Source organism: Peromyscus eremicus, chromosome X, assembly GCF_949786415.1.
Source record: "Peromyscus eremicus chromosome X, PerEre_H2_v1, whole genome shotgun sequence".
In the NCBI taxonomy this organism is placed as follows: Eukaryota; Metazoa; Chordata; class Mammalia; order Rodentia; family Cricetidae; genus Peromyscus; species Peromyscus eremicus.
This window is the reverse complement of record NC_081439.1, coordinates 105,598,405-105,670,493: the sequence shown is the minus strand read 5'-3', so window position 1 is coordinate 105,670,493 and position 72,089 is coordinate 105,598,405. Positions and strand designations below refer to the sequence as shown.

Sequence of the window (72,089 nt, the reverse complement as noted above, 5' to 3'; positions counted from 1 at the left end):
AAGAGTATTTGTATAATGAAAACTGTCTCAAGGAGATTAAAAATGCTTATTGAAGTCTTTACTTCAAGAAAAGAGGTAGTATGTCCACAGAAAGTTGATAGCTCTGGCATTTTTCTTAAAAGAAGTAACTGTTTGAGGGTAAGTTTGAAAATGAATACATAAAGATACATCTAGAAACATAAAAATACACATAGACACAAGCAAAGGAAATATATGGACAAGGAAGAGAAAAACCAGACAACCACACATTGAAACTGACACAGGTAGACAAAGAGAAATGCAGTTGCTTGGAAGAAAAAGGAGACACTATTAAAAAGAGATAGAAAATTTACTGGATTCCTGTTCTTTCTGTCACTTGGTTATATCTCTTTTACTTGGTTACCATGTGACTCTCCAGATGTCCTTTCACTATCTCAGTCTTCCAAGAAACCAAAAAAGCCCTTAACAGGGTTAGCATCTGGTTTAATGCCAGTGTTCATTAGTGTAGAGTTCATATAATTAAGCTGTTTCATGTTGCCACAAGCCTTTGTGAGATGCTCAGCAATGTGACGAAAGAGCCAATATGTCATGACAAAAATATCAGGAAGAGTTGAAGGATATCACCATCTCTAAACTATTTAGATTAAAATCAAAATTAATAAAAACTAACAGTAACAACAAAAAAGTAAATACTTTCTATGAAGTCAAGAACCAGTAAAGCATACATTAAATAAATCCCTTTTGATTTTACAGAAGCTTCTGCCCTCTATATGAAGTTTACTTCTATAGCCACCTTTCTTTTCCATTGTCTGCACATGTCTATTTTTTGACAATTTTATACATGTATAAAACTTAGTGTTAACAGAATCACTTTCTATTATTTTCTGTTATCTTCCTCCCTATTCGATAGATATCCTTCTTCATCCCAACTAGTTCTCCTTCTGCATTCATTCTGTATTTTCTGTACAGGTCTTTACAAGTAGCCACAGCTGATATGTGTACATGACTACACTGGCCATGTCACCTAGCACATAGCATTTTATAACACACCTCCCTAACCTCTAATTCTTACAGTCTTTGAGTTCCCTTTTCTGTGGTGTTCACACAGCCTTATAAGGGCTAATGACTGACGTCTTGTTAGAGCTGTGCACTCAACGATTAATTATTCTCAGCATTTAGAACAGGTGTGAGTTTATGCATTCACCATCAGCCTCTTAAAAAAGATGCTTCTCTGAACAAATTTGAGAAAAATGCTGTAGCTGGAGAGCTTCTTTCTGGGTCCTGCCAAACCCCCGCGGACCCTGCAACCACTTATAAAATAATCACTCAGAAACTTATATTAATTAAACTGCTGGGCCATTAGCTCAGGCCTACCACTGACTAGTTCTTACACTTAAACTCAGCCCATTTCTATTAATCTATATGTCACCGTGTGTTCCATGGCTTTACCTGTTGCCTTTACATGCTGCTCCCTGGGCAGCAGGCTGGCGTCTCCTGACTCAGCCTTCCTGTTCCCAGATTTCGCTTTTATTTATACAGAACGATATACACAGCACAATGAAAATGTATAGGTATAAACATAAATACTTAGAAAGCAGTTTGGTTACATGTCCATTTAGCATAACATCAGTTACACTCCTTTTGCTGCTCTACTTCTTTTTTTTTTTTTCTGAACTGCTTGTATACTTGAACTTTTGCCCTTTTTGTACCTGACCTATATCTAATTTGAAAATTATTAATGTTTATAAACATTGTGGATTAGGAAGAATAAGATGTAAAAACATACACACACAGAGACAGACAGACACACAGACATAGACACAGACACAGACACACGTGCACGCGCGTGCACACACACACACACACACACACACACACACACATGCACACACATTTACTCTCTACCAGCAGAGTCTAGGGGCTCTTAGAGAAGTCCCCTGCTCTAAGGAAGAATTGGATGATCCTCAGGGTTCTCTTGCTTCTGTTTTGTGTTGTCATTGAGGCACCACATCTCAATCTGCATGGGTATTGCCTCTGCTAAGCTATGAGTTCCCCAAGAAATTTAACACAACCTCATTTTTCTCCATATTATCTCATGTCATAAAGAACAATGCTCAAATTGATGACAAACTTAATCACTTGAAAAAAATAAGATGACTTCTTAAAATAAGTCAGTTTGTAGGCTGTTTAGACTCCAGAAAATATATTAAGTTATTTTTAAAAGAAAATCATCCTTAAACTGATTTTATTTTTCTTTTCAAAAACAATATGAAACTCAAAAAACCATTATGTCACACTGAACATATTTATTAAAATGCATGTTTCGTGAGAGCAGCTGAAACGGACTTGCTTCTTTATTCTGCCACTTTGCTTCTTAGGACCACCAACATATTACTTAACCTTTTAAGGTCCATTTTCTTCATCTGTAAATGTCAGTGATAAGGTTTTCTGAATAATGAGACATACTATAGAATCAAAATCATCAAATAAACGAAAATGGATTAGTAAAGTAGAGGGGACATAGCAAATGTCTAACATATGCTACCTATTATTGGCTGCAGCTTTTTATTTTGAGCAGGAAAATTAATATAACTGTCAGTTTCATGCAATGCTTTAATAAAATGATACATTTAGAAACCAATGAGATATGTAAAGAGATTCTTTCATATTTTAAAAGAAACCAGATTGTTGAGGTTTTTTATGTTCTTTTATGCCTATAATTTTTTTAATTGGTGATATATCTGCCTATAGAATACACAATACAGTTTTAGTAAATCACATTAAGCATTTCTTGGAATATGAAACTATATTTCTGTATATTTAATATTATCAATAACATAATAGCCATGAACAAATTGTATAAATTTTAATATGCAGAAAATAATATGTTAGTGCTTGAGAAAATTGCTTTGTCAAATATATATTGTGTGTTCTTATTCATTATCATCGTAAAATATTCTAAATTTTTGACTAATCAATTTCTTGGATAGACAAAATAGAACTGACTAGTATGCCATTTAAAGAACACTAGTTTGGTATAATAGAGACAACAAAAGGAATATGAGTCAGGAACTGAATCTATATTGTTTTCCTTCATGGAGACTGAAACAATTGGAACTTCTTAGTTCATTTTCTTCAAAGGACTGGAAAAAAATGTAAAAATTCATTTTTCCTATTTTTATTTTTTCAACATTTGTTAGTTTTTGTTTCTAAAAAAACAAAATTAAATGATTGCCATTCTGGCAGTGGTAAGATAGACTACCACTGTAGTTTCATTTTAATTTTACTGAAGAGTAAATAAATATATTTTTTATATATTTATTAGACATTTGTCTTTCTCCTTTAAGAAGTGTCTATGCAGATTCATTGTACAATTTTAATATGATTCTGTTTTACTTTTAAGATGTTTGAATTATTTATACATTCCAGATGTTGAATGTCCATCAGAAAAAACGCTGATAGATATTTCCTCCAGTTTTGTAGGTTATCTATTTACTCAAGGGCAATAGGTGTTTCATTTGCTATAATATAATTTGTCAAATGTTGTTTATAATTACTGTATTTTTGGTGTTGTTTTCAGAATGCTAATGCCTACCCCAACCGATAAATGAAATTTTGGAGAGTGTCAATTTCTACATCCATTGTGGAGTTTCCTCCAGAAGTAAAATTAGAGCTACTATGTAACCCTGATATAATACTGCTGGATATATATTCAAAGATGACAAAACATAAAATAGATATATTTTATACACATGTTTATTGTGACACTATTTACAATAGGCATATTATAACATAAGTCTAAGTGTTTATTAAAAGATGAACCGATTATGGAATTGTAGAATATTTATACACAGTGAGTGTTATTCTGTCATTAAAAGTGAAATCTTGAGCTGGGGAGATGTTTCAGTCAGCAAAGTGTTCACTTCATAAAGTTAAAGAACTGAGTTAAGTTCTCCAGCACCCACATAAAAATCTTGGCATGGTGGCACACACCTGTAATTCAAGGCTTGGTAACACAAAGATATGAGGATTTCTATAGTCAGATGGCCAGAAAGTCTAGCCAAATCAGTGAACTCTGGGTTCACTGAGAGACCTTTTGTCAAAAAGGTGAAAAAAAAAAAGTTAAGTTAGAGAGTAATTGAAGACAGCCGACAAGAACATAGCTTCATAAGAACCTGATGCACTTTTGCACAAGTATGAACTCATAATAAACTAAAACAGAGGATTAAAAAGAATGAAATCCTGAAATTTGGAATAAGATGGATGAAGTACAGAATGCTAAGTAAAATAAGTGAGACATGTGCAACTACAGCAGTATCATATGTTCTCCCTTAAAGATGGAAATAAAAAAAAAAGTTGACCTGAAAATTAGATAGTGATTAGTAGGAACTGGGAAACCTGCCAAAGAGGAATTGGAAGAATAATTGGGTATTGTGGTCATTTGAATGAGAAACTGCCTCCATTGGTGCATATATTTGAACACTTGGTCCCCTTTTGGTGGTGTTCTTTGGAGGTGTTTTGGGGGCTCATGGAGATGTGCTGGGGAAAGTACATCACTAGGGATGGGCTTTGAAGGTTTATAACCTTTTCCCAACTCCTGTTCTCCCTCACGATAAACCAGATTCCAGATTCTGTGGCCCTGCCTTGCTGTGCCCAATATTGTGGACTCTAGCCCTTTGAAACTGTAAGCCAAAATGTATTTTCTCCCTTAAGTTGTTTTTGTTCATGGCATTTTATCACAGAAACAACAACAAAAATGTTGCTAACAGAGATATGAACAATACTTAACCTGTGCAAATATGGACATGCCACACTGAATCCCAGTAACACAAAAATAATTTATATAGGGACAGAAGGATCAAAAAATTCTTGGATTAATAAAATTTACAGAATTACAGATTACCTGTATAAATAGAATGCCAGTAAATAATAAAGACCAATACAAAATATTTATTAAGGTTAGTTTTCTATCTATCCATAATTGTCTTTAGATTATTTTACAGATACTTAATGCTTTAACTTTTCATAGTTTCATATCTTACTTTTGAAGTAACATTAGTTTGGTTTTTTTAACAAATATAAATATTTTATTCAATTATTAATGCCTTGATAAAATGAATCACACCAGTCTAGTTTTATATTTTAAGCTGTATTTTAAAAACAGGTCGAAAATTAAAATTTAATCCAATGTGTATAAATTATTTACAGGGATTTTCAGTAAAAGAAGAATTAGAACTTCTGTTCCTTTTGTACCTTGCCTTTATTTGAATAATTTGAGTCATTTGGGCTTGTTGGCTACTAAGTATTCTGCTGATGGTTTTCTTTACACAGTACTGTCTCCAAATCTTCCTTGCATTTTTCAAATAAATAGCAATAAATTATTGATTTTTTTTGCTAAACACAATGAATTTTGATAAAGGGAATTATGGTTGTGATAAAGAAGAACCATGTAAAATGAGTATATTCCATGCCAGTTGAGGTGGTATCAATGACTGATCTGAATTTCAGGAAACCTTGGGTAGGCAGTTCCTGCAGTAATTTTTCTCTAGTGATTTCTATACCCATTAGCTGATATTTATGTACAAATATAGTGATACATACATATTTACACATATCACTAATTTAAATTATATCATCCATCCCAGGTTGGGAATAATAAACTACAATATATATCGTCATGTCACATTAAAACCAATGGGTCGATCTTCTTTTTAACTCCTTCCAAGTCTTCTCTAAATTGTGACACTATTGTCTTTTTTATCATGTATGGTTAATATTCAGAAATTGACAAGGTAGAAATCTGATATGTTATTTATGACTTGGTGGCTATCTCTGCTTGATTTATTAAATTTTACTTTGTGATGTCTACATTAAGTATGTTATTGTTTAGGTTCTCAAATGAACTATATATTTCACATCTCTAGGACATATTTAAAAATAAAATTTTTGTCCTCTAACATTTGAAAATAGAGTTTATCTACTGGAAATTCATAACTGATTTTTCTGTATCACCTAAACTTTAATTATAAAGACGATAAATTTCATTCTAGTGGTACTAGTTGGTTTAAGTGACAAACAAATGTATTAAAAGACAAATCAGACCTCAAGATATTTTTATTTATTATGACTTAACGACTTATAATATCTCAGAAATATATGCAAATACAACTTCAAATGTTATTCTTGTAGCAGTAGAATTTAAAAGGGCAATGATACCTGACATTGTGGTTTCTTTTAAGGCACTTAATTACTTATTGGATCATTAAACATCATTCTCTCTATGCTTTTCACGGCTCCTTGAGCTAGTCATTAACTCCATAGTAAGGAAAGTGAACAATGGAATTATTGCCTAATTGTAGTTACAATATTTTCTCCCCTGTTTAACATGTATCTATAAAACTAATATCAGGAACCTTATTATTCCTACTACTTCTATGCTGACTGATACTTTCACTAAATTACTTTAAGTACATGTTTCATGGAAGAAAATGATTAGAGGTATAAACTATGTACACAGAATTGCTGTTTTCTTCAATATTTTTAGGAATAAGCTGAAATTAATCAATAGTACTTATAAAATAATTCAAAAATTAAACTTGAATAGCACTATACTGCAACTAAATTATAACGTTACATTTAAAATAGTTATTTCTGATCATTAAGCAACTTAATTTAGATTTCCAAATCTTGACTGTTTTTCTAGTTACTAAAATTAGTGGCATATCGATATAATCTATCAGGTTAATGATGAAATAATTTATGTTTTTTAAAGTAAAATAAAATACTATTTGGAAAGTACTTGCCTTTCATAATGTCATGTGATTACCCTAGAACAAAGATTTTTATATATTTACTCATTTATTTATTTATATTGATTTCTTGATACTATAAAAGTACGATCACAAACTGCGACTCAGTCCAAATTCAACTCATGGTTACATGAATTTTTATATTGACTACCTAGTCAATTCTTTTCTGTGTCATTTGTGGGTCTCTGTGTTATCAACATCTAATTCAAATAGAAGTATCTCTAATGAGGGTTGAGAATTGCATTAATCTATGGGCATAATGACAAGTTGTTTGGAGTCAGTTTAATATTGTGTCAATTGGCAGTGATTTGTGCATACACTTTCTCGGTTTGACAGTGGTGTCAGGTATGGGTATCATTTTGTGAATATCATGTTTTCTCTTCTATTAGATCGAGGGTATCAGGTCTTATGTTCAGATCTTTCACTCATTTGCAGTTGAGTTTTGTACAGGGTATTGGACCAGCACCAACTGTTGAAGATACTGTTTTTTTTTTCCCATTTTGTATTGTTGGCTTCTTTAAAAAATTAAGACTGCTGTAGGAAAGTGAGGTTATGTGAGTCCTCAATTCTATTCCATTTACCAGTGCATTTGTTTTCATGACAATATTATGCTGCTTTTATTAGTATATATTTGTAATATCACTTGAAATCTGGGGTGGTGATACTGCCAGCAGCGTTTTTATTGTTCAGGATTAGTTTGGCTATCTTAGGTCATTTTTTTTTGTATGAAATTTAAAGTTTTGGCTTTGTTATTTTTTTCAGTTTTGATGATGAATTGCATTGCAATTTTGGTGGGGAATACAGGGAATCTGTATATTGCTTTGGTAGGATGGGCATTTTCATATTAGTCTTACAACTAATGAGCGTGGTAGGTCTTTCTGTCTTCTCATATCATTTTTTCTTCTTTTCAGTAGTTTGTAGTTTTCACTGAGCTGAGTGTGGTGGCACGCCCCTTAATCACAGCACAAAGAGGCAGAGGCAGGAGAATCTCTGTGAGATCAATGCCAACTTGGTCTACATGGCAAGCTCCAGGACAGCCAGGACTATATAGAGAGACCCTGTCTTTAAAAAAAAGTTTTGCAAGACCATCTAAATCAACATGATCAAAGCTCATATGCACTTATAGATACTGAGGCATTATACACAGCACGGCCCTGGTGCATGGTTCTGCATCAGGTCCTCTGAATATATGCCATGGCTTCCAGTTTAGCATTTTTACGGGATCCCTGATTGTGCAAATGAGTGGTTCTCCAATTCTTGTGCCTTCCTTTCTCTTTGTCTTGACAAACTCTGATAAAATAGTTTTGTTTTATTTTGTTATATTTTATTATTACCCCTTAGAAGACTGCATGTTTTCTAGTGAGAGACAGAATGAGAGTGGGTTTCGATGGAAGGGGAGGTGGGGAGGAACTGGGAGGAGTAGAGGGAGGCAAAAACTTAATCAATATATGTAATGTAAGAAAAAAATCTATTTTCAATAAAAGGAAAAATGTTTCCATTGTATAAATCTTTCACTTACATAGTTAGATTTACTCCATGATGTTTTTAAAACTGTTGTGAATGGTATTATTCCCCAGATACCATTATCTGTCTGTTTGTCATTTATACTTAGGAAAACTAAATTTTGTGAGCTATTAGTATATCCTGTTATTTACTGAATGTGTTTATCAGTTGTAGATTTTTGATGGCATCTTAAGAGTCTTTTATGTATAGAATCATATCATCACTAAGTTAGGATATTTTGACTGCCTCCCTTTCTATTTATCTCCCTCACTTTTCTTGTAACTCTACCTAAGACTTCAATACTTATGAGTAGAGAATCATACTTGGTATGAAATAAAAATTGAAAACTGACAGATATGAATGTAGATTAGTGGCAGTGTGCTTATAGTATATTCCTCCAACAGGTAGAGGGCTATAGGTTCAATCCCTGTAGTTGGAAGTTTTCCTGTGTCTCACCCGGCCCTGCAGCCACTCAGACCCAAGTAAATACACAGAGGCTTATATTAATTAAAACTGTCAGCCATTAGCTCAGGCTTACTACTGACTAGCTCATACTTAAACTCAGCCCATTTCTGTTAATATATTTGTCACCTCATTTTTCATGGCTTTATCTGTGTGCCATTACATACTGCTCCCTGAAGGCAGGCTGGCATCTCCTGACTCAGCCTTCCTCTTCCCAGAATTCTCCTTACCTGCTTATCCAATCTATACTTCCTGTCCGGCTACTGGCCAATCAGTGTTTTATTAAAACAGTGCACAAAAGCATTATTCCACAGCAAATCCCCTATCACTGCATTAAAAAAATAAGAAAAATTAGAATCTAAATACAGGGATTATAGTAGTAATAAAATTTATGATAGAGGTAATTTGGCATATAATAATATACAATATTACTATATCACATGGCAATTATTATAAATATTTTGAGGTGATAGTCATTAGGTCTCAAACGTGGGACAAATTAGTTAACTGAGGTGCCTATTTAACATATCAAAGTGGAACATAGTCACAAGGTTCTCCCAGTATCCCTCAGTCTATACCTCTTACTGAGCTATCCTAGCTGGTATACCCTATCCCGTACCCTGAACTCTCCAGTTCAGGTATTGGGCTGAGCTTCCCTCCCCATAGCTCCTCTGATCCCTATATAATTCAGCCATTTTGGCTATGCCTGTTTCTTGGCCCAGGGTCCCTCTTGGTTGGTTGCTCCTCTTCTCTCACCCCTTACCCCTGTCCTCACATGGCCAGGTTCATAGCCATGTTCATTGTGGATTCTCCCAGATGTCCATGCCTCTGGCTATGCTCTCCCTTTTATCTACAATAAATCTCCTCTACCATATCTAGGAGCAGTCATGTTCTTCCTTTTTATTTCTTTTTTTTAATTCATTAGTAACTGGCATTGTTGCACTCTGAAAAATATAAGTAATATTTCCAGCGTCGATAATATTACTTATTTCTAGGGTCAAGGCTATTGTCAGACAATGCTAATTTTGGAAGGGACTGTGCTATACTAAGCTATTAAGAGTTGTACTATAGTTTCACTTTCACCTAATCAATCTATCAACATTTTGCAGTCACACAGAACTCTAGTCTACTTAACTGCCAACATAAAAGTCACTATACCTTTAAACACATATTTTCCTCATTTTACTTTCATGTATTCCTTGTTCCAGGCTGCAGACTGAGCACCTCTGATCCTTTCACTTGTCATTGAATAACATTTGCAAGCTGCTATTAATCTTAATTGTATTCTTGTGGACATTGTCAATATATATATCTCTCTTTCTCAAAAACATACATATCCCGGATGTAGCATGGAAATACCATTTTTTGGTTACTACTTTATTCTTTCACATATAAAATTTATTTATTTGCATTTGAGCTTTAAGTTATATTTTTAAAAACAAACATTTTGAATGTAATTCACATGTAGAAAAGTAATCCACATTCACAGTAAATTCTTATAAGTTGTGACAAGATTATTAAATATCTAAGTAATACTACCATAATAATCACATAGCATATTTCCATATATGTAAAAGGTTTTCTTAATCTTCCTTATTATTCAGTAGCCTTCATACCTCCAGTTTCAGACAACCTTTTATTTGATTTGCATAGTTACAAAGTGTTATTCTGTGGTAGAATTTCACTGAACTAGAAAAATTATGACTTATTGTATATGCAGTTTAATTTTGCAAGAATTTTATTAGTCTGCTTTTCCTGACATTAAGATTCCGTAGTCAGTGAGTATTAAAAATAAAAATTTACTTCCTCAACATACTAAGGCCAAGAAGAAGTTTTAGTTCAATGCCAGGCACAGTCCATTTCTGGGGATGCCATTCTTCCTAGCTTTCAGAGAGCTTTCTTCTAGCTATGACTTCATGTCGTTTTTCCTAGGTACATATGCTCATAAAAAAGGCAGATAAAGAAATGGCAAGTAAATTGTCTGTTGGATATTCCTTTAAGGTAACTAATCTAAGTAGGTTATGTCATATCCTTATATACTTCATCTTAATTACTTCTCCAAAACATCCATAATGGGCTAGGGAGTATTAGGATACTAGCAAAGGAATTTTAAATAAGCATGAACATTCAGTTTCAGCTCATTTCACAAACTTGTCCACAATACTATATATTTCAGGTATTCATTCTCTTTTTATTTCTGACTACTATTATATTTTATGGAAATACCGTATTTGACTCATCCTCATCTATTAGTGGATATGTGGGTTATTTGGAGATATAAGTATCATGTATATAAATCTTTTATAAAATGTTTATAAAATTTATAAAATTTGTATGTGAATAATTGCCTCTTCATTTTAGCTAATACTTAAAAGCATAATTGCAAGTTACATGGTTCACCAAAATATAAGCCTAGTATTATAGGTACAATAAATTAATAAACTGAAGGTATCCTTTTAATCTCTCATCAGAGGCAAAATGTGTATACTTAACATTATTATAAATACTATGTTTTGTCAGATTTTTGTTTTCCTAATATTAATAATTATATAGTGACATTGTAATATTGCTTATATTTTTTGGTGATAAATATTGTGCACACCTTTGAGGTCATCAGTTGTGTAGTATCTATTATGTTTGTGATTTTTTTCAATGAGAGTTATCACTTTTCCCTTATTGAGTTTGTACTCTGATAATTTCACACATACACAACATTCATTTTGATTATTATAAGCCCCATAATGCCTTCCACCCATATCCCCTTGAAGGAATTTATTATCTTGAGTGTTATTTAACGTGCTGTCATGTGAGACCATTACTACAGGATTTTATTGTGTTTTTATGATGGGACCTGGGCGTCTTGTGTTACATTGTCAGATATGTCTTTTGGTATAGATATGGGGCCAACTATTGTTGAGCAGGAGTTTAGATCTCAGGTTGCTGCCAATCGTACTTGATAGGTTTAGATCAGCTAGATGATGTTTTAAGTTTAGTTTTGCAGCCGTTCAGTTCTGATCCACAATTGTTGTAGTAGATGTAAGCCTAGCTTAGTTAGGAAAAGGTTTAGTTGGTCACCTCACTAGTAGGTGGTTTGTAGAAATTCAGGTACTGCCAAGCTTAGAGTCCTAAAGAGAAGAAGAAGTAAGAGTTAACAGTGAGGCACAAAAGTGCTCAGAACATATCATATGTTGGCACTGTGAGGGATGTCAGTTTAAGGGAAAAGTGAGGGATTCCCACGGACATGCAGTTCCTAAACAGATCCTCAAAAGCCTTTAAGGGACCCAGAGGAAAGCAGAAGGGAAGGCTACTTGTGGAACGAACAGGTCTTCTGCAAAAGTTCTCAGATAGCACGGTCAGAGTCACAGAAGGAAGAATGCAGGAATGTTATCTACATTACCTCTGTAGAAAAGAGGCACTCAACACAGGTCCTTAGATGGGGTTAGAATCCCAGAGGAAAGAGGATGTTACTTATCTAGCAAGCAGGTACTCCATGAATGTTTTCAAAAAGCAGGATCAGAGTTAAGAAAGAATAGGGAAAGATCCCAGCGAGGCCCCAGGAACTTGGCATAGATCCTCAAATAACAGGCTTAGAGTCCCAGAGGAATCAGAAAAGGAGGGCACCTGTGTCACATTATTTTTCACTAAATTATGTCTTATTTCTTGTCTTAATGTCTTATATTTTGTCTCACCTCACTTTTTGTTAATTAATGTTATCAAAGATATAACATGGTGAAAACCTCAAATTATGCCTCCACTCACCACAGGGTTTAAAATTTACTGATTTTTCTCTTAATCATTTAGAGGACTAGGAATTTAATTCTATTAAAAAGTAACATTTAGCTTCATTGATTTTTCCCTATTTGCCTAATTTGTACTTTATTTACTAATCTTCTTGAATGCTTTGCATTTTTGTGGTTGAATATATTTTTCTATATCTTTATCTTTCTTAAATATGCAATGAGTTAAAGTGTCTATAAATTTTGATACACTGATTTTTTTCATTTTAATTTGGGTGGATCAGAACTTTATTTTAGTAAATGGCCTAGTCACCATACCTTTTGTCCAAAAGAAATTTCTCTCTATTTTATACTTTTCAAATTCAATTATTTTAATCACCAAAAGTTTATTATTCAATTTCTAATGTTAAAAATTCTCCCAGATGTTTTTGCTTTCATTTATTTTTAATTTAATTTTCTTGTGATCTTAAGACCTATACCATATATTTCATAAAGTTTAATGAGATTTGCTTTACTGGGAAATTGTAATAAGTGAGCCTTGTACTCATTAATATATTTTATTTGCTTCATTGGGCATCATTATTTGGAAATAGAAATTAGATGTGGTCTGTGGGTCTCTATACATTCCTTTGTACCTATTCTATTTTCAAAAAGACAACAAAAAAGGTATAAAAGATTCGTACTTCTAACTGTGAATATGTCAGCACTCTTTTTCTCATTTCTATCAGATTTAATTTTCCTTCATTATTAAATGTTTGTTTAGTCTATGGTGTTTCCTATTTTGAGATTATCCTTTGTCTCATATTAATTCAGTCACTCCAACTTTATTTTGACAGTATTTTTCATGAGCTATCTTCATTTTCATTTAGTAATTTAAGGTATTTTATTGTCATATATAAATTGTCCAGATAAAATATTTCATTTGGAGAATGTTCAGAATGTGCAAGTAATGAATTTTGTTACTATTAATATGTCTTTGTAATTTTTGTATAGTTTTACATAACTTTAACAATATTTCTTGCTTTTAAATACAGTGTGATATTCTGTGCCAGCCATTGGCATTTTTGCATCATTCATTTAAGTGCAAATAGAGATGTATGAACATAAACTCCTATCTTGCTGCATTTTTCTATTTAAGTCAATTATTTTGTTTCTAATGTAACTTTTCTTTCTGTTTGGATAAATTTTATGTGTTTTAGCTTAATCTCTTTTATTCATTTCATACACATAAGATTTGTGTTGATTTTTAGCAATTTCCCAATGTTCACAGTATATTTTTATTTTTGTATGTATTTTAACTGATATTTATACTTTGTGTATTTAAAAATTCAATATATATTTCTACTTTCCATTCTTTTTTCATAATTATCATGCATTTTATTTCCACGGACATTAAACATCTCACAAGATATTGTTATTTCCTTCTTTCAAGGTACTAATTATCTTCAAAAGAAATTTATTAAAATGTATTAATTTTATGTATTCAGTTTCTTGAGGATCTTCTGCTCTAGTATATATAATGATTGTATTAATTCACATTCTCTCAAACAATGCATATGGGTTTCTTGTTCTTTGCATCTTCAGTAGTATAATTTTTGTTGCATTTATTCTTTTGCTAATTCACAAACTTCAAAGAACTGACACCTTATATAGAGGTGATTTGCATTTCACCAGTAGTAAATGTTTCATGTGTTTTTTGGACACTTCCATTACTTTTCTTGAGAAATGTTGATTCAGGTCATTTGCATATATTAATTGGATTGCTTGTTTTCAATTTCTTATATATTATTTATTAATCTTTTGCAAGGTAAATCATGGGAGAATATATTTTTTTCATTTTGCAAAATGTGGAAAATAAATATTTTTCATTCTATGAAATGAATTTTCAGTGGGTTGATTGTTTCTATTTTTGAGCAGCAGCTTTTTGATTTTGTACAATCCTGTTTGTCTGTGTCTGCTTTTGTTACGTGTACCATGATGGACATTTTCAAAAAAAAATCCTTTTATTTGTTTTTCACTCATATCTTGAAGTATTCCCCTAGATTTTCCTGTACTACTATAATGGCTTTCACCTTGTTGTTAGGCAGTTTATCCATTTTGATTTTATATTTGTACAGAGTAAGGCATAGGGGTTAAGTTTTATTGTTCTATACATGGATATCAAGTTTCTCTGAAATATGTACTGAAGAGGGCACGTTCTCTTCACTGCATGTTTTTGGCACCTTTATCCAAAATAATTGCCTGCAAATATATAGATTTATTTCTGGGATTGGTATATTGCTCCATATGTATGTGCTTCTATTTTTATGTCAGCACCTGCTGTTTTGGATACTATGTCTCTGAAAAGTGTCTTGAAATGAAATATTCTGTTATCATCTCATTTTTTCTATATGTTCCAAGTCATTCCAAGTTCTGAAAATTAATTTACTATTGGTGTTTACCCCAGAAACCACAAACTATTAACCACTTAAATAATTTTGATGTGCAATAATTTTGAAATAATTAGCCATTTTTCTATCCAGGTCCTTACTGAAATGTTCACCTTCAATTTAGCTGAAGTTCGGAAAAGTTATGACTTACTTTAACATTTTGTTATTTATCTCTGTTCACATTCCCTTAAATTAAGACAACACTTAGCACAATGTTTCTAAATGGGATATGGGTTTTAAAAGTAAGGCTCTTGGTAATATGTCAAATTTTTATTAGTGTATATTCATTGAGATATAAAGAAATGAAAAACTCAAGACACATAACATGAAAAAATGATGGTACATATTATGTACCCTCTACTAAGATTCATAGAACATGAATGTGAGAATAAGCTAATCTTGAAGCCTAAAAGTGAATCTCAGTGCATTTGAACTAGATAGTTAATAAACAGTTAAAATATCATTATATTTGGTATATCTCCAATTGCTCTAGAGAAGCAACACCTCTCTAGAGTCAGCTACTGGATATGACTTTCCTACCAATTTATCAACAGTAGATATAATTTGTTTTGATATTAAATTTAATCAGTAAGGTTGACAGGTAAAGTTAGAATTTGGCTCCAATATATAAGTAAAGATATAGTATTTTGTTTCTTGCATGACGTTGTATTTGATTACATTCTGAAAGACCATGTCAACGGACAAAGAATGTAAAGGTATTGACTGCAAATTAAGAAAAATTATCAAGAAATAACCAAAAATAGTGATTCCTTAATTTCTAAATGTATACTGTGTAACGGTAAATGTACTAAAATATACTATTGAGTGGACCATGAGAGATACCATAAGCCAAAAAAGGCTTTGCGATGAGACAGAAAAATCTATTTTCATTAAAAGAAAAAAGAATTGGTATGACCTCCCCCTGCAAATAAAAAGTAATCACTATCAATACTTTCTGTGCCCACCTTCTCCTTAGATTCCCCATTTGCAGGGTTACTACTGAATCCCTTGTTCAAAGGATCAAATGAGCCTGAATCAAAAAGGCTTAAGTGATCCACTGTTTCATAGTTACCATGTATAGGGAATAGTCATCTGTGCAAGCAATACTCATGACTTAGAAATGTCACCCCAAAAAACAGAACTTGTCATTTTGTTTAAATGGCATTTCCTGAAGAGTGTACATCTATATACTACAAAACCCCAGAAAGCATATTAAATTAAATAACTTGGAAATTCATGATTTTATTGTTAACATGAGTGCTGAATTTTAGTTAAGCTGGACACTGAGTACATGTGTTACCAGATTTCCCTCTAGCTCCTGAACAAAGATTGCACTCTAGGGATAGTCGTCCGTATCAATAATGAGAAGGACCTTTTCAATACGAGGAAGTGTGCTCTGTACTACTACACGCCTCTGACTCTTCCTCTCTTCTGCTCTCCGATGGACGAACCAAGTCTAAAATCAGAGAAGGACAGGATTGGATTTAGCATTGGCTTCCACCCCAGAGCCAAGAGATAAAAACCACTTTAAGACACATAACACTGACTTTCTATTCAGCTCATAAAAGCAAATACCAGCTGTGTGTCAACTTCTGCAATAGGCCATGATTTTGTCTTTTTTCCAGCAGTATAAACACTTCAGTGGTTTCTTTTCTAATGGATGGAAAGCTTAGCTTACAACTTGTTCCAGGTCCTTGATATTAATTCAATATACGGTAACTGGGTAAAGGAAAGTCTTCATTCTGACATTTGACCATTAGCTGTAGAATACCCTCCTCACTAGTGATACATTCCTCTTGTTTGGGCAGAGATTGTAGATCACCAAATGTTAGCACATTTTAAAGGCCTATGGAGGAGAACAGCTTTCTGTTTGTAAAAGTAATCTTCACTATGAAGTAATTAATCAACAGAAACAAGTGTGGGAGATTTTTAGAAAGAAAATAGCCTTCAAGAGTGCCAATGGGATTGTTGGTGCTTGAAATTTCAGGAGAGCAAACAGGTGGTAGGCAGAGATGGCATAGACAATGGTTTGACATCACAGCCTCCAGTGTTTGTGAAAGTTGACAAATTTAACCTAAATTACATACAGGACACTGAAACCTTTGCCATCTCCAGGAGTTCAGCAGAAAGGGTAACTTCCACCCATGGTTAATCTGAACAGAATATGTTCTTTCATGAATAGTATATGTTCACAGTAAATCTGAACAGTATATTCTTTCATGTTATACAAAGTTCTCCATGATGAGGATGAAGAATAATATCTCTGCTTCAGCTATATTTCTATAATCCTGTCCAGTACAGAGGGCACACTAGGACATCTTCATCAGGACATCTAAAGCCCATCATTCTTCAAAAGGCAAAGAGTAAGATGGTCCACAACAGTGTGGGGAAAGTAGTCATGAATCAGCTCTTCCTAAATATGGTCTAGCTATGGAAATACAGTCACAGTTACCGGTTAGATGTCACCATCCTCTCAGGCTCCTAGTGAATGAGGGTCCATTGTATCGGGAAGTTCTCAAACTGTACATTTGTGTCTCCATATACTTTCTCTCCCTACCTATTATGTGGATGTATAGTCTAAAGAAGACCAACCAAAGGAAGCCCTACTTCCATCATGATGCCTCCATGAACTCAAATAAAGCCCCAGTGGTTGACTCATGTGGTCTCACATTAAGTCAGAGTTCCACCTGTTTGATTCCTAAAGACTATCTATTACGTTTGTAAGAGGAAAGGGGAAATCAGAAATGAGGCTTTTGGAAAGTTACACTGAAGATTGTCCAAACAGGAGACCATGGGTGTTTTCTCTTGTGTTTTATGTCCACCTTCTCTCTGTAGCTGCAGTGCATCAGGCTCGCTAGAGCTGCAGTGCATCAGCCTCTCTAGAGCTATAGTGCACCAGGCTCTCTAGAGCTACAGTGCATCAACGTCTCTAGAGCTGCATTGCATCAGTCTGTCTAGAGCTGCATTGCATCAGTCTGTCTAGAGCTGCAGTGCATCAGTCTCTAGAGCTGCAGTGCAACATTCTCTCTAGAGCTGCAGTGCAACATTCTCTCTAGAGCTGCAGTGCAACATTCTCTCTAGAGCTGCAGTGCAACATTCTCTCTAGAGCTGCAGTGCATCATTCTCCAGTGCATCAGCTTCTAGAGTTGCAGTGCATCAGCCTCTCTAGAGCTATAGTGCATCAGCCTCTAGAGCTGCAGTGCATCAACCTCTCTAGAGCTATAGTGCATCAGGCTCTCTAGAGCTACAGTGCATCAACGTCTCTAGAGCTGCATTGCATCAGTCTGTCTAGAGCTGCAGTGCATCAGTCTGTCTAGAGCTGCAGTGCATCAGCCTCTCTAGCAAAGGATAACCAGGCTACAATCCACAACCCAAGAGAAGTTAGGTAAAGAGGAGGACCCTAAGACAAACATGCATGGATCACCCCAGGAAGGGAAAATGTTTAAGATCTCCTGGGTAAACTGGGAAGGGGGTTGAAGGGTGGGGATGGGGGATGGGAACATGAGGGATCTGGATGGTCAGGTTGGAGGAGGGATGGAAAGGGAGAGCAGTGAAAGAGATATCTTGAGAGAATCATTATGGGGTTAGGGAGAAACCTGGTGCTAGGGAAATCCCCAAGAACCCACAAGGATGACTCCAGCTTATACTCCTAGCAATGGTGGAGAGGGTGCCTTAACTAGCCTTCTCCTGTAGTCAGATGGGTGACTACCCTAATTGTCATCTAGAACCCACTTCCAGTGACTGGTGGAAGCAGATGTAGAGATCCACAGCCAAGCACTTGGCTGAGCTCCTGGAGTTCAGTTGAAGAGAGGGAGGAGGGATTATATGAGCAAGGGGCATCAAGACCATGATGGAAAAAACCACAGAGAGAGCTGACCCGAGTTAGTGGGAGCCCATGGACTCTGGACTGACAGCTGGGGAGCTTGCATGGGACCAAACTAGACCCTCTGAATGTGGGTGACAGCTGTGTGGCTTGATCTGTTTGTGGGGTCCCTGACAGTGGGACCAGGACTAATCCTGGGTACATGAACTGGTTTTTTAGAGCCAATTCCCTATGGTGGGATGCCTTGGTCAGCCTTGATGAAGCGGGGAGGGGCGTGGTCCTGCCCCAACTGAATGTACCAGGCTTTGTTGACTCACAATGGAGGCCTTATCCCCTATGAGGAGTGGATGTAGGAGTGGGGTGGGGTGGGGATGAGAGCAGGAGATGGGGAAGGGGGGAACTGTGGTTGGTATGTAAAATAAAAAAAAACTTAAATAAAAAAGTGCCTAGGACAAGTCTTCCCAAGACCTGAGGAAGGCTGCAGATTGACTGTTCAATGTCTTTGCTTGGATTTACTGACCTTCACTTTGACTTCAGGAATATTCAAAGCTTGTGCAAGTTCTTTCCTGTGGAAAGAAAACCACAAATGTTTAGCATGCCGTGGTTTGCATGAACTGCAAAGTCATAAATGATTTCTATGCTTTTTTAATATTGCTATCTTCCCTCAACCCCCCATTTAACATTCATTCTCAGAACTAGTCTTGCTTTTGAAATGGTTTCACCCCTTATAAAAGTTTCTAAACAATAAAGATTTTAATTTTAACACATTATCAAAAATTAAAAATAAATGCCAAAGTGTATGCTGAGCAAATTGTACTAAATTAAAAAACAGCACCAGGGTAAGGGAATGGGAAAACGAAAGGAGTTGATGGATAGGTACACAGTCCCTGAAAAGATGAGGAGACTACTGGTGAGGAGGTCACCCAACAAAGTGTAAATCCTTAACACTGGTGAACTTTACACTAGTGAGTATTTTGACACACTATACTCATGTCCCTATATTTTACAGAAATTAAAAAATGACTCGAAATGAGTGGTGTTGACTATGTACACTTGTTTGGGGCCAACATTACACGCTAATACTGACTTTTACCCCTACACAAGGCACCCCCCTGTACCCACCACCTAGGGAGAAGACAGCAGTGGCTTAGGGAGGGATGACAGGAAACCAGGGCCTGGATGAACAAAAGGACATCTCAACCTGAGACAACAGGGAGGTTGGGGACAGCTCCTGGTGCAAGACACATACCTGGCAAGCGCATCTGGGTACTGGGTTTCTTTGAACAATTTTTCCATTTCCTCAACCTGCCCCAGTGTGAACTTCAATGTGGTTCGCCGCCGCCTTAGTGATGAACGGCGCCTCGGAATCCTAATCACAGCCTCGGCTGAGGGCCTTGGCACCTCCTGGTCCCTACTGCTCTCCTCAGAGCCTATTTGGCTCTCACGGACATGGCGGACCCCGTTATTTAGTTCCATTACGCAGCCCGCGTCACCTCCACCAGGGTTGCCACCCACCATCGCCAAGGCAGCCTCTAAGGTGGAGACCTCAGCTATCTCCTCACCATTCTCATTCCTCACAATGTATATATATTGCCATTGGACCTTGCGGGCCATGACTAGTAGTGGGCCGAAGCCACAGAGAGAAGTGGGGCCCCAGGAATGACCACCCTCAAGGCCTATTGTTTGGTCAGTCTCTACTACCAATGAGGAGTCAAGAGAAGGCCTGAGGAAAGGGTGACGTCAACGTGTCCTTCTGCGCATGCTCCACACTTCTCCATGTTCCTCAAGGTTGACGTCAACACGCTCCTCACCAGATGGGCGCTATAGGCTTTTCCCTCCCTGACTGACTGCTCTGGGCTTTTTGACCTCTTGCTGAGGTAGGTGGTATTTGTTTTGTTGCACAAATGGTGGGTGTGGCCCAAAAGATGAGGAACGAGGGAGCCACTGTGAACAGGGTTGTGAAAGGTCGTGTGAAGTTAAACCTCACTTCCAGTGCATGCATTTAGAATAAGTTTTAGCTTGCATCTACGCACATGTGCATGCATGCTGCCTGTTCCTTCTAGGTTGTAGAGATGACACTGAAAGTGAATTGTGTAGCATTGCAAGATAATTGGGGAATAGAGTATGAGAGAAAGGTGGGAACACACACAGACCACAGGACCCTTGTGTGAACGTGTAGAAAATTTCTGTGGACCTCACCCTCCACCTACTACTGCTGCTCAGAGAATGGGCTTAGAACTAAGTGGACATGATCAGCTTAGTGGCTGCTAGTTCAAGAGTTCCTGTTAGTACACTGAATGCTGGCTAACCATTGTTCTTCAAGCTCAACATCAAGATCTTGGGACTGGGTTTGAATATAATTCTAGTTAATGACACTGTTGAAAACCAAACAAAAGACACCCCCTCCTCTAAAAAGAAAAATGATCTGCTTGAGAAATAATTACCTCAGATTATAATAAATTTGTAATCTCTGTTAAATTCCACATGTAATATTTGCCTCAGTTCTTATCACTGAGGATGTTGATGCAGTCCCTTATTTTGTTGGATGGAAGGTAAATACATAAATATTCAGGCAGTGTTTAAAACAATATTTGGCATGTGACATGTGGCATATGACACCTTTTCAGAAAAATAATAGGTGCTTGAGTTAGACACTGTTGGAAGTGGGGAGGGTCAGTACCACCCTTCCTGACAGATTCCCAGAAGTAAAGAAAATTTTGCCTTGTTCAGAATTACAAATTAATTAATTACAAATTAATTAATTATTTGGGATATAAAATAGGTCTACAAAAAATTAGACCCCAAAAGGTGCAAATTAAGAAAGATCAATTACGGATTCTTAATGACTTTCAAAGATTATTTGGAGACATTTCCCATCTACAAACTGTTGCTGGGGTAAAAAATGATGAATTGAGTAATTTGTTCAAAACCTTAGAAGGTGACAAGGACTTAAATCGTCCAAAAGAATTACCTGCTGAAGCTGAGAGAGAATTGGCCTTGATGGAAAAGAAAGTAAAGGAAGGACATGTGGATGTAGCTAGAGTTTTCCTGCCTGGCCCACAGTCAGGACAAATCTCTCTCACCTGCCAGTCCCACAGCCCCTCAGACCCAACCAAGTAAACACAGAGACTTATATTGGTTACAAACTGTATGGCTGTACCAGGCTTCTTGCTAACTTTTCTTACAGCTTAAATTAATCCATTTCTATAAATCTATATCTTGCCACGTGGCTCGTGGCTTACCGGCATCTTCACATGCTGTTTGTCATCATGGCGGCTGGCAGTATCTCTGACTCAGCCTTCTACTTCCCAGCTTTATTCTCCTCCTTGTCCTGCCTATACTTCCTCCTGCCTTACTACTGGCCAATCAGTGTTTTATTTACCAACCAATCAGAGCAACACATTTGCCATACAGAACATCCCACAGCACGCCTTTAATTCCAGCACTTGGGAGGCAGAGGCAGTTCAAGTATCTGGGAGTTGAACAGAAGCCTGGTCTACATGGTGAATATCACGACAGAGAGAGCTACGTAGTGAGACCCTGTATCAAAAAAAATTTCTCATAATCTGATTTGGTAGCAAAAAGGATATCATCTAATATGTTGTGAAAAGCACTAGTAACATCACTGCTACCATATAACTCACAAAATAGATGTATAATTATTCATTTCTGTTAATCTCAATAATTTATATCAGTTTGATTCTGAATCAACCCTATGTTGTCCATAAAAATTGCTATTTGATTTTATTGTTTTCTTAGGCCTTTAAGGTGGCAATAAAGAATTTAAGATTCTATCTGGTATTCTGTTTAACTCTAATATTTACTCTCTGGGAAATCAAGGAGCACAGCAAATCAAAGACATGCAAAGTTTCTCACTACTGGATAAAGAACACAAAAGAATTTGAAATGACACCCTTTGAACTAAAAGAGTTTAGTTGTAAGTACTTTTAGACAGAAGACTCAAATATGAGGAAGACTTGATAAAATGAAGAGAACCAATTAACTCATACACCTATACTACTTAGTTAAGTGAGTGATCCACTGTTAAAAGATTTCTCCAAAGGTTAATTACTGTCCGAATACAAAAAAAAGAAAAAGAAAGAAAAGAAAAAAGAAAAAAAAACATTTCACATCATGCAAAACTTGTTATTAATTGATTGCCCAAACAGGAGTTAACTTCATCTTTTGAAATTTCAGATAATATATTACAGTAGTTTCAAATTTGAAAGAGAACAAGAAGGGGTACATGAGAGGATTTTGAGGGAGGAAAGAGCAGGGTCAAAAGTTGTAATTATTATATTATAATAACAAAAATATAAAAAGCAGATGAAGAGAAAAAATAATTCCCTAATGGTTAGCTTTTCCTTGTTAAATAAACATAAGATGTAATTTCTCTCTGTTAATTGTAAAATCCAGGCCCCTAATGTAAGCATACAAAGGCACTGACTTTTAAAACATCATTTCAAAAGCATGAGAAATCGTGTTGTTTTATTTTCTATATTATTTCTTCAATTAATGTATTATTCATTTATTCATTGATACCAAACACACATTTTAAATACTATTATAGGATAAACTTACCTTCTGATGGCACATTTTGAGAATACTTACAGTTAGCCAGGAAATCAAGCAATGTATATAGCTCAAAGGTCACAGAACCCATTATCAATGGTATTTGTTGTAGACATTAGGACAGCTAAATGACTCCATGGAGAAAATAGTGTACTGAAACCAAACAGTTTTGAATAAAAATCACAGTTCTACAATTTTAATATTTATTTTTAAAACACAAGTCACAAATTTCTAACTTCCTTCTTCAACACTGCAAGCAGACAAAACAAATGCTCAAACTAAAAATAATTGAATAATTCTTTTCCTGAAAAAAAATTGCAATTTTCACAGCATACAATCTAAAATGTCCTGGATTTTGCTCTGTAGACCAGGCAGTTTTAACATGCAAAAATGATGCATAACACATGGGATTTTCCATTTTCATTTGGTTTTAAATTTCAATAAATTGTATTTAGAATAAAAAAGTTCTTTATAAATTATCAGTAATTTTAGAGGATTTTTAATAATCTTTACTTAAAATTAAGAGATTAACCCCTCATTAGTTCCTACAGTAGATCATATCAGTGAGAAATTAATCAATTTGGACTCAAAAGTTTGGATTTGTTACAAAATAGTTTATTTCGGGATATTAGAGAACAGCTCAGCAACTCGGAGCACTGGCTGCTTTTCCTGGGTTGGAATCATAGTACTGTAGTGGGTAGCCATTCCAGCTTTGTTCTGGAAGTTCCAACCCCCATTCGTAGATAATTTGTATATTGATACAAATACAGAACTATACTTGTTATAATATACATATATTTCTACTCTTACTTGAAATATTTGTATATTGATACAAATGTAAATTTATATCTGTCATACTTTATGTATGTTCTACTTCTGTTTAGGATATTCGGTATATTGATATATATTTAAGATTATTATCATATTGCATATCACACTACATACTCCTACCTCTGTTATAAATATTGGTATATATTTAAGATTATTGTCATATTGTATATCGCACTATACACTCCTACCTCTGTTATAACATCTTGTGTATTGTCACAATTTTGAAGTCATCGTTCTTTACCATACACTTGCTTATAGACTGTCTACCTTGTTTACGTGAAGCCTTAGTCCTTAGGTTATTTCGGTAGATAAGACTTATAGATTTATAGTCACCTATGCTTGTCATCTCTATAGTTACGTTAGTTAGGTTATACAGATTTACAGATACATAGGTCAGACGGACCGGTAATCTTCAAACACTTCATAGACCTAGAGAATATGGCATTTAAATAACTTAGAATTCTGTCGATGTAAGACACAATTGCTCCTGGCTGCACCAATTTGATCCCGAGAGAATGTTGGGCTTCTAGACATTTCCATTTGGAAGTTTGTCTTCTTGCCACAAAATGGCCTACTGGGCAAAGAACTGCCCTTGCCTCGACGGCTGACAGTACAAATGCAATGCTATCCTTTCTGAACAAGCGGGACACAAGGAAAGCGACCACTGTACTCTGCCAAGATAGGGTAAGATGGTCTTTCAGAATTCCTGCTTCTGAAAATGGTCTGTCAGATACTTTAGGCCTGTAGCCAATTTGAATGCACCAACAATGCTGAGAAACATTAGGTGACTGTCCAGGCTGCCAGCTGTCTCGGTCTACTCTGGCAAGATTCCCAAAAGTTGCTTACATCCATCTACCATTTCTCAGGTACCATTATATTCCTTCTCAGGTCTTTGATGGGATTGAAGACTAGCAGTTATAGTTACAACTTAGTAGATAGAACATATTAAGTATTAGATTCAGGTTCTTTAGGATAGGACACCTTTTGGAATGATCTTTGTAACATGCCATTTACCTATGCTCTATACTTCTCTGGATTTTAATATGTGTTTCTTGCTTGATATTGTTTGCATTGGTTGTAGTTCCATCTTATCTAGGTCATTATCCCTCATTATTCCTGGACAATATTTGATAACCATTCCTTTGTATATAGTCTTGTATTAGGTTAGAACTTTCTTATTTAGACAAAAAGGGGGAGATGTAGTGGGTAGCCATTCCATCTTTGTTCTGGAAGTTCCAACCCCCATTGAGACTTTGGCAACTGTCACGCCTACAAGGTGGGGCCAAGGGAGGCGCCTGGGGACCCGAGATCTGGATCGGCGGACACTCTCTCCGTTCCAGGACCCTGGATGGTGGAGGTGGATAAAGCAGAGCTCCAGAGAACACCGCTGGACTGTGATACACCTTCCCCAGACCCCGCGACCTATCTATCCCTTAATTTGTAAGTTACGCCATTAAATAAATCTCCTTTTAACTACGTGGAGTGGCCTTAATAATTTCACCAATATAGTACCCTCATGGGTGATTCAAAACCACTTATAACTCAAGTTGCAGAGGATTCTATGCCTTCTTCTGGCCTCTGTGAGCACAAGGCACTCATTTATGTGCAAATACCCCTTTATAGATTATTCAATGAACATTTGGAGAAATTTAGTAAGAGTTGACTTTGAGCCCTAGTGTGTGTTGAGTCCAGAGTACTTTTGTCCCGTGTCTTTTTTTTAATGAGCAGAAAAAATTTTTTATTTTTATTGAAAATAGAATCTTCTCATATATAATACACCCTAACCACAGTTTTTCCTCCCCTCTACTCTTGCTAGTTGTAGTTGTTTGGCCCACCACCCAGCTCACAAATAAGTACATAGAGACTTATTCTTACATATCAATTCCTGGCCTTAACTTGGCTTGTTTCTAGCCAACTTTTCTTAACTTAAATAATCCATCTACCTTTTGCCCATGGGCTTTTATCTTTCTCTATTCTATATATCTTTCTTTACTTCTTACTCCATGGCATGCAGAGTAGTGGGGTGGCTGGTCCCTCATGTCCCCCTCTCCTTTTCCATTTTTCGCTCCTCCCTCTTCTCTTTTTCCCCGTCTATTTATTCTCTCTGCCTGGCAGTCCTGCCTATCCCTCTCCTGCTTTGCTATTGTTCATTCAGTTCTTTAATAGCTGATCAGGTATTATAGACAGGCAGAATAACACAGCTTCACAGAGTTAAAGAAGTGCAACATAAAAGAATAGAGCACACCTTTGCATCATTAAACAAATATTCAACAGCATAAATGAATGAAACACATCTTAAAATAATATACCACAACAGCTAGCTCTCCCCCACACACATCCTCTCTCCCCAAGTTCCATTCCTCCTCCATTTCCTCTTCATAAAAGAGGAGGCCTCTCAGGGATACCAACCAAATATGACATAACAAGATACAATGGGACAGGACAAAAGCCCTCATATCCAGGTTGGACCAGGAAACCAGTAGGAGGAACAGAGTCCCAAGAGCAGCCAAAAGAGTCAGAGACATACCTGCTTCTGTTGTTAGGTGTCCCACAAAAGCTGGTGTACAGATCAATGCAGGCCCTGGGCTTGCTGTTTCAGCCTCTGTGAGCCCATGTGAGCCCTGCTTAGTGATCTGGTGGGCCATGTTCTCCTGGTGTCCTCCACCCTCTCTGACTCCTACAACTTTTTCTTCCCCTCTTTGAAGGGTTCCTCGATCTCCAAAGGTCCCTCATCTTAATGCAGAAATTCTGTTGGTCTCAGTGTCTTGACAGGCATGGCTCAGAACCTCATCCCTCAGATACTCTTCTTAGATGGAGTTTGTTGTAGTTTTTTTATTTATCATAATGACTGAATAAGGGATTTCCAAAAGGACTGAGTGTTGACTAAGTATTCTTCTCTCTCTATATATATATGCTGCACACAAGGTCCTTTATCATTATAATAATCAGGGTAACTTCCCCTACAAAGACGGCTACTCCTTTTTTCCTCCTGTTCACTCAATAGAAGATGCCAAAGTACCTGTTTAGGAATCAGAGATTCTGGTTCAACGAAATTACTGTAACCCCTAAAAAGAGAACTTCTCTTTTGGAAGCAGGGATGAAAAACATCAATACTCTCAGTAAATAACATGTAATAATGGAAAGCACAGCCAATTTTACGTTCTTGCCTTGGATTCATGCCTTGGAGTCAATATTCTGGCTATACACAGAAATAAATGTCATCAATTAAAGGAATTCCTGGCTATGAATTTGGTCACATTGTCTGATATAGTATTATGTGAGATTTCACCCTGGCAGAATATTTAACTATTCTGCAAATTTTTAAATAGCGGTATCATCTGAGCATCCAGGAAGAAGAGGATAATGCATAGAATATACATATTTCTTTTCCTTTCTTCTCTTATTAGGTCCATCACATTCCCCACTGTGTTATAGTGCATCATGATACCACCTAAAGAGTTCATTCCAGATTTTTGCATCATGGACAAACATAAGGGTTCTAGTAGGTAATTTATTTTATATGCCCAGAGCTTTCAATGAATATGTAAATTCACAATTTCTTGTAGCTTTACCCAAATATGCCCATTTACTATGATCTGAATATTTTTTTAGGTCCAAAACTCACTTTATATTTGATATGTTGATCTGGGATCTTTGATAGAGGAAATGTCTTTCTTGTAAGATTTAATTAGTATTCATGGAGACATATAAGTTCTTATGAGAGTTGGTAATTGAGCTGGGCATGGTGATTCGTTACTGCAATTCTAACATTTGGGAGGTTGAGATAGGATGGCTGGTAAAAGTTTGAGGGTGGCTTTGACTACACAGTAAGTTCCAGGCAAGCCTGTGATAAAGAGTTAGACCCTCTCCTAAATAAAACAAAACAACAAAAATGAAGATGAGGCTTTTTAAATGTATTCAGATAATGTGTCCTTAAGATCTTCTTTACATTTTCTGCATAATTTGAAGCAAAATATGGCAACTATCAAAAGGCCAGATACCGATGCCTGTTTCATTGTTGTTTTGTTTTACTTCTAGTTTTCAGAAGCGAATTAAATAAATTTATGCCTTTGCAAAGTCTCTGCTACTATGCTATTACAACAGAAAGCAAGCTATGACACCATGCCATTTAATCAGTTCTTTATTTACCAATGGGCGCCTTTCTCTTTTAATAACACACCTGCCTTGGTTGGAACTTTGACTCACTTAGAATTGATATAGTTTTATAATGAAATACTGAACTCATTCTTCACTTGTGTCTGACACTCTTACCGAGGTAGACAATCACTTTAGTTGTAACCCAAATGACCTTCTGACTGTCATATTTACACTGTGATTGTCAATTAATCATTCTCAGTATTTTCTTAGATTTTTATGAAAAGAGCCTTTCAAGACAACCAAATCTAGTCATGCTTATAGTGATTACTTTCTCTTTCCACTTTGTAAAATGCTACATGTATTTTATGCACAAAATTTTTAATAACATGCTATCCTAGTTGGCTCTAACTACATGTATTAGCCATTAGAATTCTATATTATACCAGTGGTTGTCAGACATTTCATTACCAGCCAGGAATCAGGTAATTTAACCCAAAATTCCACTATAATCTACTCTTTCTAAGGTAACTACTGATCAGAACTGCAGGTGATTATTTCCCCAGGAAGCATATTCTTAAAAAAGGATTCACTACACCGATTAGAGAACATTCTGAAGGTAAAAATTTGTGAAAGTAAAGGTAAAAATGGATTTAGAAAAATCAAAAATTTATCTTTAAGAAAATTTAAATGAAAAGTCAGCAATATGCAAGATGTTGAGTGAATCAGATGATTCTCTATAGCTGCACTGACTTGGAGCAAAGGAAGCAGGACTATATAGAAATCATCCATTGGATGCTACCTAAAGGATTTAGAGACAAAATCTATGACAAGGTAGTTGTCTTTGGCTAAACTTCTAGAAGGTGACTGAAGAATGAAAGCTGGCATTCCCAAGAGGCAGAGGTAGATGTGTATCATTGCATTGTCAAAACATCCTTATCTCCAAGCTGTAAATATTCCAAATGAAACTTAGTGCAAGGTTTGCTGTTCCTCATTGCAGTGCCTGCCAGTTTTATTTTTCTACAAAAATACACTCCTCTCTCTATAATGAAATCCTGTGTTTGTGGAATTTCTCATTGTCAGCTTATTTTTTGTGAGTGAAATTTTGGGCTGATGCTAGATTACACAAAGCTGAGAAGAAAAGTAAATGGGTTGAAGGGACTTATGCAGATAGTATATTTTGACAAATTATTGATACACATGCTAGAAAGAAGACTAATAAAGATATAATATCCAGCATTACACCTACATTTTTCTGCTACCAGAAGCTTCTCTTTGAGCATCAGCAAAAGGATCAGACTCTCAGCTCTGTAAATCAAATGGAGGTCAACTATGTACCACAATTAAGAATCCAGGCTGATTGTGAAGATCAATGAGCAAAAAAATTAATGTACATAAAAGTATTTCAGAAAGTGTAAATAAACGTGAATTTTTCCTTGCATTATTTAAATGAATTTTCTTAAAAACAAGTTTCAACCCCAATGTCTTTAATTATTCCATGAAGAAGTCACCTTTAGTTCTCTCTCAGTTGTACTAAAGAATTCCATTTTTGAGATATTGCAGTTTTGTCTTATTGGTTTTTAATTAACTGATGATAACATGAATGAGTGACTCAAATTTGAAATATCTATATCGCTGCTGGCAAACCAGAACCTGACTATGTGTTTCTATATTGTTGGCATTCTTTCATTGTTACCGGAAGTGCATGAAAATCACAGTGATGATTATTATCCAAGGAATCATGCTGTAAGAGGAAAAATGAAATTTGAGCCAATGCCTAATTTCCATAATGTATTTTAGAATTTTCATATGATGTAATTTGGTAGTTGGAATGCAAAATCACTGTTACATGTCTGATGTTGGAGTACATTTGAAAATCTGTGAATGTGATGAAATGAAAATATCTACATGCACTACTGATATCATTTTGAATATAATTTTTAGGAATGTTATAAACTTTCCAAAGTCCATTCATGAATCCTAAGTCAAAAATAGAAAGTTTACCATTAATTTTCAAGAATAGTACACTCTAGCAAAGATATATTCTGACTTGCCTAATGAGTTTACTCATTAATATACTAAACAATAGTATGTACTATTAACTGATTTCAACTTAGTATGATTATGAAATATTTCATAAATTTGCAGTAACTTCACTATCTCACAAAAATAAAACTAATTTATATGGGTCAAAATCATATGGTCTGAAAATATTAGGGGAAGAGCTTTCTGACATTCATAATGCTAAGTTTAATTCATGGGTAGGTGAAAATACAGAAATTAATATGTTCCCTTCCAAGGAAGAAGTCCTGATTTAGAAGGGTCAGATTATGTTCCTTGCTCCAGCCCTGAGATATTGATTTGAAAATTCACATAGAATCATTTAAAGTAAAAGAATATCACAAAATTAGGTTGGCTCAAAACTGTATAAATCTAATACAAATAAATGATTTTCATATTTACAGCCCCTCACTTTATGGTATAATAATTGTATTTCAAGACTTTGGTTATATTTAAAATCTGATTTAGAATAACATCTCACCTAGGCTAATATTGCTCATTAAATTACAATATGAAATACAATAATAGTCACATACATAAGTTTAAACTTTCAAGTATCCAGATTAAAAAAACTTAAAGAAGTAAAATTTAGAAAATGTATAAAATATTATAATACCACAAAATAATCAATATAAAAACATTGACTCTTTAATATTGCTGTAGTAAATTCTTGAATATTGGTTTATATTTTATTATCACAGCACATCTTATTTTAGGTTAACCACATGCTTATTCATGAGAATATACCATTGAAGTAACATAAATGTCTGTCAGTAAATACATAAGAAAGAAAATGTACATATGCCTTCTGGTAAGATGTCCCTGTCGGTAAAATGCTTGTCACACAAACATGAGGACCTGAGTTCATATGCTCAGCAGACACTTAAGAAAAATGCATGCATTTAACCCCAGAGTTTGGAAAGTGGAGACATCCAGAACTTCATAGCTTACTGGTCACCCTACCTACTAAACCAAGTGAGATCCAGGTTCTGTAAAATACTCAGTCTCCATAAAAAGAGATGAAATGTATTTCAAGAAGCTACTTGATGATGATCTCTGGCCTTCCCATACACGTATACATACACATACATGCATGAAGCAGTGTGTGCAAATGCACATACAATGTTATACTTGCACACAAACATACCATATACACATTGAAAGAAAAGCAATATCTATAGATATAATGAATGAATTTTCACACTTAAAAAAGATGCAGTCTCACCATTGGGGACAATATGGATAAAACTGAAAGATTATTTTAAGAAAATAATTAATTAATTAATTAATCTGGCACCGAAAGTCTACATACTGAATACTGTATTAACTTGCTTATTCATTGACTTATTTATCTATTCATTATTTTATGTATATGATTTTTTCCTGCATGTATGTATGTGTACTACATTCATATCTGGTTCCTAGAGAGGTCAGAAGACCATGTTAATCTGTAACTGGAGCTCTGGGTGATTGTAAGCCACAATATGGATTCTGAGAACAATACAGGTCCTCTACAAGAGCTCTTACCTGCTAAGCCAACTCTGTGGCCTTACATTAGCTTACCTTCATGTGTAGTCTATAATAACAAACTCATAGAATTTGAACACATAAAGTTCTTCTGGAATTGGAGCTTCAGAGGAAATTACAATTTGTTGATTATAGGATACAAAATAAATTCTGGATATATAGCATACAATATAGGCTTTATGATTAAGCTTAGTACTATATACTAAAAATTGTTACATGAACAGATTTTTTATTAATTATTCTTATCACAAAAGCAGACATTGTGATAGGACACTTATGGACAGAACATGGGCAAATTTGTGGCATAGACTGTAGTAGCACATTTGTGGGTTTATAGTTATCTACAACACAGAAAATCTAGTGCTTTATACATATCAATAATATCACAATAAATTAAAACAATTACACGATAAAAAATCCTTTCACAAAAACTGGTATAGTACATATACCATGGTGCTTTTCTTTCAAAATTACAGAAAACGTTTTGTAGTAATTTAGTGCTGTTTTATCAGTAAGGAACTGCAGTCCAGAGAAAAGAAAGGACAGAAGTGAATCTGGGAGACATACAGCTAATGAAAAAAACCATATTATGCAATCTGTGAGAACCTAATGGAAAACAGTAAATTTCCGAATGTCAAATAATCACAAAATTAAGACATAACTTTTGGGCTGTAGTAGTGTAGTGTTTTCACAATCCATTGCTTTAATGAATATGCCTCCTTCGTTCACTCCCTGAAATAATCCCTGAAATAAACTTATAGACATATTCTTTTGCTTTTGTGTTAGTTTGTACAGTTTTGAGCAATGTAGTTCATTATATCCTGAATGCCACACATTAGACCTTGTTTGACTCTAGCACTGGTATGATGTTTTTCTACATCACTGCCTTTACCTTCAGCAAATAGGTAAAGGAAAGATGAGATTCTTGGACTGAGACTAGCAGGAAAAAAAATTGAACATAAGTTGCTGCAAAAGTAATTCCAAATGACAATTTACAATTAGACTATCTTTATTGATGATGTTGTCATACTTTATAACTTTATATGTATATATGCATGCATTTATTTAGTGTGTGTGTGTCTCTGTGTGTGTGTGTGTGTGTGTGTGTGTGTGTGTGTGTGTGTGTGTTCTAAGACAGGATCAATCTTTGTAGTCCTGGTCACTCAGCAGACCATGCTGGCCTCGAACTCACAGAGATCCACCTGCCTCTGCCTTTCATGTGCTGGGATTCAATGTGTGTGCCATCACACCCAGCAACAGTATACTATTTTTAAATAAGAATAAAAGCAGTTTCTGTCAGTGTAAAACAGTATATCATTTTGTATTCTTTACAGAATATTTCTAGATGTTTAGAAATTTCCTCTTACACAAACAATAATTTGTTACCAAGACAGTGATTTAGAATCTTGTTTACTATAGCAGCAGTATTTCTACTTTTGAACATCTTGACTTCCCAAGTCTTTTGTCTAACTGGAAATCAATACTCTAAAGACAGGAAGTGAAGACCAATTTACACCTTTAAAATTAACTGTGTAATTCAAATTTCAGCACTTCTCTGAAACTAATCAGACAACGATCACAGAACTTTTGTTCATGTGTGCAACAGCAAAGGAGTTTTAATTATACAGTAACATAAACAAAGTGTTGAATGTTAAGTTAGTGAAAAATCAGCTAGACAAATATTTTTACTAATGCTTGAAAAGACTCATACATTTACAATGAGATACAGCTAATATTCATCGCCTACAAGCACAGCTAGTGGAGATGTAAATATATTTCAGAAAATGTTACCCTTCAGTTTATGGCTATTCTTTAAAAGAAATGAAATGGTAATTGTTCAAATTTTTATACCTTTATCAAAAGTGGTATTATGGATAATTGCATACTAAACACAGCTCCCAAGAGTAAAATTCAAGATGTTAAAATAAATACTTGTTAAATCTATGTTGCCACATTTACATTTAATGTATCTATTTATTGTCTAATAAATTATGTCCTCTTTATTTGATAATTCCTCATGTATATTTCCAAACCATTGCATGTTTACAGTTTTAATGCTCAGTTTCTATGCTATAATTCAACTATTCAAGTATTTTGACGTGTGTGTGTGTGTGTGTGTGTGTGTGTGTGTGTTCCAAATTTTTCCTCATTTTAGATAAAGCTGTAGTAAATATCTCTTTATGCTGAAATCCCAAGAGTAAAAATAGTGGCCCAAATTTTATGGCTCTTCATACATATTGCTAAAATGCTTTCCATGTAGTACAAGTTTATACTGCCACCAACATACTAATATGTTGTATACTAATAAATCACAGGCTTGCCTGCCTAGAATCGACTCATTTTCCAGCCTTAATGGGCATAAAATGGCATTTCAAATGTCATTATTTATTAGAGAGGCTTGGCATTTTCCTTGTTTTATTTGGTTAGCTTTTTTGTTTTGTTTTGCTTTCAATTTGCTATTTTACTGACTCTTCATTCACTTTACTCCTTCTTCTTGATATTTATGAGTTAAAATTTTCTTTCATAGTTATTGATGTGAATTATATATTTGTCATATGTAATAGCAGTTACTATATTTCTCTTCTCTTTCATTTCTATTGAATAGATGTTTCACATTCTTCATAATTGAATACCTCAGTCTTCCCTTTAAAATTTTCACATGGCCTCAAATTGTAAAAAGATTTCATCTATCTCAATTTCTCATATACATCATATACATCATATTCTAACTTTTGGTAGATTTTCTATGGCATCATATATTATGCAACCTCTTATCTTGAATTTACATGACTTGATATAAAATATTAATCAAAGTATTTTTGGAAATGAAAATTTTCTCTCAAAGATACTACACAATTATTCCAGGATTATTTGTTAATTCTTTGTTAAATACTTTAAGGTGTTTTGACTACATATGTCCTTTAGAACCACATGATGCTTTTTCAACTATAATAATATAATTTCTGTAGTTCAGCATCCTTTAAAATATAATTGCCCTTCTTTTATGTACTTTCAAGTTTATAAAATCATATGTATGCATATTTAATTTCCAGAGTTTTATTCTATTTTTAGAACATATTTTCTTAGAATTTTTATTGACATTGCATCATGGAAAATCAGCAATTAAGAGGTTTTTAAATGATTCTTTTATGTTATATTTCATTGGCTCAAGCTATCAGAAAGTGAAAATTTATTAGTTACATCTGTTAAAATATTTTCAATACTTTTTAAAAGTGTATTACACCAGCCAGGATACTAATAAGAGTAATAAAAACTGTCATGAGCCGGGCAATGGTGGCCTATGCCTTTAATCCCAGCACTCGGAGGCAGAGCCAGGTGGATCTCTGTGAGTTCAAGGCCAGCCTGAGTGAAATCCAGGACAGGCACCAAAACTACACAGAGAAACCCTGTCTCAAAAAACCAATAATAATAATAATAATAATAATAATAATAATAAACTGTCATGAAAATCTCACAGTAACTTTTAGAAACCTTTGATAAATATATCTGTTCATTTCAGATAGAAACACCCAGGAAGACTGTTGCCAAGTTACTCCATCATGTTTGAATTCCTGGCTTCCTATGTATGATTATGTAGACAGCATAACGTCCTCTGAAAAATAAGCATTTCAGATAATTTCAGAAACTGTCAGTATTTTTTTATATATAATAATGGTATTTTCCTTTTACTTTTCAGTAAGCAAATATCTGTGGCTTTTGTGGAATAAAGGAGGTAGATGCTTATTACTCTTTGGAAAGAAAAATCCACTCTTTATCATGTTGAGGAAATTTCATATATTTTAATATATAGTTGTTTCTATTGTGAAAATATCAAAATGATATTTAATTATTTTAGCCTCAATTTTATACTGTTTCTATTTGAACAAATATGAGCAATAAATTTCCTTTGCTAGTAATGACTGTCATTAATGTTATGCTTACAGTATACATGTTTTACATACATTGCTGCATTTAATCTTTACAATAAATGTAGCTAGCTATTTTATTAGTTTCCTATAACTGATGCAATGTATTACTACAAATACTGTTATTTAAAACACAAAGATTGCCAGGCAGTGGTGGGCATGCCTTTAATCCCAGCACTCAGGAGGCAGAGCCAGGTGGATCTCCGTGAGTTTGAGGCCAGCCTGGGCTACAGAGTGAATTTCAGGAAAGGTGCAAAGCTACACCGAGAAAGCCTGTCTCAGAAAAAAAATAAAATAAAAATAAAATAAAATAAAACACAAAGATTTCATCATCTTAGAATTTTGGAAACTGAAAGTTTCAAAACAATGTGACAGCAGGGCTAAATTCTGTCAGAAGCTTTTAAAAGACCATATATTCTTTATTCTTTCACCTTCTAGCTTATGTCAAGCCAGCCTAACCTCAGTGCTTCTTGGCTGGCCTGTAGATAGATGCTTCACTCAAGTCTCTGCATGTCTCTTTGCATTCATTTCTTCACTTTGTGTGTTTCTCCAGGCTGAAGAGATGGCACAGAAGTGAAGAAAAGATACAGTTTTTGCAAAGGACCCTAGTTTGTTTTCTTAGCATCAACACTGGACAACTCTTAACGGCCTAGACCTCCAGCTCCATGAAGATAAATGCCTCGGACTATGGAGGCACATGCACATGTGTGCACATATGCCACACAGACACATACATGATTTTTAAAAGATAATAGGTACCTTTTAAAATAAGTATGGTCCCAAAATATTCTTTGTAAAAGTTTGAAATAAAATAAAAGTTTGCTTAAAATGCATAGGACTATGTTCATTTTATATTTGCTCTTTTTATAATATTTATTTCTTTTTAATTTATTTGTTTTATTTGTTTTTCTTAATGTTTTCTTTGATGGACACTGAATAAATAATTATATTGTTTTCACCTTTTGGTATATATCAATATAGTTGATCTTAGGTTAGTTAACATATAATATGTCACAAGAGCTTAATTCATACGACATCTTAAATGCTAAAATAACATAGTCATCTGATTGGTGCAGGTTCTGCTGTTAAAATCCCATCTCTGAAGTTTGGTTACTTATAAAGCCAGGATACATATTTAGCTCAAACTTTCTGTAGCTTAAAATTCAAAAGCTAGTGTGTCCATCTCTGAAATCTTGTGAGAGTTTCAAGATAATTGATGTAGCAGTGGTGAGAATGCTTAGGAAAAGATTACATGCTGAGACAGTTATCCAGAGGCTTTTATAGGTAAATTTCACTCCATTTGTAACAACCTGTGTTCTCAAGAAGTACCTGAGACTCCAGGACTTCTTTAGTCCCTTTGTAGAGAGTTGGCTACAATGACATAATCTTTCTTGAGCTTTATCAAATTAAGGTTCCCTCCCAAGTGAACATGAGAGCCATTTGAAGATTCATGATAAAATTATAATGGAAGGAGAATTTGTTGACACATTTACTCCACTTAGATTACTTTGATCAAATATTTTTTACTAATCTCTATTAAAATTTTATACAATGTTTTGATCATATTATTTCCCCCCTTCCAAGTCCCTCCAGAACTTCCCTACCATGTTATCTATAAAAAATATAAAAAAAAAAAGAGGAAAACTAAAACAAGCGAAAAAACAAACACTAAAACAAAAATAACAGAGCAAAACAACAGATACGGTTCTGTTTTATGTTTATTCTTATGTATAAGACCTTCCCTGGAGTGTGGCTGATACACCCAGCAACACTATATCACAGAAAACTGATTTTTGCTTTCTCAGCAGGTATCAATTGCAAATACATTCTTGGTTAGTGGTGAGATTTTGAGTTTCTTACCCGTCAGCACTGAGATTTTTTTTCTGGTTTGAACCTGTGCAGTCCCTGAGCATGCTGCCACAGACTCTGTGAATTCATATGTGTATCTGCCCTGCTGTGTCTGGAAGATGTTAATTCCTCGGAGTTAATATATGACTTCTTGTTCTTACAATCTTTCTGCCTCCACTTCTGCGTAGAACCCTGGGTCTTGAAGGGAAGGGTTTTATAGGCATCCTATTTAAGACTGAGTGCTCCAAAGTCTCACTTTCTGCCCATTTTCCAGTTGTGGATTTCAGTGTTACTTCCATCTACTGCAAGAAGTTTCTCTAGCCGGCGGCAGTGGCACACACCTTTAATCCCAGCACTCAGGAGGCAGAGCCAGGCGGATCTCTATGAGTTTGAGGCCGGCCTGGTCTACAGAGCAAGATCCAGGACATGCGCCAAAACTACACAGAGAAACCCTGTCTCAAAAAAAAAAAAAAAAATAGAAGTTTCTCTAATAAAGACTGAGTGATCCACTAATCTGAATCCCAGGCAACAGTCATTTATTTGTAGGACTTGGCTCATGTGTTTTATATAGCTCAAAGCACAATTAAAAGTAGAAACAATTTACTCTAAAATGAAAAATAAGCCAAAATAAACAAATTTAACTTCCTGTAAAACTGGTAAAATAAAGACAAAGAAAAATGATTTTTTTTCTTTTTTTATTCTTAGAGACAGGGCTTCTATGTGTAGCCTTGGCTGTCCTGGTGCTCTCTCTGTAGACCAGGCAGCCCTCAAACTTAGAGATCTGCCTGCTTCTGCCTCTCAAATGCTGAGATTAAAGATGTGTGCGACCACACATTGAAAAATGTGAAAAATGATTCTTTCAAGTGACATTTGGACAGAGTACTGAGACAGCAGTCTTTTGTGGAATAAGATCACTAAAAAAGAAAAGAAAGTTCAGCATCTTCATAGTAATTTCACTTTTTGTGGTAATATTGACATTGCAATTCTGAAGCTTTTTATGTGTTGTCAAATAAACTAAATATATAGTTTATGGTTTAATTTTTATTAATAATCAAAGAGAATGAACATACATATATATAAAAATCTTGAGAAAATTGATTTTATATTTAATTTAATTAAGCATATAAATGGAATCATTTTTATTTTTAATGTTGTTCTTGCTAATATATTTCCTAGCTGCTCTGCTGAAGGTCTGGCTAGAATCAATGGCATAAATCTAAATATCTTATAAGGTATTAATATCCAAAACACATAGGGAACTGAAGCAATTGTAGAAAAAGAAAACATAAATGGATTTTGAAAATGAAAACAAGATCTGAGTAGACATTATTCAGAAACAGTTGGTCAAAGGGTTTATCAAGATCTCAATGTTTCTAATCATCAGGAACATACAATTCAGTATCACAGGTAAGATATTGCCTCAAACTTGTCAGAGTGTCTATTTTTTAAAAAAAAGACAAAAGATTACATGGTTGAAGTTTTGGAACAAAGGGAACATCACCGTACTATTTATGGAATTGTAAATTAATACAGGCATTTGACAGATGATATTCAAAGTCCATGATGCTTCTTAGACAGGGAAAATTGTAAGTTTTTGACACATTCAGTGTGATTAATGTAGTAAATGATAGTATAATGCACATTTCAGAATCCACTTAGAATGAAGTTTAAGTATTCTCACAACAAAAGTTCACTTGTGAAGTGATTTATTTATTAATTACTTGATCTAATTCCTAACATGTATTTGTAGTTCACAAGATTATCTTATGTCCCATAAGCATATATAACTATATTAACTTATAACACGAGTAGAAAATGTAAAAATAAGCAGACATCATTAGCAATAAGATTTCATTCTTAGATATTGTTTTCTAAGTTTGACCATACACTAAAATCAATCAAGGTTTCTTGTGGAAATTATATATCTAAGGGCATGGAAAGAAAGTACAAACTGTAAGAAATTACAGCAAGTATAGAATAAAAGGAAAAGGATAAGTAATGTGCAGGTAACAAGCACAGACATTTTAAAGACTGCTTATAATGAATTATAGTTTTATAACAAAATAAAAAACTTGAGTTTCAGCACCAAAGTAAAATCGGCACTGAAGTACAGTATTTTACTTGTTTGCCATATGAAATACTGTCTCCCAGAACATTTTATCTTACATCAACTTTGAAAATATTCCTTAATGCTTCTCATAGCTCTACCTTGGAGACTATTTAATCCACCATTATTTTATATAACATTCACTTAAGTGTACTTTTCCTGTGAATTCTGTATTTGCCCATTATCTTGAAAATAAGTATATATTTAACTTTAAACCATATCCCAAAGATATGACTAGTAATTCAATTAATGTTTGTTGTGGTTGTGAGTAATCATATGGTGTGCGTAATATCCCTAAATTATCTCCCGAATGTTTTAATGAGTGTATTACAAATTCTGTTGATTTCTGATTCCACAGTTGAATGTGCTTATATGAATGTGAATATATGCATTCATAGTGGATAATACTGCAATTTGTTTTTCTGTTAAATGTTGCTATTTTATACTGCTTATTATCTAGTGAATATTACTTGTACCTAATCAAATCTCTTCTTTATATAATTTACAGCCACCTCAGTAATTCATAAAATTATTCCCTCCCTGATGAGTTGGCATAGTTTAAACTGCATTATTAATTTTTCAGATAATAACCTTGAAGGAAAATTAAATCTAGCTCCTAACTTATTTTTATAATTATTTGAATTTGTATATTTTATGTTGATAACATCATTATTTAATTCACTCTTTTATAACAGTTCTATTGATATACAAGTTATATAACAATGCTCATAATTGTAAAGTGCAAAATTGGTTAATAGCTTAGTCATTGTTTTGTTATCATATCATTTCAAATTACATTTTTCTTCATTAAAAAATACTCAGAAATTCACTCAGTTCCAGGATCCTCCTTTTAATTATCGTTTTGTTTTCTGTCTCTTCCAATCTGTCTGTCTATCATCTATATTTCCATGTAAGATGAATGTGTGTTTTTGACTGGAGTTTTCAAATTATCCTAGTGTTTTCAAATTATATCTGTTATAGCAGCAACACATTTTGTCATAAATGGACAATTTTAGTTATATCTTCAACAATTAATCGACATCAGTGTAGTTTGTACTTTGGAGCTGATATGAGTAAGATACAAATATTTGTATATAATTTTTGCTTTCCAACACCAAGCTTTGCAATAGAATTAGAGACATAAATAATAATATGTTGTTTGTTATTTTTGTTGTTTTGTGGAATTAGAATACTGTTTCCTGGATTAGGAGCACTTACATAACCTGCCTATGAGACCATGAAGCTTCTAGCTTCTTCTCATTATTGACAACATATTTTATTTTCTCTCTTACTGTTTATAAAAAATGCAGATGATGTACTTTATTATGGTTTTAAATTGAATTTGTTTCATAACTAATGTTAAGCACATTTTCATGTTTATTGCATCTTTGTGTATGTCCTATTTAAATAAATCTCCATTCAGAAAGTTTCTTATTTTTAAAAGGGATTATCTCCTGTTATTATATAGTTATAAATTACATTTATTTGTTTTAATGGGATTTCTTTGTATGCAAACATGTGTGCTTCTTCCTCTATATGTTTTTCTTGTGCTTTTTCTTTGTTTATTTCTCTTCTGTTTGTTTTGCCCTATTCTGGTTTGTTCATTTTTATTTTATCTTATTATTACTATCCTATTTTAGATAGCTGTTAGTAATATAATGAGAGAGAAGAAAGGGTGTGGATTGCAGTGGGTGGAGAAGTGAGGAGGATCTGGGAGAAGCTGGGGGAATGGAAACCATAATGAGAATATATTGCGTGGAAAAAATCTATTTTCAATAAAAAATATATTTACATTTAATACATATTCCTTATGAATATACGTGCTTTTTTGTCAACTTGACACTAACTACTGTCTCCTTGGAAGACAGAATCTCAGTTGAGGAAGAATTTGTAGCAGACTAGTCTTTGTGGATGTGTATGGGGCAACTTCTTGATTAATGATTGGTATGAGAGGGCCCAGCCCACTGTGAGTATTATCTTCTCTAGGCAGGTGTACCTGGGCTGTATAAGAGGAGTAGCATAGCAAGCTGTGAAAAGCAAACCAATAAGCAGCTTTCTTCTATGGTTCTGGTCTTTGCTGCTGCTTGAGTTCATATCTTGACTTCACTCAATGATGGACTGGGATCCAGACCTGTAAGCTAAATGAGCCCATTCCTCTCCAAGTTGCTTTTGGCCAGTATTTTATTACAGAAACAGAAAACTAAAATAAAATTGTATATAATGTCATATTTTGTGTGTTTCACTTGATGTTTTTTCTTCAAACTTCAAGTGATTTTATTTTATTTTATTTTGTTATTTGTGTATTTAATAACACATCTAAGAAGTCACTGACCCTCATCCATATACTAATCAAGCCCAGCCATGCTTAATTTCCAGGATCAGATAAAATTGGGCTTATTTAGAGTAGTATGCCCACTGGTGCAATAGGAGCATGGATATTATAAGAATAAAACAACATTCTCTGATTGTATGTGAGTCTTGCTTCACAAGATGGAATCCATATCTAGAATCATAGAAGGAGCCACAAACCTGTGGCTACATAGGTCGTAGACCTAGGAGAGAATTCAGTGTTACTATTTTGCTAAACAGATACAGGATTAAAAGGACTTCCAATGAATTAGTGATGCATCCACAGATAAGAGCATCTCTCAACCCACATTAGAGAAGGTTTTTTCCTTCCAGTAGATGATAAGCAACACAGAGGCACTAAATTGGTCAATGTGCAAAGAAAAAGACACTGTGGAGGACTCAGTACAAAATGTGACATTCCTTCCATACCTCTCTTCTTGGAACATAGAGATCTAAATTTAAAAGAGGACAGAAAAATTGTAAGAGATAGTAATGGTAAATAATATCAAGGGGAAAATTGCATTTTCTAGATGTAACAGTTGCATAGATTCACAGCAATTATGACAGCATGTAAAAGACATGTGGAGTCTTAAGCCAGATATAATCCTGGAATGAGAAAGAGGAAACATCTGTATTGAATCTAACCACTAGCTGAGCAGCTATTGACATTTGCTAGGTGATGGAAGAGGGACAGTTGGTTTTCTTTAACGATGCAACTCATACTAGGTCAATCTCATACCAAAGCAAGCCCTACTTCTAGAACTAGCTAGACAACAAAGAATGAACTTAACGAAGGTGAAGTGGGGAAGAAACTCAAAGTTGGCTGAGTAGAGAGGTTAGGGTGGTGAGAGTGATTATAGGTAGGAGCTGTGGGAGGCAGATGAAGAGTTTCAAAATACATTATATTAAAAGTCTCAAATAATTAATAAAATATTGACAAAAAGCAGTCAGAAGGAGGCTGAAGAGATGGTTCTGTATATAAGAATGAAATATGGTTTCAAACAACCACAGAGTGGTGCAGTACCATCCATAGCTCCAGTTCCAGAAGATCAGAACCCCTCTTATGACTTCTGTGGGCAACAAATGCTCACATGGTGCACATACATGCAAGCAAAATATTCATAAATATAAATCCTTAAAAAGTCATTGATTTAGTCAAGGTCACAAAAATGTACATTTGTGAGGATTTGTATCTTAACTACATTGCTTTTGCTGATACATATAAAAGGGATGCATTTTCATGTATTTATCCCTCTTTAAGGTTACATAATCAATGTTTTATAGCTCTTAATTAATAAATATTTCACTTGCTACAGTAAATTTTCTCTTTGAAACACTTATTTTTATGCATATCTGCATGTGCCTGTATGTATTCCTCAGGTGTACTGGTACCATCAGAGGGCAGAAGAAGGATTTGGATGATCTAGAGTTCCAGAATTTTAGGAACCACCCAATATTGGTGCTGGGAATCAGACTCAGATCCTCTGGAAGAACAGCAAGTGTTTTTAAACACTGAATCACCTCTAGTCAAAATTTACTATTTTATATGCTTTGTATATGAAGTTAATTTTGTTTTTAAATTGATTTTAAAATTAATTCTTTGAGAATTTAGTATGTGTTTTGATCATTTTCACCCCTTCCTCCAATGCTTCTTAGTTCCTCTTGTGTTTTTCTACTCACCCTACATTATGTTTCCACAAATAGTTACAAATTAAACAAAAAAAATGCTTATTTGGGAAAGATTTACCTTTACATAAGCATGGCATCTGGCTATAAGGAAATATTTATTCCATAGTCTGAATATGTCCTCCCAAATTCATGTGTTGAAATTTAATAGTCAGTGTGTGCTGTGAAATAATTCCTTTGTATACTATAAAGATTTGTCACTTAAATTGGTTTAATAAAAAATTGACTGGCCAGTAGCCAGGCAAGAAGTATAGGCAAGACAACCAAACTAAGAATGCTAGGATAAAGAAAGGTGAAGTAGGAGTCTCAAGCATATGCAGAGAGAAGCAAGATGAGCATGCTGTACTGAGAATAGGTACCAAGCCATGTGGCGAAGCATAGATATGAAATATGGGCTAATTTAAATGTAAGAGTTAGCTAGTAACAAGCTTGAGCTATTGGCCAAGCATTTAAAATTAATATTAAGCGTCTGTGTGGTACTTGGGAGCAGCTTGTGGGAAAGAAATTTCTGCCTACCAGTGTGACACCAATAAAGAACAGAATATTAAGGTTATTATTAACTCTGGAAGGTAAATTACTTATAAATAGGCTCAGACCTTATAGAAGGGTAGAGGTTACTGGGTCTGGTAGCATAGACCTGTATAATACCAGCTGCTTAGGAAGATGAGATGTGGGGGTTTCAAATTTAAGGCAAGTCTTGGTTACAGAGTGAGACCAAGGTCAGCTTGATGACCTTAGTGAGACACAGTTGCAGAAGAAACACATAAATGCACACATGTACACACATGCACACAAATACACATAGAGAAACATGGATGCAAATAGAGTGCATTGCTAGAGCAATTTCCTGGCATCCTGAGGGCCCAAATTTAGTCTCCACTATGTAAGAAAGAAGGAAATTAGAAATTAATGAAAAGAGAGAGGAGGGAGAGAAATGAAAACAAAGGCTTAGGCAATTGAGGTAGTGAGATCACACTCTTCTGCTGTTCTACACTAAAGATAGTCCATCCATTCACCTTCATTTATCCTTTACACTTTGCACATATGACGATGCCTAAATAGATTCTCATATGAAAATCAGTCTTTGTCCAGACATGAAAGTTTTATGTGCTATGCTCTTGACATGTTAGCATTCATAAAAGTGAGAAAATGAAATATCTCCCTTTCTAATTTGACAAATATCAAGGATACTGTTATAGTTGAATAAAGAGACTAAAACACTTATATTTCCAATTTTAATAGTAGTATTTTTTTCCTACTTATTTGCCTGGACTAAAATCTCTAATATCATATTCAAGTATCTGGCAAGAGAATATATCCTCTGTATATTATTTGCCAAGTATCTTCATGCTTATTTAGTATGAGTTGGAAAATATATTCTTTCCCTCATTTACCATACACTCAAGTGCAGCTGCCATAGGGAAATACCTGTATCTCTTATTAAAAATATTTAAAGATTGAATCTAATATGCTATATATATACATGCAAGTGTGTTAGTATTTCCTGGAATTTTTAGGCACAGGTGATAGTACAAGGAAAACAGTCCTTTTACCGTGTCTCTACGTGCTGCAGGTAATGGGGTCAGAGATAGTTCACAAAATATATTGGTTTGGAGATGAAAATTTAAATGTTTTTCCAATGCAATAGTTTAGTATCATGTTCTATTAGCTATTTGTTTCAGATGGAATTTATGTACTGGTGCATTTCGTTTTAAGGCTTAATTTTCTTCAGGCTATTGCCTCAGTTCCGATGACTTAACTTTCACAATTCATGCCTGATACAGCTACAAATGACTCTTCCCAATAGCATACTGTGCCAGAGAATTGTACAGGTCACCCATATCTGTTGCAAAGAGTCATTCACTTTACTCCTTTCAAATTAATTGCCTTTAAGCCCTTTCCATTGTGCCTTGCATTACAGCACTATGTGCAAGCTGCTGAGTAGCTGAAGCTATTGATATTCAATATGTCTATAATTACTAAGGACTGCCAATCAAGTTCTCTTTCAATCTTTAAAGAATAGTTGTCATTCAATTTCTGGATTTTTTTCTCAGAATCAAGAAAAAAATTGAAATACCTTTATTACCATTTGTGGTCACAGAGCTTTAATATCTGCTTTGGTGGACATCTTTAAATATAGAACTTTTTAGCACATAAATTTAATAAAAAGGATACATTTTTGGTGCTCATGCTTAGCTACTTTTTAAAAGTTAATTTATTTTCCATGCTTTGGCATTTTATACATGTATATAATGAATTTTAGTCCTTCTTGCCTCCTTTATAACTCTATCTTATCACCATTCCTCCTACTTAATACCTTCTTTGCAACTCCCTTTCCCACTTTTATGTTTTTTTGCACGTGTGGCCCACTGAGTTCGAATATAGTGCCTGCCTAAGCATGGATAAGAGGCTAATTGCAAGAGCTGTACAAGCCCGTTGTCCTTGGGTTCATCACTCTTGGCAGTGGCACACCTTCTTACATCCACCATTAACTCTCAGTATACACTCTGTGAGTTTGGAGCCCCATGAACCCTTGCCTTTACATGATGGAATGTTCACGGACTAATTTTATGTAAGTCTTGTGCAGGTAACTCTAGCTCCAGGAAGTTTGAGTGCTTCAGTTATGTGGTGTGCAGAAGATACTATGTTGCCACTCTGTTCATCGACCTCTAGCTTTTATAAACACTGATATGAAGCTACAATGTTCAGAAATTTTGTATCTATAATCATCTAAGAATATGACCAGAAAGTGTAGTGTGTGTGTGTGTGTGTGTGTGTGTGTGTGTGTGTGTGTGTGTTGATTATCTTAGTTCATTCCTTAAATGTTTCACATAATTTAATAATGACTGTCTGGTCACAGGCTCTTCTTTCTGAGGAAAGTATTTTATTCTTTCATGGTCATTGTTTGATATTAGCCACTTGAAGAGATTTTATACATTTGTGGTTGTAAGGTTGATATGTCGTATGTGTTAATGAAGCTTTCTATTCAAGGTTTTTTAGCTTTTTTGCTAAATAAGTTTTCAATAGATTTCCTAATTATCCTGGGTTTGGAATCTTTTTCTCCTTTTAAGCCTCTAATTTTATCCATTTGAGTCTTCACTGTTTTTTAAGTAAAATTGGATAAAGGTTTATACTTATTTTTGTTTTTTGAAAAGACCGAACTCTTAACTCTTTGGTGGATTCTGTGTGTTTCTCTTTAGATTTCCACTTCCTTCACTTATGCCTTGGTCTTTTATTATTTTTTAGATAACACTGTCTCCACTATGTCTTCCTCAGGATGCTTATTATTTGTGTATAAAAAGGCTACTGGTTTTTGTAAAGTGGTTTTGCTCCTGACACTTTGCTCAACGTGTTGATCATTTCTAGCTGTAGAATTTTTAGATCTCTTGAGTCCAATATATCATCTGAAAACAATGGTAATTTGAATTCTTCTTTTTCTACTTATATCCTATTAATTTTTTTCTTTTCTTACTTCTACAGCTGGTGCTTCTGGCACAATATCAAAAAGGAGTGGGTATATTGAACATTCATTTATCATTTCTGATTGTAATGGGACTGCTTCAAGTTTAGGATGATATAAGCCATAGGTTTGCTTTATATAGTCTTTATTATATTGACAGATGTTCCTTCTCATCCTACTCTCTCTAAGACTTTCATCATGAAGGAATGTCATATTTTGTCAAAGGTTTTTTCTGCATCTACTCTGACTGTTGTCTTTTAATCCATTTACATCATTTTACATTTATTGACTTACATATGTTGAACTGGCACTGAATTTCCAGAAAAAATAGCTTGATCATGGTGAATGCTCTTTTTTTTATGCACCTATGTTAGGTTTGGGACTAAGTTTTAATTTAAATTATTTTTAGATTAAAATATAATTACATAACTTCACCCCTTCCCTTTCCTCCTTCCAACTACTCCACTAACTCTACTTACTCTCAGATTCCTGGACCCTTTTTCATTGTCATTGTTGTCATTGTTACATATATATATATATGTGTGTGTGTGTGTGTGTGTGTGTGTGTGTGTGTGTGTAAATATAAAATACAATGTGTTAAGTCTATTTAGTGGTTCTTGTATTTATTTGATCTCAGAGCTGACCACTTTGTATACATTAACCTATTAGGGAAGCCCATTCCTGGAAAGGGCTAATTCTCCTTCTCAGTCATAATTACCTGCTTAGTTCTATATCTGGGGGAGGGGCACATGAGATTTTTCTCTTTCAAGTTAGCATGTGTATTGGTGTCATTGCTCATGTCTTGATTAGGGAACCATATTGTTGAGGTATTACAGGTATAGCTTCCCTATCATTTCAGGAGATACAATCTGATCTTCTATCTTGTGGGTCTTACAATCTGCCTGTTACTTCTCCCATAATGTCCTCTGAGCCTTATGTTCACAAGTTGTTTTGTAGATGTATCCAACAAGGTTAAACTCCCCAAGATCAGTTGATCTATGCATCACAAACTGTTGTGGTTTGCTGTAACGGTCTCTGTTTGATGTAACAGGAATCTTCCTTGATGAGGGATGAGATATCCTCATACACACAGGCTTATATATATATATGTGTGTGTGTGTGTGTGTGTGTGTGTGTGTGTATGTGTGTGTGTATAATGTAAATTTATGCCACTTGGTCTAATAAGGTCCCCCACAAGAGCCTTAGACAAAAAGGCCAGTACCAGGCATGAGAAATCTTCTTTCAAGTTGTTATTCAGGGCAGCCCAAGTGACTCTCAAAATATATAAGCTATTGTTGCTTTGGTTTGTGTTCCAGAAGTTGAAGGTACATTTGTATTACTGAAGATACCACACACACACACACACACACACACACACACACACACACATATATATATATATAACTGTGTGAATGAGGATATATTGTATAATACAGTAAGGAATTATGCTAGTCTAAGAAACTGGTAGTAGTAGACTCTTTTCTAAGATCCATGACCTCACTAGATCCAGGTAGTTGTCTAGGTTTCCAGTTCTAGTTATGATTTCTCTCCTGTTGAGTAGGATTTAAGTACAATTAGACAGCTTTTGGTTAATAGGAAGATGTAAGTGCCACTATCAAACTTTTAGAGCTACCCCTAGCATACTGGTCATTGTTGTGGTTCACAGGGATCACAGTTAGACAGAACTACTGATTGTTACCTTTTATTGTTAGGTTGAGTACTACTTACTAGTACTATGAAAGCAGGACTGTAAGAAGGAAGTTTCCACGTTACACCAGCTCAAATTTTCAGAGTACTGTGTCTGAAGCATGTGATATCTTCAATTTCTGGGAGACAAACCAAAGTAGTGACAATAGTTTATGTTGTTTGGAGAGTCACTTGGGCTACGCTGAGTACAATTTGAAAGGAGGTTTCTCATACCTCGTACTGGGTGTTTTGTCTATGACTCTTACAGGGAGCACCATTAGCCCAAGTGGCATGAATTTATTTAAGATATATATTCCATCTATGTTCATCTGTTGTTTTCTTTGGTATTGTGTCTTTACATGATTTGAACATTGGAGTGATGCTAGCTTTGTAGATGGAGTTTAGAAGTTTTCCTTCTGTTTCTATTTTTTTAAAATAATTTAAGTATTTACTGCATAACATTTAAAGTAGTAGAATTCTATTGTGAATAGATCTGGTCTTGCATTTGTTTTAGTCAGAAAGCTCTTTGTTACTGTTTCTTTATCCTCAGTTATTATGGATCTGTTTAAGTTATTGATATCATCTTGGTTTATCATTGGTAGTTTGTATGAATCTACAAATTTGTCCATTTCTTTTAGATTTCTGACTTAATGAACTATAGTTTTCTAAAGTATTCCTTTGTCTCTACAGTTGAAGGGATGCTTTCAAGTCTCTATATTCAAGCCTGTCCTTCTTTCTGATAGGCATTTGTGTTTACACTTCACTTTTGGACAGCATTCTCTGTTATGAATTCTCCCATGTATCAGTCACAATTCTGCCATTGGTGTATGGAAGACTGGGCTTTCTAAACAAGGCTATCCTTGATTGCAACTCTGGAGAGCTTGTGGAAAGTTTACCCACAGGGGATTTCTTTAGTTGCTGAGTAATCAGTTCCCAGTCAAAAGATATACTAATGCTCATAATCTTCTATGCATTAATTCCCTTGTGATATATATATATATATATATATATATATATATATATATATATATATATATATATATATATATATATATATATACTCATTGTCAGGTGTATTAATTAGTTTTACTATTTTTATGGTTGGTATTACAGACTACCAGACAAAGTGAACTTGGAGAAGGAAGGATTTAATGTTTGCCCATAGTTTAAGGGTGCTCTCCACTGTGGTGGGGAAGTCACAGTAGCAGAAGCCAGAGGAAGCCTGTCACATAGCATCTATAATTATAGGAAGCAGAGATTGGTGAATTCTAGTGTTCACATTACTTTGTACTTTGTTTTTTATTTTAGTACCCTTGTCAAATAATGGTACTGCCCACATTTAGGGTAGATCTCCTGCCTTGATTAAGTCAAAGTACAAACTCCTTTAGGTACATGGCTAAAAAAATTATCTCCTAGGTGTGGTGGTATTGTGTCCCTGAAATATTGTGCACCCTAATAAACTTATCTGGGGTCACAGAACAGAACAGCCACAATATTAAACATAGACGATAGGCAGTGGTAGCACATGCCTTTAATCCTAGCATTCCAGAGGCGGAGATCTACCTGGATCTCTGTGTGTTCAAGGATACAACCAAGCATGGTGACTCACGCCTTTAATCCCAGGGAGTGATGGCAGAAAAGCAGAAAGTTATATAAGGCATGAAGACCAGAACTAGAAGCTTTTAGCTGGTTAAGCTTTTAGGCTTTTGAGCAGCAGTTCAGCTGAGATCCATTCTGGATGAGGACTCAGAGACTTCCAGTCTGAAGAAACAGGATCAGCTGAGGAAATGGCGAGGTGAGGTGGCTGTGGCTTGTTCTGCTTCTCTGATCTTCCAGTGTTCACCCCAATACCTGGCTTCAGGTTTGTTTTTATTAATAAGATTCTTTAAGATTCCTGCTACACCTAGGTAATTCTAGGTATTGTCATTTTGACAATGCAAGTGATAACAACGGGAAGGTCCATAATATTGGACACTTCTGAAGAATTTTATCTTCACATTTATATATAGACCTTTGGCCTCTTTCTGCACAGACCATGCTATTCTTGCTCTATCTCTGCCCAGTGTGTTGTGTGTAGTCTTTGATTATGTCACCACATCCTGGTCAATATCTCTCCAGCTTGGTTTTATTGCAGAACCAGTAAGCAGACAAAATGGACACCTCCTTGGCAACTATTGCATTTATCAGCTCTGGGATGTTCTAGTGTCCTTCCCAGGAGTCTCCTAGCACAGGCAGATCAGCAGTTATGACACAGCTACTTGAGATTCTTCATGAGAGGGTAGAGTTTAGAGAAAGATTCCTAGGTGACAACATATCAGTTTTGTATTAATAATATTTTTCTACTTTTTTAGCTCTCATTGTCAGACTTAGTCCTGCAATGCTGCATTTGCTACTAATTTTTCCTCAGAAGCAGTATATTAATTAAGATTTATATCAGTTACATGTCTCATACACAAAATCTCATTCTAATTTCATAACCATATATTAACACAGAGAGCTCTCTTTCTATTACTCCATGTGATAATAAAAATGTCTGTGTTTCATATTTGGGAAGGATACCTTCTCTTCCTCTTTCAGTAAACAAGTATTTTCTCTAGTTTTAATATTGGAAGTCAATATTAAATTTAGTTATCAATTATTTAATCATCAACTCAATGATTCATTTGAAGTGTATGTAACATTGGTCTAACACTATTTTATATACTTAAGAAATGGTGAGAATTTATATATTTCTATTTTCCTGAAAATACTTTAAAAGACATTTGATTATATGAAATTCTCAAAGTCAACCAAGAAAATCCAAATAAGACTGATGGTATTCATGTTTTTAGAAATCATTTACATTGTATAAGCAAATACACTTTACCTTATGATGTTAAATTGGGAGAGGTACTGAAAAGAGTTGAATACACAAACTGTAATTTGGCAGTGAGAAACGTTGATTTTATTTCTGAGTTCAAAAGGATTTCTGTTTATCATGACAGTTAAGTAACTTAGTTTTCTATTGCTGTAATAAAATACCATGACCAAAAGCAACTTGGGAAGGAAATAGTTTGTTTGGATTACATATTTCATGTCACAGTTCATGGAGGGAAGCACAGGCAGGATCCTTTAGGTAAGACCTGAAGCAAAGACATTGAGGAGTTCTTCTTACTGGTTTACTCCTCCTTGCTTGCTCAATCTGCTTTATTATACCATCTAAGATGTCTCACCTATGGGTGGCACCACTCACCATAGGCTGGTGTTCCCACATAAATCATTAATCAAGAAAATGTTCCATAGGCTTGCCGAAAGGCAAATCTGGTGGTGATATATTCTGAATTGAGATCTTCTCTTCCCAAACGACTTTAGCTTTTGTCAAGTTGACATAAAAACAGTAAGCTACAATTGAAATTGTAGTACTGGGACATCTGCAAGAAATTGCTTATATTAGAGCATAATGAGAAGATGCAGAAACCATAGCAGAATCAGGAATGGTTCCTTCTAAAGTACACTCTGGATTTTTTTTTGTTGTTGTTTTTCGAGACAGGATTTCTCTGTGTAGCTTTTGCGCCTTTCCTGGAACTCACTTGGTAGTCCAGGCTGGCCTCGAACTCGCATAGATCCGCCTGGCTCTGCCTCCCGAGTGCTGGGATTAAAGGCGTGCGCCACCACCGCCCGGCCACTCTGGATTTTTAAGCCCTGACATCTAGGGGCCACATTCCTAAGAGCCTCACAACCTTAAAAATAGCACAACAAAAAGCCAATCTGATAGTAAATGCATAAAATCCCAGTACTTAGTGGTCTGAGGAAAGTAGATTGCACGTCCAAGGCCAGCCTGAGGTACATAGTAAAACCAATCTCAAACAACAGAAAGAAAGAAGGAAAGAAAGAAAGAAAGAAAGAAAGAAAGAAAGAAAGAAAGAAAGAAAGAAAGAAAGAAAGAAAGAAAGTGAGAGAGAGGAAGGGAGCAAGGAAGGGAGGAAGAAAGAACGAAAGAGAAAGAAAGAGAGATTGAGAGAGGGAGAGGGAGGGAGGGGAAGAGAGGGGGGGAGAGAGAGAGAGAGAGAGAGAGAGAGAGAGAGAGAGAGAGAGAGAGAGAGAGAGAGAGAGAGAGAGAATCAAAAGAGATAAACAAACTTCATGGCTACAAATCAAGCACTGAAAACATAAGCCTCTGGTAGACATTTAAGATTGAAACTATAGCATTTACCCTTGCCTCTCAAAGACTTGTGGCCTTATCACAACACACACTGAAATTTAATGAAACCTGAAAAAGTCTCAAATTTTAATTGTCTTTAAATTAAAGTTTGATTTTTACAACATAGATCCTTGTAAAAGTATTCTCAACCTGATGGCTCTGTCCTTCTTTTCCAGTGCAAAGTGCATGGCTAGCTTCGAATGGTGCTGCTGATCTCTGTAATGAGGATCATTGATGTCACTGGTCTGCAGGTTTAAACACATGTGTTCTGGGGCCCAGCAAGGCAGCTCAGCTGGTAAAGGAACTTACCACCAAACCTGATGGTCTAAATCCAATCCTCAAGACTCACAAATTGTCATCTGACCAGCACAAGTGCATCATGGTACACACATGCAAATACAATAAGTAAATAAACCAATAAATACATGAATAAATGAATAAAAATATGAACACAGTCAGTCAGTCTACACCTTTAAGTGCATCTGTACCCTCAAAACTGCACTTTTCACATTTTTACATTCTCCCGGTTGATCCTGCTTCTTGCTATTAATCTGGTTTTATAAGCCTAACAATAATCACAATATATCTTGAATTATGATGTCTTCAAATATGTCCCACAAAATACGTAATCTATTAGTTTTAAATTTAGTCTCATACGAATTTTCAGACCACTAGTAAATCAGGAGCAAATTCTTATTCAGAATGTAAGCAGATAGGCATCTAATATGATTAGCAAAGGAGTCTATCTTCCTAGTTTAAACTTCATGAGAACAGTTCCCCCATGAAGGGTTCATTAAATTGTGATTCTTCTTTTTCTTCTCTGATAGAAACTTAAAATATTTTCAGACTTTAAATAATCTTTCAGTATATTGAATCTTTTAAAATGTTATCCAACATGTGACTGATGGTACACACCTGTAATCATAACACAGGAAGCTGATTCATCATTAATGTGAGTGCATGGCCAACCTGGAATGTATATTTGAGGTATCTGAGATCAGTATGGGCAACTTAGTGTGATGGAGAACAGGCTGGACTATCTCATACAATTTGGGGTATTTGGCCACCTTTTCTTGGGTGTTCACATTCTAAGACTCTTTCCTTGACTACAGAAATATCATCATCCAACATTTAGAGACAAGATCTGAGAAGACAACATTTTCATAGTTTCACTAAACAAAGTCCAAGATAACCATTCCCCTGAAAATAATTCAGTTGTCACATTCCTGAATTATAGAAGTTCTTGTACTCCCATCAATTACAAAAGAGAGTATATAAGCTTACATACTGAAGCCAGGCTGAGCTGCATATCAAGAGTCTGTCATTTGTAGACCTCTTAGGTGTCCTGGGATATTCCTTAGTAGTATCCAAGAACTAATGTGCCACAGGGTGATAGAATTTATAGCAATATCACCTGGAGATTTTAAAAATAATAGAGAGCCTGAAAACAGCAAAAAAAAAAAAGATGCCGTGTTCCATGTCTTGAAATAAATAATAATAATAAAGAATCAATCATTTGTTGGAAAGGAAAGTAGGAATTAAAATAAAACCAATATAATGGCTCTTAAAACATGTACAAAATAAATACAGTTATCTTAAAGAAGCAAAATGCTCAAAGAAGCTACAGTAGCCTATTACTATATATGTTATGTTTCTAATTTTCAGTTTTAATTTTATATACCAACCTCATTTCCTTCCACCAAGAACAATTTTGAAGCTGTAAATTTACTAGCACATTTACTTAATAATATTATCAGATACATTTAGGTTTGTGTCATGTAGAATTATATATTTTCCTAAGCTACCATGTGATCCAACAAATCCAATTCTATGTATAAATTTCAGAAAGCTGAAAGCAATGTCTCAAAGAGATATTTGTACTCACATGTTCATTGAATAAATAAACATAGTTCTAAAAAGAAGAAGCCACTCAAATATCAATAAGTAGTTGTTTCTATGAATAAAATATGGTGTATACCTATAGGAATACTATTCAATATTTAATGGAAAAAAATGATGTATGCTGTAACATGCATGCACATTGAGGAAATTATGCAAAATGAAATACACCTGTCATGACAGATATCCTATGATAGAAGGAAACTAATATAAAATTGGCAAGGACAAGATAGAAATAGTATAAAAATCCTGGAAACAGGGAGAGAAGAAAACAAGGAGTGCACTAAATTGCTGTTGTGCAACATTAGAAGTTCCTAGTGACCTCTTACATAAGAGTATAAGGATATATTAAGTTTAACATTGTTTTACTTATATATCACTATTTTTTTATGTGTATATATATATGTGTGTGTGCCATGAAGCTCATGTGGAGATGGGCCCAAATTCAGGTAAGGTTTTGTGACAGTTAGCTTTCTTCACTGAGCCATTCACTAATCAAATGTGAATTTGTTTAACAATAGTGATGTATATTGAAAAGAAAGGTACCAGTAAGTATAACTCAGCTCCAAGCCCTGTGCCTTAAAAGAAGTAACCTGCCAAATATATTGTGCAATAGTGACACGAATGTCACAGGAATAACAAACAACTTCGGAATTTTTTTTAATTGAAACTTTATAAAATAGTAGATTTCAATATTATATTTTCAAACATCCTTAGTTTTAATTATTCATCAATCAACCTCCTCCATCCTACCTCTCGCCCCTCTCCCAACTTAAACTTCCCCCTATTATTATTATTATTATTCCCATTTCTCCTTTCTTATATATTGCCTTCTATTATACCCCCTCAGTTAAAGATGAATCATCGACATCCACACTCAGTGGTCCCTTTCTAGCTTGCTGACTTCTATAAGCACTCTTAGCAAAACACAGAAATCTAAAGATTCAGTGGTAGAAAATACATATTAGCAAGAAGACATGGAAAGACATTTGTCTTTCTGGGTCTGTGTTCTCTCACTCAGTACAGTTTTTCCAACCATGTGTGCACAAACTTTAGAAACTTACTGCTTACTAACTTTCATAATCCAATATGCTATAAAGGCTGCCAGGGGAGAAGAATAACGGGCAGTCATTAGTACCAAAAGCTACAATAATGATAGATCAGGCAAGATATGCCCATGGGAGAAAGAGAGGCACAGATGCTACTACAAGGGCAACTTTCTGATAGTATTTAAAACCCATTTCAAATGAGGAAACTCCTATCTAGTACTGTAAATGTAGCCAACATTCCATGGCTGGGAAACTTGTAGGCCCTAAAGTTAAACCTACTACTGTTATTTCCCTAAATAGATATAATATAAAATTACCTTCTAAATGTATAAATTTATACCCATAGATGTGTGCAGCTCTCGGCCCTCATTAGAGAAGTGTCCTTGTGAAGTGGATTGTAGTTAAAACATAGACTCACAACTGGTTAAAATGCAGATAATGTATGTCTGTAGATTGCTTAGTCATAAATGGTATATCCACATCACCCACCTTGTCTTTAATTATTGGAGTTTCTATTGTTGTGATAAAACATCGTGAGACAAAAGCAAGTTGGGGAGGAAAGAGTTTATTTGGCTTATACTTCTACATTGTGGTCCATTGTTGAAGGAAGCCCAGAAAGGAACTCAAGCATGACAAGAACCTCTAGGTGGGAGCTAATCCAGAGAATGCAGAGGGCTGCTTCTTACTGGCTTGCTCTGCATGGCTTGCTCAGACTGCTTTATAATAGACCCCAGGACTACAAGCCCAGGGATGCCACCACCTACAATGGGCTGAGATCTCCCCCATCAATTAATAATTAAGAAAATAGCCTAAGGCTTGCATACAGCCTGATCTCATTGAGGCATTTTCCTTTCCCCTTTTTTATTAATTGAAAACAGATTCTTCTCTCATATAATACATCCCCACCAAAGCTTTCCCTCCCTCCACTACTTCCAGCTCCTCCACACTCTTCTCTCCCCAGATCCATTTCCCCTCCATTGCACCAGACATTCAGTGGAGAGAGTCTAAATTGGAGGTATTTTCTTAATTGAGGTTCCCTCCTCTCAGATGGCTTTAGTTTGTCTCAAGTTGACAGAAAAATATCCAAAACATTCATTTCCTTCAAATCTCAGGGAGTATTGCAGAATAAAGAGCTTAAAAGACTGTAATATTAATAAACAAAGGAGGACCATTGTGAAAGTATCTTCCGAAGTGACAGGATCATTGCACTCACAAATTAATAGTACTTGTGATTTCTTGCACAAAACCTGTACAAGATCAAGTAAGTCAACAGTCCAGCATGGATGAGGAAGGGACACACAGTCTACTATTCCTACCTAAAAAGCCATTGATAGTAATGGCTAGGGACAGGAGTGGATATCTCAGTGTCTCAGTTTACATTAGGAGTATGGACCATGGTAGGTTAATTATGCTCCAAGTGGGTGGCCCTATAAATGTATGCATATGAATAATACAAACTGTACTCAATGGCTTATAAAAATAAAAAAGAGGATATGAATTTAGAAGGGTATAAATTGTATAAGGAAATTGTTATTCAATTTGTCAATTTTAATAGGATATATTGATCTTATCAATCATTTCTACTGTAAAATATTACATCAAATGCTTGCAGAAAACAAATCACAAATATTACAATATGTCAGTGTTTATGATGACAGATCAAACGGTACACACTAATTTAAAACTAAGGTTTGATTGGCAATAACCTATAAAGTAATGTTTCAAGGTCTTTAGGGTATCTTTGATACCAACTCCAAAATAATAACCCATTATCAGCACTAGATATATTAGTGTTATTGTGTCTAGTAGGACCATGTTGCCATATTATAGGATAACTCTATTTTAATCCACTTTATATATGTGTAAAGATACACTTTAGAAAGATTTTTACAATAGTTGGTCTCCATTTCCATATGATTTTTTTTGAAGTTTTAGTGTTATTTACTCTTCCCAGATTCCCTCTTTTATTTTGTCTTCATCTCTCCTACACCAATTTATCTATTCATGTTCTGTAATTCTTATTTAACTCTGTTTAGTAGTATGTTCTTACCTCCCATCCCTTGAAAGCCCCTTGGAGGTTTACTAATTTCCTGACATCTGTGGGTATTCAAAAATGTAATATTTTTCTAAAGATTCAAAGATAATATCAAAAAATGAGAGAAAACACAAGACATGTTTTGAGGACTGGGTTACCTCACTTAGAATTATTATTTACAGCTCTACCCATTTACCTGTGAATTTCTAAATTTCACTTTTTTTTTTTTTAGTAAGGAATTGCTGTGGGATGTTCTGTATGGCAAATGTGTTGCTAATTAGTCAATAAATAAAACACTGATTGGCCATTGGCTAGGCAGGAAGTGTAGGCGGGACAAGGAGAAGAATAAAGCTGGGAAGTGGAAGCCTGAGTCAGAGAGACACTGCCAGCCGCCACGATGACAAACAGCATGTGAAGATGCCGATAAGCCACGAGCCATGTGGCAAGGTATAAATTTTTAGAAATGGATTAATTTAAGCTGTAAGAACAGTTAACAAGAAGCCTGCCACTGCCATACAGTTTGTAACCAATATAAGTCTCTGTGTTTACTTGGTCGGGTTTGAGCGGCTGTGGGACTGGCAGGTGAGAGAGATTTGTCCTGACTGGGCCAGGCAGGAAAACTCTAGCTAAAGGAATGGTCAATATTCTGTTCTAAACGGCATTTTCACTATCCATTTATCTGATCTGTCTCCATCTCCTGACTATTGGGAACATCAGTGAAAATGGAAAAGCAACTGTTCCTATAGTGGTATACAGAGGCCTTTGGGTATATGCTCAATAGATGAATAGCTAGATCATTCAGTAGATTTATTTTCAGCCTTTTTAAAATTAGTTCTTTGTGGTTTCATACAATGTGTGGTGGCCATATTCAATCACCTTCACCTAACTTTTCCCAGATTTACCCCCATCCTTACCTATCCAACTTTGTATCTTATTTAAAAAAATCTTTCAATAAAAAATTTGTGCTGTCCAAATATTTTTAGATGTGTTGTCTTCCACTGAAGAGTGGTCAACTTAGCAAGTTATAATACCTCTCCTTCAGCTAACAATTGCCAGTTGATTAAGATGTGCAAGTAGGATCTGAATGTTGGAATTTGCTCTGGCTTAGGCTGACACAGGTTTTGTACATGCTGACCCAAACATTGTGAGCTCAAATGTATTACTGCCTTGTTGTGTCCAGAAGACAATGTTTTCTTATAGTTATTTACTGCCTCTGTTTTTATACTCTTTGCCCTCTTCTGCAAAGATTTTTGAACATTGAGGTGGGGTGGGATCTGTGCCAAAAATATGCCCTTTGGGACAGAACATTCTGCAGTCTCATTTTCTCTACAACTTTACCAGTTGTGGGTTACTATGCTAATTACCATCTACAACAAACAGAAGCTTCTCAGATAAAGGGTTTGAGAAAATCATAGACCTATGGGTATAACAATAAATTAATTGGATTCAGTTTAATGCTATGTCCAATTAGCAGCATACAGTAGTATGTACTCCACTAGGGCCTATGATCTGTTTAGCCATAGTTTCTAAGCCCAGTAATGATGCCAGACATGTATTTCACCTCATAGTGCAGGCCTTGAAGTCAAGCAGAAAGTAGTTAAGGCCAACATGCCCATGCCACTATCGCACCAGTGGGCATGTTATCCCAGACCAGTCATTACTGTAACTTTCAGGGTTCTTATCACTGTATGATTGATTGTCTTATTCTTCTTTGGTAGCTTACACAGCACTTTCTAATACTACAAAGTCTAGCACATATATTTCCAGCACAGTTCCAGTTTGATTTTACCTTGATCTGTGACTCTGCAATGTGGTATTAGCCTCTTGAGGAACTGCTATGTGTATTTCCACTACAGTAGCACCTGTGGTGATATTTTGTTTGTCTTCTCACAAATAAAGCTTGCCTGGAGATCAGAGTGTGGAGCTAGCCACTAGAGGCCAGTCAGTGATGGCACATGCCTTAATCCCAGTACTTGGGAGGAGGAAACAGGAAGTGATAAGGCAGGATGGAGAGAAGAGCTGGACTCTTTTAGGCTGATGAATTGGCACAGGTAAGAAGTCTTTCTAGTGGCTAACTACTCTGAGTCTCTGATCTTTCAGCATTTACTCCAGTATCTGGCTCCACGTTTTTATTATTAAAACCAATTAGGATTAATGTTACATGTACCAGTTTGCACTCCCAACAGAAATGAGTCATGATTTCCCTTTCTCCACATACATGCCAACGTTGATCATCATTTGCTCTTGTTTTTGCTGTTTTGTTTCAATTTTGTTTTATTTTAGCCATTCTTATAGGGGTAAAATGAAATCTCAAATAGTTTTAATTTGATTTTCTTCTTAATTGTTAAGGATGTTGAACATTTTAAAAATGTTTCCTAACTATTTGTATTTCATCTTTTCAGAACTTTCTTTAGGTCCATGTCCCATTTTTTTTAAGTTGGCCTGTTTATTTTCTTTCTTTTTCTTTCTTTCTTTCTTTCTTTCTTTCTTTCTTTCTTTCTTTCTTTCTTTCTTTCTTTTTTTCTTTCTTTCATTCATTCTTTCTTTTTCCTTCTTTCTTTCTTTCTTCCTTTCATTCTTTGTTTCTTCCTTCCTTCTTTCCTTCCTTCCTTCCTTCCTTCCTTTCTTCCTTTCTTTCTTTCTTTCATGTATTCATACACATTTATTCATTTATATATTCTACATATTAAATATTTCTCCAATGTATAGCTGATAATGATTTTTTTAACGTTCTGCTAGCTTCTTCATCATTTAAGTGATAATATCATTTTGTGTACGGAGAAATTTTAGCTTCACAAAGTCACACTTACTAGTTGTTCATCTTAATGTGTGAGCTATGAGGGTCCTATGCAGAAAGTCCTTCTCCTCAGGGAGAAGTATGTTCCCTACTTTCTCCAGACCTTGAGAGAAAGACCCAACTTCTGAAAACAACATTGACCATAGTATTATATGTGATTAACCAACCACTTCCTGATTGGATTTAAAGCTCACTACATACAATGAAACATATAACTGGCATCATTATTATCCAAGACACTGTAGCTAGACAGCTCACAGACCCCAAGATAGAACCTAGTACTAGTAGTTGGCTAAACAGATATACTATTAAGCCATTCCTAATGACTTTCCATTACATCTACAGATTAAGGCATCTCTCAACCCTCATTAGAGAAGAGTCTGTTTTCAGTGGAGGATGTTCAGCACAGAGACCCAAAATTGTACAAGGTATATATATTACAAAACTACAGAACACTGAGCCGTGAGTGGAACATTTAATAATACATCCCTCTTCCTAATCCTCAGAGTACATTGCATAAGAGGGGGTAAAAAGAGTGCAAGACGTAGTAATGATGGATGATTACAAGAAGACAGTGTCTTCTGAACACAGCAAGTCATGTGTAAACATGAACTCAACAGCAGTGGCATCAAGCAAGAGACTTGTGTAAACCTAAGCCAGCTCAAATCCCATCATTTGGGGATTATGGATATGGGCTTGCATTTTCATCACTACCCAAGAAGAGATTGGCAGTTCTTAGCTGCTAGGGGAGGAAGAGCCAGTTTTCTCTAAGGGTGTAGCCCTTCATAAGTAGGTCACACTCAAGAGGAAGGTCACACATCCAAGAATAATTGGTTAGCACAAATAAGCCTTGATGCCACAACAAAGGAAACAAGGTTGGATGGAGGGGAAGGGGATGGCTTGGGAAGAGTTGAGGGAGGGAGAATGACCAGGATCAAAACGTGTCTTATAAAATTCTCAAAGAACTGATTACACACACACACACACACACACACACACACACACACACACACACACACACTGCAGTCACATAGGTTCTGCATAAAGGATTCTTTTTAATGTTTTTAAGTGAATGCAGTTCTATTCAAAACAGTACAATAATAAATTTAGTTACATTGGATATCACTCTGTTCATTTTCGTCTCAATGTATTTCGTGTTGGATTTATATTTTGTTTGCTTTCTTAGGGGAAAGAGATTCCTGTAAGGTGGGAAGCCTTCTTCAAATCAGTTTATATCTTGAATAGCACACAAGGAATAGCCTCTTCCAAGGAACCAAAGGAGAATTCTGCAATATATTACTTTCAGATATTATTTTCTAACATATCCTAGTTTTGTGGCACATAGATTTCAGTTTGGATCTGGAGCAACAGCTCTTGCATGTTCCCGACTGCTGGCTTGTCTAGTAGAATTTGGACTTGCCAGTTTCCATAACCACATGAGTTAATTTCTTACCATGATTTTTTCATGTATTTTCACATCCTATTAGTTCTATCTCCATGAATGCTTCATGCAAATCAGTAAAGTTAGAATTGCAAAGTGCTAAGATAAATAAGGTAAATATATAGATAATAGACCACTCTCAAAGTAAACTATCTATTTTGAAATGGTCTGATAGAAGAACATGAGAATAATACCTAATAAATGTCAAGTATACCATCATTTACAAAGACATTCACATATTCATGTGATTCAAATTTCAAAATACCACATTAGAGAAGAAGGTATAGTATTCACAATTTCCCTTTGAGGAAATGCCATATACTACTTCCTACTGTAATTCATTTATAGCTTGCAGAAATTCCATCTAGTTATATATAATTCTAGAGAATCTAGCCACATACTAGTATAGAAATATGAGTTGTTAATGCTATTAATATCCAGATTCAAGTATGTGACAAAAATCCTTGGCTTTCATAACCAATTATGATGCTTTAATTCTATAATCTAAATTGCTGAATATTTTTGTTTTCTATCATTTTGTAGGACAAATCAACTCCATACTTATTCTCCCTTAAAAACAGACATGTAGATGGTGAGTAGCATTGTGCTTAACATGTTGCCCAGCACTATATATATGGAAATTTTGATATGCTCCATAAATCTGTAAGTTGTGTTTTATAGTGATTAATCCAATTTTTAAATGAGAAAACTAGTATAATGACTATTTAATTTTTTCCAAGACAATATAAATAAGAAATGAAAAAATATAAATGAAAAATTATTCTCCCATAATAATTTCTAATATATAGCTACTATTGTCTTCTAACATCATAGGAGGCACACTTACCCTTGATATGTTTGCATTTAGTGAGTAAATATATTCACTCTCAATAACTACTCTCTCACTTCGCACATGGATTTGATTTTATGTTTTGTTTGCTATACTCTTACAAAAGCCCTCTAGTGATCCTCAAGACACTCTCAGTCACTTGCAGTTTTTGTCTTTTGTGTACATTGTTTTTAGCAATATATTGTCTTTCTTCAGATGTATTATTCTAGTTTCTATGTAAGTTTTCAAGTGTTACAGATACTAAAGAAAGAGTGCTCTCAGTATCATCATCATAAAGTTATATCTTTGTTATGTCTATCCCTGGGGTTGTACATAATTATTGTTATTGTCAAGAAGTTTGTGCACATCTCTTTCATCTACTAAAACAGTAGTATATCAAGAGGAAAGTGCTTATGCAGCCTTTCAAAGGACAGTACGCTTAATCTTGGCCTTTACCCTACTCTAAAGGAAGATTGCAATATAGGATTTTCATCAATCTTCATAAAAGACCTTTGAAAACATTAATTTGCTTAATCCATAGGACTGGTGATTACAGCTGTAGAAAAGACTTCCCTAAGCTGTAAAGTTTAAATACTTTATATAGACACAAGGTTGATAGGTTTTTGAAACTTCTAACTGCTTAAAGCACGTCTTCTCTGCCATTAATCGATTGGCATTCTTTGGGCTGTTTGCTCTACAATGACACAGAGGCAACTTCACTACTACATTTCAATGACACATTAGAATGAATACTGAAGAGAGAGTATTTTGCCTGAACTGGAAGAGAGGAGATAAGTAGATTTATACCCATTTTTTTCCATCCTGCAACTCTGCAAAAACACAAACAGAATTATATAGCCAATCATTAAAACCCTTCATTTTATTACATAAGCCTAGATCAAGATAATTCCTTTTTAACACAACAGTGATGATGTTACAGTGCTTCCTAAAGCAGTTCTCTTTCTACTGTTTCATTAGCTTTTAAAACTTCTTGCTTTCATCCAGAGTATTTTGACTTTATTTCATTTGTAAAGTAAGTAAATGTAATAAGCACCCTTTTGGAAAATCAGGCTGGCTTAAATCATGCATTCTTTATACAATGTTAGGAGGAGAATAGTTAACATTTGTAGCCTCATGACTTGCAAATGAAAGAAAATAATAATGCTTAGCAAGACATTAGAAGAACACATTCACCATGAATCATACTGCCCTTGAAGGTGCAGCTTAAAAAAGCAGAGAAATAGATTTGACACCACTTGGACTTGCAGCTTGGACATGCTGCATTAAACTGTTCAAAATTAATTTAATCTGAGCAAGGAGAATAATAGCCTCTCAGTTCAAGGCTTCTGATAGCAGTAATTTGCACTCGAAAGTACTTCCAAAGGGAAAGAATAAATGAAGGGCGACTCTCCAAAACTGAGTGAGCAAATGTATTCACTAAATGAAAGCCTCTTGATCACCCTATAAAAGATCATCCAAAAAAAAATGACACATTCTATTTCATTCTCTTGGGTAGGAATTTTCTCCTGACTGTTCAGTTGCTCCGCTTTGGGAATAGATTCATCACTTTTTGAACTGTTGATGACTATGGAGAAAAGTGTCTGGCTTCAGTTGCTACATTAATTCAGTTGTCCAAAACCAATTTGATGAAAGATCATGCAGTCATGGGCTTGGTTCTCATTATTTTCTTTCACACTCTTGGAGAAGACATTTCTCATTGAGTAAATAAGCAAAGGAATTATGCATAGTAATTGTTTAGGGTTTGAGACAATCTGTGATGGAAATGATCCCATTGAATGCACATCTCAAAGTGCTAACTATAGACAGGGAAGGATACATATGCAATCTAGGGTATTCATCCAAATGATTTAATGGATCAAAGCATTGAATTGACCAGTGGAATTAGCCTGATACACTGTATGTTTTGAATGCCAACAACATCTGTTTACTCCAAATTATTTATTCTATTAACTTATGACAGTCAAAAAAAAAAACCCTCTGTAATTCATCACTTTTCAGGGGTGGATCATACCAGAAATAAATGATAAATAATATTGTTAATTACCTAATATACTTTGGTTGACTTATATTTCTGTGTGTATGTGTGTGTGTGTGTGTGTGTGAGAGAGAGAGAGAGAGAGAGAGAGAGACAGAGAGACAAAGAGACAGAGACAGAGACAGAGAGAACTAGAGGAGAAAGGGACAGAGGGAGAGAGAGGAGGAGAGGAGAGAGGGAGTGAGCGAGAGAATGGAGAGAAGGAGAGAGAGAGAGAGAGAGAGAGAGAGAGAGAGAGAGAGAGAGAGAGAGAGAGAGAGAGAGAGAAGTAAGAAGAAAGGGGAAATTGCAGGCAAAAGTAGTGTTGCTAAGTACCGAAATGATTACATGCACATAAAGACAAAACTAACTTCATTTTCCATTATTTCTTTGCCTAGATGTTCATCAAATAATTTTTTGCATAAACTGGGACAAATTATTTTTCCCTTGATTTGAGCGCTAATGATGGTGAGAAAGTACATGCAGGCAAATATAAAGCAGTTTTCCCAAAGAGCAAGAGAATAAGCAATACATTAGTATTCACGTTTCACTGCCAGTTCCTTAGTCGCTCTCTTGCAAATTTAGACAAAGAAACAACAAATGGTCTTTTTAAATTCTGTGGTAACATTTAATTTCTCTTTAATAATTTACCTGCCAGTAGATATTTGCTCTATAGTAATTCAAAAAAATGACTATTATGCTGAAGGCCCTTATTAAAAGGAATAATCCAGGATATATTAGAAATTTAAAATAAATTGAGGACTTTCAAGACATTAAACAACACTGTTTCTATTAGATAGTGTTACCAATTAAGGATCTTTTGACCCCTAGCATTAATGATTATCTTTTAAAGTTTTATATATGGTTTTCTGTATTCAGAGCTGACCTTTAATGAAATTTATCAACTTCCTTCAGTTATACTATTTTTAATAATTAAGACAAATATTATTATATGAATACTTTAAAATATTTTTGACAATAGGAAATTTGATTGACATGTTTTAGTTTCCTCATATTAATCAATTTCCTATCAGTTCAAAAGACTCAAAGACTATTGTATAATAATTTTTATTAATGCATTAGACCATATTTCCCAAAATGAGGCTACAACTTTTTTATTATATTTATTTAATATGGAAGGATGTAACTAGAAGTTTTCCCGTGTTCAGCCTGGTCCTACATGGTCCAGATAAGTCTCTTGTCCATAGTCCCGCAGCCTTTTATAAAATAATCACACAGAGGCTTAATATTATTTATGACTGCTTGGGCATTAGCTCAGACTTATTACTGACTAGCTCTTACACTTAAATTAATCCATAATTCTTATCTATGTTTAGCCACATGGCTTGGTACCTGTTCTCAGTTCTGCCTTGTCATCTTGACTTCTCTGTGTCTGGCTGGTGACTCCTGACTCAGCCTTCCTCTTCCCAGAATTCTCCTTGTATCTCTCCCTGCCTATACTTCCTGCCTGGCTACTGGCTAATCAGCGTTTTATTTATCAACCAATTAGAGCAACACATATTCACAATATAGAGAATGAAATCCCACAGCAGAAGGACATGACATTTGTGTGCCATAATGCATGTGTGGACGTCAGGGGACAGTTTTCTTCAATAGTTTCTGTTTTTCTACCATGAGGGTTTCAAGGATCAAACACAGACCATTAAGCTTATTGGAAAGTGTCTTTGTCTACTGAATTATCTGACCAGAACCTATGAACTATTTGTTTTAGATTGAGTTATGGTAATAATAAAGTAGAAACCCAAGCACCACCACTAAGTGTTTTTTTTTTTCTGAAGCTTGATTAACATTTAAATGACTTTGCTTATTTAAAACAATTCTCCTCTAGTGTAGAAAACTACTAATAAGAGTCTGGCAGGTTAGGTTTATTGTGTCTATTTTAAAATATTCACTTATATAGAATTTATGATGCCACATATCAACCATTTTTAAAGAGTGCTATTCAAAAGATTACATAAATTGTACTGAGCCAAACTATATCCTGGAACTTCTATTTGTTGGTTCTAACTTTCATTATGAAACCACAATAAATGATTATACTTTTTGACCAACAAGCCAGTCCTTCAACATTTTGAAAACACTTATTTTCTGTGTGTTTTCTACCCTGTGCAGACTCCTCGGCTCATTTCTTCTATAATATTTTCAGATAATTTACTATGATTATCACCCAAACTAGATAGGTTCCAATGTGTCATTTTACTTTCAAACTGTGGTGGCTAAAGTTGAATGGGATTTTAAAAAAAGATATGATTTGATAAGTCAAGAATACTCCAACGCTACTTTTTTCTTCTACCTATTTGGAATACTAGACTCATATAATACCATGGCCCTCAAAACTGTATTTCATATACATATTATAATCACCCAGCATACTGTCCTGATAATAAAACTTCTTAGCCACTTAGGAGAGTATTATTTAGTATTTCTGCATACTCTACAGATTAAGTCAGTATTCTTTCTTAAGGCAAAGGCATAGGTATTATTTTCTTCAGATAAGAAGATTTTATTAAGATTAATAATGGGCTATCATTTGAAGCTTATTGACTGTTTTTATTAAATTTTTATTTATTTATTTTACATACTGACCGTAGTTTTACCTCCCTCTTCTCCTCCTGTTACCTTCCTCCACCTGCCCCCTGACCCTCCATCCACTCATCCTCAGTCTCCATTCAGAAAGGGGCAGGTCTCCCAGTGGAGTCAACCAAATCTGGCATATCAAGTTGAGTCAGGACCAAGCTTTGTCGGCTACTGGGGACTAGGGAACCTGCATGGGACCTCCCTAGGCCCTCTGCAAGTGAATGGTAGTTGTGTAGATTGGTCTGTTTGTGAGGCTCCTACCAGTGGGATCAGGACCTGGCCCTGGCCCTTGAGCTGGCTTTTTTGGAACCCATTCCCCATGCTGTGATGCCTTGCCCAGCCTTTATGCACAAAACCTGTTCAAGTCCAAGCCAAACCAAAACTCAGCACTCAAAATGTAGTTGTAGAATAACTTCTACCTGTAACGAAGGAATTAGTGGCAACTGTCAGCTACTGGGAGAACGAGGGTCAGTTTTCTCTAAGAGTATATCCACTGGTAAGTAGACAATGCTCCAGTGGATGACCACACAAGCAAGAATATTTGGGCAACACAAACTTGTCCTAATGTTTTTAATAAAAGGAGAGGAATAAGGGTGAGCAAGGAAGGGCAAGTGGATCTTAGAAAAGTTGGGGTAAGCAGGGTAAATATTATCAAAACATGCACAAAATTCTAAAGAACAAATTAAAGGTAAATAATTATGTAGGGAAGAAAAAGAATCAAAGTCTATGTGATTCAAACCAAAAGGGAAGGAAAATCCCCTTCAGTTGTATCAACAAGCATTATGCAAAAATAGTGATTAAGACTGGAGACCATCATCTCATGCAGCATGAGAGGTAATTATTATAGAAGTAATTACTAGAGAAGTAATCCTCTGCACTTTATAGTTTACCCACTGGTTCTGCAGAAACTATGTTAGGAGATGAATTAGAGTTAAGTAATTGACCCAAGATTAGCAATACATACTGTATTTTTATATTTCTAATTTGTAAAGGCCTTCCTCATTCTGTTTGCTGACATGGCCACCCTGAGAATTAGTGAAGATACAGGAAATAGGAAATAGCTTATTAACTGGACTCGGGTTTACAGACATGCTAGCAACCCACAACCCAAGCCATGCAATGCTAAAGAAAAATAGATCTGCAAACTCTGGAGGTGGAAGCCAGAAGCCATATCATACGGAGAAGCCAACAAACAAAGGTGTTTCAGTTTCAACTCTGGTAAAGACAGAGAGATAAGATGAGTGTGAATATGAACAGGAGTGATAGGAAGGACATCTGTGAGTTCAGGGAACACAGTACCAATCATAGCCTCATGCCTAGCCAGTGGAGAATGTTTGGTTTGACTGCTTTGTATACTGCCAGATGGCCAGAGAGAATAATAGAAGCACGCTGCTTGGAAGGAGTTCAACCTGAAAATAGCTCTTTCTGTTCTAACCTGCTCGGACTCAGAGGGAAAAATAAAACAGCTGTCTGACACACAAACTAAAATGTAAAAGGAAACTGTGAGGACAGGAAATCAGCCTTCTAAATGAAGAAGAAACAATTACTGTTTTCTTTTCTTTTTGGCTGTTTTGTTTGTTTTTACTTTTATGTTAATTTTGTATGAATTTACTCTTCTGGACTACTATTTCTTATAGTTTCATTCAATATAATTTTCTGTCTTTCCTAGTTTGTTCGTATTCACTTTTGACACTTCCCATGATCCTTTACTGATGTTGCTTAGCTATTAAAATCTTTATTTTTCACCTTTTAAGACTATTAGGTTATCTCACATGTATTTATACTAATCATTTCTTTTCTGACATTTGTAGTATAGTTGATGTTTCTATTTTTAATACACATGAACATAATGTTTCCCTTTGATTTTTTTTTTATTTTTCGCTTTATTTTTTTTATTTTTTTCATTATGGAAATATTTTCATTCATTTTACATGCCAATCAAAGATCCCCCTCTTCCCTCCTCCCACGCCCCCTAGCCTTCCCCTCCCAACCTACCCTCCATGCCCCACACACAAGAAGGCAAGGCCTCCCATGGGGAGGCACATCCTGTAGAGGCAAGTCCAAGCCCTTCCCCCTGCCCCAAGGCTGCATGAGGTGTCCCATCATAGGTAGTGGGCTCCAAAAAGCCTGCTCATGTACCAGGGATGGATTCTGATCCTACTGCCAGGGGTCCCCCCAAGGAGATCAAGCTACACAACTGTCTCACCATACAGAGGGCCTAGTCCAGTCCCATGCAGGCTCCACAGCCATTGATCCAACTTTCATGAGTTCCCACTAGTTTGGTTTGGTCGTCTCTGCAGGTTTCCCCATTGTGAGCCTGATGCACTTACTCATATAATCCCTCTTCTCTCTCTTTGATGGACTGCTGGAGCTCAGCCTGGTGTTGGTCTGTGGATCTCTGTGTCTGCTTCCATCAGTCATTGGAGACAAACTCTGTGATGACAGTTAGGGTATTCACCAGTCTGGTAAGCCAGTGCAGTTCAGCTAAGCCAGTGCAGTTCAGGTACCCTCTCCACTATTTCTAGAAGTCCAAGCTGGGGTCATCCTTGGGGATTCCTGGCAACTTCCCTAGCACCAGGTTTCTCTCTATCACCATGATATCTCCCTCTATCATGGTATCTCTTTCATAGCTTTCCCCCTCCCTCCCTATTCCAGCTCAACCATCCCGTTCCCTTATGTTCTCATCCCCTATCCACTACCCTCCATTGCCCACCCCTCATCCCCAGTTTACTCATGGAGACTTCATCTATTTCCCCTTCCTAGGGCTATCCATGTGTCCCTCTTTGGGTCTTCCTTGTTAGCTAGCTTCTCTGGAGTTGTGGGTTATTGCCTAATTATTCATTGTTTTACATCTAGTATCCACTTATGAGTGGGTACATACCATGTTTGTCCTTCTGAGTCTGGGTTACCTCACCCAGGATGATATTTTCTAGTTCTATCCATGTGCCTGCAAATTTTATGATGTCATTGTTTTTCTCTGCTGAGTAGAACTCCATTGTGTATATGTACCACATTTTCTTAATCCATTCTTCAGTTGAAGGGCATCTAGGTTGTTTCCAGGTTCTGGCTATTATGAATAATGCTAATATGAACATAGTTGAGCATGTGTCCTTGTTCCTTGTGGTATGATTGAGCATTCCTTGGGTATATGCCCAAGAGTGGTATAGTTGAGTCTCAAGGTAGATTGATTCCCAGTTTTCTGAGAAACTGCCACACTGATTTCCAAAGTGGCTGTACCAGTTTGCACTCCCACGAACAGTGGAGGAGTGTCTCCCTTGCTCCACATCCTCTCCAACAGAACCTGTAGGCAGTGCTTTTGATCATAGCCATTCTGTCAGGTGTAAGGTGGCATCTCAAAGTCGTTTTGCTTTGCATTTCTCTGATGACTAAGGATGCTAAGCAATTCCTTAAATGTCTTTAGGCCATTTGAAATTTTTCCTTTGAGAATTTTCTGTTTAGCTGTATAGCCCATCTTTTTGTTTGTTTTGTTTGTTTTTCATTTCTTTTTTATTGTAAATAGAATTATATTTAGTATACATGAAGAAATTGGATAAAGCATTAGCAAAATACAACTCACAATGACTGAGTGATCTGGAGTGTCTTTTCCCTTGGTTATTTGATAGATTATCTTGGCTGGGGGGTGGGAAGAGGGAGGACAGGGGAATCTGAGGTTGATATGTAAAATGAATAGAAAATCTCTTAATAAACAATGAGGAAAAATTAATCATTATAGCCCTTTTTTTAAATTGGATTGTTTGTTATTTTGATGTCTAATTTCTTGAGTTCTTTATATGCTTTGGAGATCAGACCTCTGTCAGATATGGGGTTGGTGAAAACCTTTTCCTATTCTGCAGGCTGTCATTTTGTCTTATTTACCATGTCCTTTGTCTTACAGAAGCTTCTCAGTTTCAGGACGTCCCATTTATTAATTGTTGTTCTCAGTGTCTGTGCTACTGGTATTATATTTAGGAAGTGATTTCCTGGGCCAATGTGTTCAAGACTATTTCCTAGTTTCTCTTCTATCAGGTTCAGTGTAACTGGTTTTATATTGAGGTATTTGATCCACTTGGTCTTGAGTTTTGTGCATGGTGACAGATATGCATCTCTTTGCAATCTTCTACATGTTCACGTCCAATTATGACAGTACCATTTGTTGAAGATGCTTTCCTTTTTCCAATGTACAGTTTTGGCTTCTTTGTCAAGAATCAGGTGTTCACAAGTTTGTGGGCATGATCATTTCATTAGATGTTGCAAAGACCTTTGATAAAAATCCAACATCCCTTCATGATAAAGGTCTTGGAGAGATCAGGAATACAAGGAACATACCTAAACACAA

General features: G+C 35.2%; 2 long non-coding RNA genes across 3 annotated transcripts; one reads left to right on the top strand and one right to left on the bottom strand.

The window, feature by feature from the left end:
- Positions 1-16,192: 16,192 nt before the first annotated feature.
- Positions 16,193-20,145, bottom strand: LOC131899170 (uncharacterized). Its single transcript, XR_009376063.1, has 3 exons — positions 19,992-20,145; positions 19,263-19,308; positions 16,193-16,375 (listed from the first exon to the last, which is right to left on the bottom strand). It is a non-coding gene; the product is annotated as an uncharacterized LOC131899170 (long non-coding RNA).
- Positions 20,146-20,152: 7 nt separating this feature from the next.
- LOC131899171 (uncharacterized) lies at positions 20,153-36,589 on the top strand. 2 transcript variants are annotated; one of them, XR_009376064.1, is made up of 3 exons: positions 20,153-20,619; positions 27,553-27,651; positions 36,308-36,589. It is a non-coding gene; the product is annotated as an uncharacterized LOC131899171 (long non-coding RNA). The 2 variants fall into 2 exon arrangements; XR_009376065.1 differs by having other exon boundaries at positions 20,154-20,619; positions 27,553-27,647.
- The last annotated feature ends 35,500 nt before the right edge of the window (positions 36,590-72,089 follow it).